Here is a 72,089-nt window from a genome sequence, read left to right on the forward strand (position 1 = left end):
CAGCTACGCTTTACCCACCTGTGACAAAACCAGGCTCAGGGCCCCCAACCAACTGCTCTCTGAACTATCATTAGGGTCCTTTAGAGGTGCACTGTGAGGCTGGGTTAAAAGTTTATGTTAAAACAGGACGCCTTTTGAATAAACTTCTCACTATAGAACTTCCTCCTGACTTCTGTTCAGAGCAGATTAAAGGAGCTTGTCCACCCCCACAGAAAAAAATTGCTTAAGGGAGTTGCAAATATAATTTGTGGGGCTGACCTCCACGATTGAACCCATAAAGGACATCAGAGGGCTGGAGCTCCTGTCCTGTGAAGACAGGCTGAGAGAGTTGGGCTTGTTCAGCCTGGGGAAGAGAAGGCTCAGGGGACACCTTAGAGCAGCTTCCAATGCCTAAAGGGGCTGACAAGAAGTCTGGAGAGGGACATTGTACAAGGGCGTGTAGTGACAAGGGGGAATGGCTTTAAACTGACAGAGGGGAGATTTAGATTAGATATAAGGAAGAAATTCTTCCCTGTGAGGTTGGTGAGGCGCTGGCACAGGTTTCCCAGAGAAGCTGTGGCTGCCCCATCCCTGGCAGTGTTCAAGGCCAGGTTGGACACGGCTTTGAGCAACCTGCTCTAGTGGAAGGTGTTCATGCCCATGGCAATGGGGTTGGAATTGGATGAGCTTTAAGGTCCCTTCCAACCCAAACCATTCTGTGATTCTATGATTAAAATTAACCTGCAAAAATAAGTTTAGGAAAAAATCTTTCTTTCTTTGTATGTCCTCAGAAAGGGTGAGGGTGTCAAGTGCCCCAGGTTTTTGTTTTGTTGCGTTTTGAGCATGAGAAATCCTCATATGCTTTCCATGCCTTCCAAGGGGAAGGCGGCCGCCGGTCTGGGAGAAGGGGGATAATCCTGAAAGCCTGGCCCGGGCTCGGGCACAGCGTTCGCCACTCCGGGGTCATTTCAGGCGCCAAGACGTTAGCGCCGCGGAGGGCGCGAAGCCGAGAGCGGCGCCGTCCCGCCGCTCCCCTCAGCCGCACAAGATGTCCGCCGGCCGCTACCTGCCGTCAGGCGCCGCGGGCAGCTGCCGCCCCGCCCCAGCCCAGCCCAGCCAAGCGCATCGGGGCGGCACGTGCCGCCCGGAGCCGCGGGGGAGCGGGACGCGCTGAGCTGCGGACGGGTGAGGGGCTGCCGGGGCGGCGGCGGGCCGCAGGGGAGGGAGGGTCGCGGGGCGGCACCGGCACCTGCCGCTGTGCAGCGCCGGGCTACCTCAGCCGCCGGGTGGGCTGGAGCGGGAGTGCTGCGGCTGTCCCGGGCCGCGGCAGCCTCTCGGAGCGGGCAGCCCGCCCCGCCGCCTCACCTGCCCGCTGGTCAGGGGCCTCGTCGGCACAGGGGGTGCTGTGGATGGGCCCTGCGCTCGGCCCCCGCTGGGTTTGGATCCATCAACCTAGGCGTGAGCGGGGGACAAGGCGCAGCTCGTTTTCGAACAGGTTTTCAGGTGTTTAGAGTATGCGCTAAAGTATTTTGACTGTGTGGGGTTCCAGCCTTGGTCGAGGCTATCTGTGTCTGCATCCGCGTTCTTTCTGTCCGGTGATCCAACTGCTCAAAACTGCTTTTAGAAACACGAGAAAGACCTGCCGCCGCCGCCGCAGTCGGGTTGGGCAAACGCTGTGGGCAAAGCGGTAGCCTTCCCCTGGGTGCATCGCCGGCTCTCCAGCCCAGCAGAGGTGGTCATTTTGGTGGTGCTGATGGTCACTTTGTTGAACTGATCAGTGTCTCTTCCTCCCTCTCCTTCAATATGCATGGGTAAACAAGTACTCCAGATGTACAGCTACTGGTAGCATCTGAAATTAGATGTATTTTTTCTTTGCTGTTGGTTCTAAAGCAGGTAATGCAGAAGTGAAAAATGTAGTTTGAGTAACTCTTCATCACGCGTGCAGATGTTTTCATATTCTTGGGCCTCCTTCAGTGTTATTTTGTGATCTCGACTGCTCTTGCTAGGTGGTTTTTTCATAAGTCTAACTTTCCACATACTCATGTACTGTGTATATTACAGTAACCCAAATTATTTTGTAAACGACACAAATCAGAATAGCAGGAACTAGAAGCAACTCAGAAACAACTGAAACAATTTGTTTGTACTTGCAAGGTGAATACTCGGGTAGAGAGTAGTAGATGTAACTGCCAGTACTGCAGACTAGTAAGACAGAACGGAGAATGGATATAGGTGATTCTGAGTATTGTAGTAAACCTGTGCGCTCAAAGAATGCTTCTATAAAGTCTCAAATTTCAGTGAGTCTTAGTTCTGGTTTGAAAAACCCGCATAGGTGTAAAAAGACAGTAAATGTGCTCCTCAGCTGCAGGTGAATATCTTAATTTGACAGGAAGGAGGGAAGAGTTGTGAATATCTCAATGCATTGGTAAGGTGTGCAGGTGCCTGTGAAATGAATGGTAATGTCAAGTCCTTTTCTAGTCTCGTGATGGGGCTGTGGCACATGTTGTTATCATCTTGGTATGATGCTGTACATGCCTTTGATCTATTGCCCTTAGTTCTGTCGTATGTGCAATAATCACTGAACCTAAATAGATTTTTCTTGAGGCCATCAATCTGATATGTCAGACATGTTTAATAAACTTAAATAGATGATAAAGCAGTGCAATGGATTTTGTTCCTCTAGAATAGCTTTTTGTTACAAACTGGACAACCATATAACTTCCCTGTTCCCTTTTTTTCTTTATTTTTCTATTTCCAGATGACAGAGATGTCTGCATAACTCTTAACCAGGTTTTAATTTTCTTTGTCTTGTGAAGCTGTCTAGTTTAGGCTTTTATGAGTTTTCATAAGTACCCTCAAATTTAATGCAATTTGTCCTAATTTAAGTGTGCTCTGGCTGTAACTGAAATGCGCATGTACAGATTGGATATTATCTTGTGAACCAACAAAACAATCTAAAGGAAACTTTTAAGTACTACACACTTGGCAAAGCTGACTGCTATGGTTTTTGTCTCTCCTTTTTCTTTTTCTCCCTTTTTCTTTTCAGAGTAGAGAGCAGGGAATTGTCTCTGAAGAAACCTCCTGTTGAAATGCCTTACATCAATGTGGCTGCAGCTCTGCAGATTTGTGCGCTGCTGTCTGCACTGCCTGCACAATACTTCATCTCCCAGTGGTACGGAACAGACTCTGCTCAGCGCATCCAAATAACAGAAAGGTTGGAGGTCTCTCCTTCCCTGCTTTTTATAAAGATAGCTCTCTTTCTCATCCCCAATGACACTTTGTCCTGGAAAGTTGGAGTGTGGGTGGGATACGTTGGCCATTCCTACATGAAAACAACATTCAAATCACACCTCAGGCATTTTTGTGGCTTAATGTGACTGTATTTATTAGTTTAAAGATGTCCTTCAAAATTTGAATAACAACCATTGTTTTCTTCACATAAAAATCTGTGTAGAATCTGTGTAAGTGCACAGCTGTGCCTCAATCTCATTCTGCTTTTGGACATTCCAATATATGTTACTATGGGTTATGTCCCTTTAAAAAGGGGGAAATGAAGTGTTCGATTAGTAAGACTGTAACTTTCCATTACCTTTTGACACTTACTGTCAAATAGATTTTCTTGCATAGTATGACTAAGTACAGAGTCTTACGCAACAAAAATTCATAGTAAATTACTTAAGGCAGTCATAATACCGGAGTTAAATAAGTAGTGCCATTTTACATATGAGTTAAGAAGTTATGTATTGACAGGGTCACGAGTGTCTATCTCCAAATGTAAAGTGGAGCATACTACATCAATCCAAATATTTGTTAGTGGTAACCATTAGCAAATGTTGGTATCTTGAAGATGAACCATGCAAACTATGACTTAGTTTTAACAGTGCAACCTGTGTAGTGCACTGGTGGTGTGGTTCATCTGTAGAACTTAAATATGTGAAGTAATGAGAGCAAAAGATTGGCCTGATGAAAAAAGAACCAAGTCTGGCTTTGTGTGTAAAGACACAGATTTAAAGAACTCTCAAGTTTCATGATATGAATCAACTGTGAACCATTTAGGTTTATGCAAAAATTTTTAGGATCTATTTTAATAGTTTTTGGATTATGTGCACCGCGTTTGAAATGTCTCATGCTCAGTACTCTCAAGTAACAGTTGAAACTGCAGAATCTGGTACAATTTAGCAGTTCCTATGGTCTCAGTACAGAAAAAAAGCAAGCAACCTTGTCATGAAAAATGGCATTTTCCAAAACTTGCTTACAGTTTACAGATAAAAGTGATGATTGAAAGAATATTTGTTTGCAGTTTTGATATTAACCTCGAGGAGAACTTGTTCCTGGCCACTGGCTTTTTTTCCTGTTTGCTACAGAATCGAAGCCTTAAAACTTTAAATAGTAAAAAAATATGTAAAAATACTAGAGATGTTTTTAAACCAATGTGATAATCATTTTTACCACTGAAGGATAATTGCCTCCTGGAGCAGCTTTACAAAACCTTACTTGAGTCTGGATGCATGGGCAGATCGTTTAAAGCTGTGGCTAGCAAAGTCAAGGTAGGATGATGTTACATACTGTCTACACTTAAGAATCAATTTCAAACATGGCCTTTTCTTAACAGGAAGGTATGCTGCAGGGGTGAAATAAGTAGCAAAGAGAAAGTGTCTCTTATTTGCTTATTGAGACTGATTTGGAACTCTCTACCAGTTTTAAGAAAATCTTCTGCCTATATTCTACACAAACATGCAATATGAGCTCCATGTGAAACTAAACGTCAATCATGGCAGTAATTCTATACATAGTATCCTCTACTTTAAATTTATCTGACTGTGGAGTCAGGACAATTTAACCATATTAGTGATTGCAAGCAGCTACATGTTTGTAGGATCAGATCCTACAACGTGGGATGGACATCCTGTGCTGCATGTGGTAGTTCAAGGAAACTCGAAATTGAATTAGAAAACTCAGATGGGAAATCTGTGGGTTTAGGAAGAAGGGGGAAACTTGACTATTGGGCATGTGACAGTTGGTCTAGAAAAACTAAAATGACATCCATTTATGTATATGCAAATTTAATTTAAGAAGAACGTTGCTTGGACTTGTTTAGGGAGGTTAAGGGGCTTGTTTGTGAGATTTAATTCTCCAAAGATTCTTTATTACTGATGATGTACAATAATCGTGAGTGTGAAGTCCTCTGTACTGTGGAAGATTCAGACTTAGTTTTGCCTGCAGGAAAACTTAGGGGAATAGTGTATGAATGGAAACAGAATCTGTACTTTTCTTAGGTTCACCATAAATTGCTTTGAAACTTTGTGGAAAGCTCCAGGCACATCTAAAGAGAAAGCCTTCAAAGACCAAATGATCCCTTGATAATTTATATGTAGTATTTTTATATAGTTGGAGCTGCTTATGTCTTCTGAATATCTTATAACACAAAGAACTGGTTATCCTAAAAATGCGGTGACATTTGAGACCTTCCAAACCTGCTATATTAGCTTCTGTTTTCAACAATGCAGTCTGAAAGTCAGGATATTTGACCATTCCTGTTTCTGTTAAAAGGTATTTTTCAACCTTAAGTCTTCCTACAGATTTGAGCTAAACCAAGACTTCTAAAAAACACCTTGTTTACACAGTTGTTGAACCTGCTCTGGCCTTCTTGCAGGTGGGGTGAAGGGAGTAAGACTGAAAGGTGAACACCATAAAAGAGGAAGGAGACTAGGACAGCCTGTAGTTCTTTGGCACCAGCGGGGTTGCTGGCTGGTGTGGGTGAAGAATGTTAACCCAAATACATCTGTTTCTAGACTTCTCCTGCTACATCGCCAAGAGAAAGAATATTTGAAAAGCTCCCCCAGTAAATGTTTAGTTTGCTCATTGTTTCTTTACACTTTCTTTTTCACAATAGCATGAAAACCAGAAGCCATTTCTCCTTTCTAAAGATGCCCCTCCCTTAGTCCCCGTCCTTTACATTCAGATGAAATTCAGCCTAGTGCAGAAGGAAAAGTTAAATTTACTGTAGCCTTAAGCTGCGACTCAATGCCAGGCACATTGTCCATACCAGTGTTAACCAGTCTGTAAAGATTTTACAAAAGATAATAAAGAATCACTCTGTTAGAGGTTAGAATAATATTTGCTCACCTGTGTAAAATAAATGGGTTTCCTCTGATATAAAAAATTTAATGCAACTGTAGAGTTACGTATCCAAAGAAATTAGATTCCCCTGTTGGAACAAATTCCTATGTCTTGTGTACTCCTTAAAGGTAGTTTTAATGTAAAACTTTTATCTGGGCTTCAAACTGTGAAGAATTTTGTGTGAAAGGCTTTGCAGTATCCCTCTACAAATGCTTAAGATGGTAGTAACCAGAACACAAATTACCCTAAGACTCCGTTTCTAAAGGACTTGTTTGACCGTTGGGTTACTTACTAATTTTACGTTTTAGGAATTGGTACTATGGAGAAAAGAAAACTGTAAGTGGCAACAATGAAGCAGAACCACATTCTTATTTTGCAGGTATTGGAGTCTTTGCAATCCTCTTTGGATTTTGCTTGTGATGTTATAAGGTCTTCTATAGTGGGTTTCAATACTTAGTATATGTTTTCCTGCTCTCTAAACAATATTGATAATGTTCAGTAAGCAAAACTGTAAAATCCAAAGCCTTTTCATCTTGTGTTGTGTAACAGCATCAATAAGCTATACTATATCTGTGTATCTAATTTATTGAACAGATCTGAGTGTGCCTATTTTGTATTGATGTATGAAAGAGTGGTGTAGCTTTCACTTGATTCAAATGAACTGATTTGGATCAATTTCATAAAAGGAAAAAGAAACAGTCGATCAGTCTGCTTCTGGGAAAAAAATTCCCTGCAGTCAGACTGAACAGAAGAATTCTATGACCTAAACTGGGAAAAAATAACAGCAAAACCAGTTAGCATGTGTAAGCACTGTAAAAGTAGTTGTCAATACATACATTGTATGATTGGTGTTTATGCTTTCCAAAATTCTGTTAAGACCTCTATGTAGTATCAAAGGCATACAAATAGGAAAGTGCCTTCTTTGGTGGATGCTGTTTTGTCAAATATCATAGTAATATTCTGAGGGAAAACCAAAGTACCCGTTCCCTTGTTTATTTCACATATTAATCTAATTGTCAGTTCTCATCTGGTAGAAGTCAGAAAAATTTCTGTTTCAATGTTTAATATACTTGATCAAACACTTATCCTTCATAAGTCTTTTTCTTTGTTAAACTAGAATCAACTCATGTTCACAGTCCAAAGCCTGACTATATTCAGTTCAGTGTGGGACAGGTAATAGTTCACAAGAGATTTGGCTATTCTGGAGTCATTATTGGATGGGATGTGAAAGCTAACGCTCCGGGAGAATGGCTACAACATAAATATCCTCCAGTGAAACAGGTTTGAATATGTTAAACTTTTGCTTTATTAATACATACACAGAGTAACTATGGTTAAAAAAAACCCCTCAGAAACACTGTTACAGACAGACTTCTGCTAACCTCATGGGAAATACGTAAGAGCCCCATATCACCCGTGCAGCTGAGTGGTACCTCCCCTGCTTCTGTGTTGCTGTCCCAGTAGAGCTGTGCTTTTGCATCACTGATAGGTTAAGCTTCGCTGGTCAGGGTTGTACCGGGCATGTCTCAAATTAAAATAACTCACTTTTAATACACAGTGTTGTATTTAAAGCAGTGGTTTAAATCATAGAATCACAGAATGGTTAGGGTTGGAAAGGACCCTTACCAGCCCCCCTGCCATGGGCAGGGGCACATCCCACTAGACTGGGTTGCTCCAAGCCCCGTCCAACCTGGCCTTGAACACTGCCAGGGATGGGGCAGCCACAGCTTCTCCGGGCAACCTGTGCCAGCGCCTCGACACCTTCGCAGTAAAGAATTTTTTCCTAATAGTGTTTGAATGGATTTCTTGTGGTGTATTACTAAAATTGAGAGGCTGTTAAATCTTTTAACTGATCATCCATAATTGGTAACATCTTCATTGCACCTTAGAAACACAAGTAATCCTTTGTGTTTAATCAGTTTCAGTTAGAAAGCAGTTGGGGATCTGGGTATTGGAATGGAAATCTATCTAAAAATGGTTTTGTTGGAATTCTTGAAGCTTTTGAAATTCTCTAGCCTAAGTCCTTGTCGTGTTTGAAAATCAGATGCTAAATCTTTGTTGACAGTGCTGGTGTGATAATAGAGTGCTGCATACTCTGTGGGTTGGCTGCTGCCACGCTGCTCAAGTGGCAGGAAGGCACTAATCATTAAGTCAAAGAGGACTGAAAATGAGAAACTGCCTGTAGCAGAGAATTCACATTCAGCTGGGAGCAGACGTTCAGTCCTGTTCTGTGCATACTGTTCCTTCCCCACTGTAATTTTAGCCACCTGCCACTCATCTTGGGCTTCTAAAACACCTGCATCTCTTCTTTTCTCCCCTCAGTATTGTTGCCACCAACTGAACACCCTTGAATTTCCCCAAGGGCGTTCTGATTCTTTTTATGTTCCTTATATGGTTCTGTTCTCTCAGTGACCTGGCGTTCATCTTTCTTGTTTTAATTTCAGTAGTGATGACATGTGGTTTAAGCGTGTGCCTTTTGTTTGTTTTTTAACTTGCCTTTGCCTACCATGTTACGCACATCAGCTGTGCAAAATGCCTTCTGACCTTTGCAAGGCAACTGCTAAGCCTGCTCCTTGCAAGTCCCCTCCAAATATTAGGCAGGCTTTCAGCCCAGGTTCTCCTTGCCTTTCTCTAACTTTCAGTTCTTCACTAAATTGCTGAGCAGAGGCCACTGCCTGTCACGTGGATCAATACTAACTGCTTCATAAACTCATTACCTGTCTGTATGCATCTATTGTTTAGACTTGTGGGTTACTTTGGGCAGGAATGTTTCACTCTGTAGTGAGCATGGTAGGACCCTGGCCCATGACTTGTTTTTGTAGGCACTGTAAAAATAATAGTAAGCTACCCTTTTCCTTTCTTGGCTGCAAGGTTTTGCTATATCCATAGAAGCTTCCTTGAGCACTGTCCAGGATTGGGTCCAAGACTGTCTGAATTTGCCTCTTTCCCTCTGGTGTTCTCTGCTGCTGCTTGTGAAGGGTGACTAACAAATTGTTATGGGACCTATATACAAAAGCAGGGGGATATTCTAAGTCAGGTTTCTTGACAGAATTAGAGGAGAAAAGGTGAATTAAAATCTTGGCTCTTAAAAAATATTTCAGATATGGCATGAACTTCATGTATTACAGGTTTGATGGCTTTATATTTAATCTTCCAAATTGATATTGGCAAGATCCGAAAAATGAACTTGCTGTATGTATATGTTGAGTGGGTTTAGGTTCTGTAAGCCTAGTAAGAGTTAACCAATTATATAAATGTAATCTTTAGTCAGCATCTCCCCTTGAGGCTATTTACTTTCCTTCTATTTTTACAGGATCTAAAAGGTACTCCTCACTATCGAATTCTAATTAACGAAGCAAATGGATTTGGCAAATCTACAGCTTACATTCCTGAGGAAGAGATAACAGTTATTATGGGATTGGAGGTACTATTTATTTTTTATTCAGTTGCAACTTGTATATTATCCTGTGTGTTTAAAAGCTGGCTGACCTTTGGCTTAATAGATACTATCAATTTTGTAATGTTAGTGAAAACTCATAGAGAAAGCAGATAAACAAATTACTGCTGTACTTTCAAGTATGTGTTTTTGGAAGGTGATGAATGACCAAACCCAGCTACTGCCTCCTTCAGAGTATCCCACTGCTTAGTTTTGTAAGTGTTGTAGCAGCTTGACTTCTGTTGCAGACATGGGCTTTTGTTTTAGGGTTTCACAAAGTTGGATGAGTCATTTAATCCTTTCTACTGGATCTAGCAAAGTATATTGTTTTCTCAATTCCACTCTGAAAAATCTGCATTTCAAAGAGCTCCTGCTCAGCTGCTGCCCTGACTGGGTCATGTCTTCTTTCTTGACTGCAAAACTCTGGGAGCCAAAAATTTGGTTTTGTCTATCACAATCCTGCTGGCTTTTGATTTCCAGCTTATGCAAGTGCACCTGATTCCTAACGCTAGTCAGAGACTCTGATTCAGAAAACCACCTTCAGACATTCATGCCACTTATGAACACCTTTTGCAAGGGATCCAGTGCTCCTGTGCATGCCTTCTTTTAAATTGTGAATAGTGGTAGTATCTGTATTGGAAATAACAGCAAGCAGCTGAACCGTTCCTCTAGGAGGAGATGCTTGGTCTAGTCAAAGAGGAGATTCAAACTGGCATCTTTTGCCTTTCAGGAGAACCCCCCAGAGGAAGTGTATGAGTTAGGCTGGCCTGAAGTCTTGAAACTGTGCCAATGCACATAAAGGACATCCCCCCCCCACAAGTCAATGTGGTGAACAGTGTGACACCATCACCCCTTCTATGCGGGAAAAGCCTTAGTTCCAGTCCTTGTTTCTGTTTTAGCCCCTGATTGTAATATAAAATGTGCTAACATACCTGAACTTAGGAGCAGGAACTATGCTTGTCCCAGATACATACCATCAGTATTTAAAATTGGGTTCTGACCATTCTAACTTCTGTGTCTAAAAACTGCACTGTTCATTATGTCAGTCAGCTGGCTACCTTCAGTTACCTCTATAGTCCATGGGTGGAAGCAGATACCTCACCTTAAACATTCAGTAAATTAGCATTTAAATTGTCAGATTGCTTCATTCACCTGCATGACAGACAGGCTAGTTGTCTGCACAGATTATTAGGAGAACTGATGGTAACAAGCTCACAAAGTCAGGTATTTGAATTACGACTGGTGAGTCATGCCTATGCCTCAAGTTGAAAAGGAGATCTGTTGATTGCCCTCACTCAGCCTTTCCTGCAGCCTAATAGGCAATTTCCTGAAGAGCTGAAAATGATGAGACAATGTTAGACTTGTCTTAACCCTTTCCCAGTTGGCAGCTCTAACCTGCTCACTTTAGGCTTCCTGCATCATGACAAGGCAGGAAACTTGGACTGCTCTCTGCGCATTTGTGTCTCCAAGTTGGACACTGTGGTACCCAAGGCCATCGCCTTGGTGTGTCTTCATCATTTCCCCAACTGCTTCTTTACTGTTCCCACTGCCTAATTAGAATGGATGACTGATCCAGCTGGAAAAACAGCTCTACCAGCAGCACGTGAGTGGCAACTACTTCAGTAAGAGTGCTGATTTTAAAACATCAATGCTGGTGTACATCTAGCACATAGCATCTCATGAGATGTGTTCAACATTTGTAAAGTACTTCGAGAAAGTCATTGTTCTGATAACATAAATTAGGTTTATACAGATCCATGATGAGATACATGGAAAATCCCACTGAAGGAATCTCCATGTACATTGTGTATTTAAAAACTAATCAGGAGATTTCAATAAGTTAACTGTAGTAATTGTACTGATTCTTTTCAGTATGTTTGTATTTATTGCTAATTCTGGTGCTTATTCAACTTGACATTATTTTCTCAGGTGCATCACCCTGATATGAAAGCCTATTTCAGTGGATATGATGGATCAAAATACATCATGCAGCCCTGGTTGAAAAAGATCTACCCTCATGACTGAAGTGTTTGTATGTGTAATGTACATCCAGACAATGTATTTCCTTTTTAAACTGGAGCGAATAAGATAAAACATGTATATTTTTTTTCTATGATGAAATAAAAGGTTTCTAGGCATGTTTTATGTTGAACAATCCATTTCATTAGAAGTGAACACACTGCGTGTTCAGTTTACCACAACTCAGGATGGGGATTAGTTTCCTTCATGATTTGGAAGGAAAGGTCTTGATATAGCCCGGGTTCAGCTGGAAGTACTAAAGGTTTTGCACATGGAGTATCTTGCCCTTTTACAAGGGCAGAGGAAGAAACTAAATAGTTAAGAACTGTACTTTCAGAATTGATTGTAACCTTAATTTTAGGGGATAGAGCTAAATAAGTGCCAGCAGGAACAGAAATATTTCTGGGGAGAGCTGTAGTAAGTAAATCCTGCAATACTTTGGCTACTCTCTCTATCAAAGCCTGCATTGTGCTGGTTTCAAATGAGACATGCAAAGGAAGAGTTCATCTATTTTTTTGCACCTGGACAGATATGTTAAGAAACCTTCTACTTGGGCTCACTACACCACCTCATTCTTAATATCCTCTTCTAACTCTACTTGCTACCATAAGAATAAAGCACAAAAAACCCCAAACAACCCAACAAACTTAAAAAAGCATGAAAAATTTATTAATATGTAGGGTTTGAAAATTTCTAGAGTAACTTGTTTCTTCTGTTTTCTCTTCCCTTTATCTCAAACACAGCAAACACTCTACAAGAAGCATAAGCCGTAGCATTCTGGATTCTTTCCTGCAGAGTCAGTGAATCTGGGGAGTTGGGCAGGTGACTCTCGGTGTGGCCTCCCCACTCTCTTGTTTCTTCTTCTCTTATTAATAAAGGTTTTCCCAATGACTGGCCAAAGAGCCGGCAGACTTCCTGGGCTTTCCGCCGGGTGTTTCCAACAGCAGCAATGCAGACTTGACGGCTGAGAGGAAGAAGCAGCAGCACAATGACAAGCAGGGCCAACTGAACTCCAAGTGTTCCTGACAAGCATTTATTTTATTTTCTAAAGCCTCAGCTTTTGTTACTGCCTAGATGTAAGCACATCACCTGCCCCCAGCCCCTGGGGGATAGCTTAGGAGTATCCCCCAGATACTCCTAAACCACACTGGCCTGAGTTCCTGTCTAGATACCTTTGAGATACACTCTGACACCTCTAGAACCATGAACAGCAGCTAGCTGAGCTTGCTTCTTGGACCAGGCACAATTCTTTTGTTTAAAGAGCTAAACCCAAATCAAGATTAAACCTCCCTCTGCCCCTCCAAGGGCAATAGAAGCAGGACTTTGAATAGTTAACACCTAAAATATCGAGACTCCTAGCTTCAAAGTAGCGTGTTTTGATGCTGAGCAAGCACCACGCACAGCTCTTTTCAGATCGTGTCAGCAGCTAAGAGTAATGGGAATTGGCAAGGGTACTTTGAATTACCAGCATCTAGTAACACACTTGTACCTTCACAAATAAATACAAATTAAATCTACACATGCTGATGTAGTGACAAAAGTCAAATTCTGTTGACCCAATATTTGCAGAAGCTTATCCTTCCATTTATTACATTTTCCTTTTGCACAGGGACACTGTCAAAAGAACAAGCTGTATCTTCTAGGCTAAACAGCATTAATTTCTAAGTTATGTTTGAAACGAATACTGAAATCTTTGAACATAAATTTTAATAAGTATGAAGAAAACGATTCACTCCCGCTACAAACAGGATAAATTATGTATTCTATGTATTCATATTAACTGTTACCCAAGGCTGTACAACTTCTGGCATGAGCGAGAACTTACCGAAGGGTGTCCACGGCTTCTGGTGTATGGTAGAAATGGGGTGGGCTGATGGTAACAGAGGTTCCTAACTTTTCAATGAGTAGATTGCAAACATTCTGCATTTTTCCAAAGTCACTGAATACGATACAGACCTGGGAGTGAATACAGCACACAAATAAATGGTTTTTTTCATTTTTCCTCTATGATTCAACACTTGTATCAAATCAGTATAAAGCCAGATATGTACAAACTGACTAAACATACTAGTCCTGTATATAACACCAACATTTATTTACTTAGAACACTTTTATATAGCCCTAGAGACTGTCATTAGGTTTGCAACAGAAAGTAGTTCATAAAATGGTTTAAAATTGAGGATTAAGAAATGCTGTTTTGTGAAGAAGTGCGGCGTTCTTGGTATGTAGACAATCTGAAGAATGAATGTGCTCTTTGGGACACATGACCAGATGCATCCCAGTTCTTCCCTTTTTTAGATTACTATATGTTAATTACGCAGAAGTCCAAGCAAAATGATGTGAAAAACATTGCACAGGAAGGAAAATTACATTTTAATTCCAAGCATTAGGTTCGAGAAACCTAAACTATGAAACTAAACTAAGGGTAGTGCAGTCCAGCTTGCAGCGGGCTCAAAACCCTGCATTGGCTGAAGACTCAGTCCAGCGCCCACAGAGAACTGGGCACTTCAGACTTGCATTAAAACCAATTTAACCATCTAGCTGTCTGTGGCTTTGGCAATAAGAAGCATTAAATACAAATGCATCCAGGAATTCCACTTGCTTTCCCAAGTGCTGCAAAGCAGGCAGCGCTGTCAGCCCCAGACAGATCCAGAGCCCTACCACCTTCCTTGTTGGGAAGTGCCAGCGAGGCGCTGACTTTCCCGGCAGAAGCCACCCTTTTTCTGTAGGAGAGCACAGTCACCAGGAGTGAAGCAATGATGCCGAGCTGCTACAGCATTCCAGAATCAGAAATTCTGGCTCCCAAATTTTGGTTTTAGGAGAACTAAACCCTCATGTTCACTTCCTAGTACAGTGCTCTTACCACCAAGTAAGGCTCACCCTCTCTTTTATTCCTGACTCATTCCTTTCTTTTTGCACACCTTCAACAGGAGGGGAAGAAAAAAGCTGCAGTAAAGAAAATTCCACTGCCAGCCCCTGTGACATACAGCCAGCCCTGTGACTGCTGCAGTGCGTGCAGCCGTTTATCCCAGTGAAGTTACATGGCACAGAAATCCACATTACAGCACTTCAGTTGCACTGCAGTAGCTTCCTGTGTGTATACGATAGATCTACCTTGTGGAAAATGAGATAACTCAAGGAAGTTGAATCTCTCAGTGAGAGAGGAGGGGGCTACTTCATATACATGGGAAGGTAAAAAATTATATCGACAGTTATCACTAAGTAACTAATGCACATGTCTTTTTACCCTCAGCAGCCTCGCAGTGCAGTACGCGTAAGCTCATCCTGGCTTGAATCCTGGCACTGGTTCCATAGCTCTCCACATGACTGGGCTTAGAGCCTTAAAAACTGACCAAGATGAAGCAGCAGGGCAATTCCATCTTCTGCATGGACAAAGGCTCATGCCTGTCCTCCACAGCTGCACCAAGTCTGCATCTTCATCTCAGCTGCGCACCCTCTATCTGTAACTCAGGGGTTCGATTGCTTTCTGCAAGGCGCAGTATCAATTTGAACAAAGACTGAAGATGAGACCAAATCTAGATTTCTCTCTTCAGTGGGAGTTCTTGCCATATATAAAAAGCACGCATCCTCTTGTGCTGTTTTGCCAGAAAACTGTCACAGTTGTATTTTGTGAAGAGTTGGAAGTCTCACTGCGAGGACTTGTCACAGTGTTTTCCAGATTGCTATCACTGTTTATGAGATTAGTTTCCTCAAGGGGATGAAACAAAAGAATGATCAAACAAAAGAACTGCAGGTCTTGAGCAAGAGATAAGCTGCTCAGACCGGGGCAGTCTGGGCACTCAGGAACTCTGTTGTTGAAACGAAGCATTCAACCAGGTGCCCTCAGGGGCAGAAAACAACTGAGCAGTAACTGTGAATTTTGTTGAGTTTTCCCCATAAAAAAAAAAATCAGCTGAAAATAAATTCCACTTACATTTGCAGGGAATACCTAAGCATTACAATGCAAAGCAGCATTTCAATTTCTTCAATCATGATTAAGGTTAATAAGTGTGAAAAAGCAATACGAGGGTATGTGAAACCATTATGGACACTGCAAGGTTTGGATAAGGCTGTGAAGGACAAGAAGTTACAGTTTATAGGAGGCAAGTAGATCCATAAACATACAAACCCAACATAACATTCATCCCATGAGAGCATCATGCAATAAATGAACTACTACGATTTAGACACGATAGAGCTTTGTGATCTCATACACAACTTCATTCTTCTGCATGTTTTCCTTTGTTATACCATGAATTAAAATGTATCTCCTTACAGTTGAAAGTGTGTCTTGTATTCTTAATTATACCTTTAAATAGCTATTTGGGAGTTTCTTCAGTCTTTTAAAGACTTACGGTAGATAACTGGTGAAAAGAGTCTGTAGAAGGAAATAATGCATGACTTCCATTTGTGTAAAACACAAAAAAAATGGCAAACTCTTTAGTAAAGAAGTGAGTAGAAGTTAGTTTTAAATTCATTCATATCGCTGAAGTATGCAAAGACACTGGTCAATGGAGCTTCATTGGTTTATGAAGCTGCACTAATGAAACAAGTACACAGATAAAGGGAGAAGCAAGGAGAAACTAATCTCTGCATAAAGAGCAACCATACTGCTAGTTAAGTGCACAGGGCAGCCCAAACAGCAGTTCTGTGGCTAGATTTTTCAAGTTCTGACACTCAGGACCTAGGCAACCATGCAGCTCTTGAACAGCAATTACTCCTGGTCTGAGCTGCCTACAAATGAACACTAAATCCATGTAATTAACTTTCCACCTACAATTTTTGTTGTATAAAAATGAATAGCGGAAGGGAGATGATTGGTGAAGTTACCACTGAAAGCTGAAGTAAGCCTTAGCTTCTCATAATTCAATAAGGTTTTATTAAGTTGTTAAAAAACATGGTGATTTAAGCTCTCATGATAGTAGGTGTCTACATTATGAAGTTAAAGTAACTCAGAACACAACACTGATGCTTACCATTTAAGTACCTTAAGACTCATTTAAAAACCCAAAGTTTGTTCTCCAAATTCTCAATTATTTCTGTATTTATTGGTGTTATTTAGACGAGAATGTACCTGAAAGCAAGCAAACTAAAGAGGGTGAACCCTGGTTTAGGGAATTGTAAATAACGACTCTATAGAACTAAGCTGTCATTTTATTGCTGGCTTCCAGGTTTTCTTCATAAGAATCTGCAAATCTGCTGAGTAGTCATTAAAATTTCATGGTCTAAAAAGATCTATTGGCTGAAAACACATAATTTGCCTCAGTGAACGTTTCCAGCACAGCATTAATTTCTTACTATAGCACGAACATGCAAAACTATACTCTCTTGAGCCACTTCTGAAGTAAATAGGACTATTCCCATAATATTGAGCTTCACACAGCACTTTTTACCTACAGGATTCCAAGTCAATTGCCTATGAAACAATTAGCTTTGCTTTACTTGCAGCAAGCTGATGGCAGAGTCGTGTCAGATAGACCAAAAGCCCAGGTGCTGTTCAAGTGTGGCTTAAGCAGATCTAGATTAGGGCTGCCATGCCATTGTTGCTCCCCATCCGCTCTTGTCCTCTGCCTTGCATTGCCTCCAGTTCAGGGAGCTAAAATAATGGAAAAAATAAAAACTAATCTGGAAAAAAAAAAAGAGTTATTAACTGAAGATGCTTTCTGAACTGACCTATCACCTCATCACCTAAGTACAACTCCTTTCAAGAAGTAGAGGGCAGGAAGGGCAGCGGGTGAAGGAGAGTGCAAAATCGTGGGTTTGCTTACACCGCCACAGAATGACAACTGTAGAGCCCCAGAACCAAATATTCCTTTCTGTAGCACTGTGTCACACTTAAAAAGCACACATTCATCTGTGAAGAAAAGATTTTTTTTCTGTATTACAGTAGCAGAAAACAAGTTCTACACATGACAGAAGACAGCAGCTGAAATCTGCTTTAAACTGCCATCCTCAATAGTTTCTTTGGAGTGTGCTGCCTTTACTGTAGAGAATACCTTGTCCTTGGTATGAGGAAAGACAGGCTTTGCAGCCTGTCTTCCTTGGTACTTGCTATATTCCTTATTCCCTTATTGTTATTATTTTTGGTTAGGTTGAATACGTACCTCTGCTTCCATTTGGTAAGTATTTTCTACTCTACTAAAATCCTCTGTTACAGTCATATTTTCTTCCTAAAACAAAGTACAAGAACAGAATCTTAAAAGACTGAAATTAAGCACCTGTTGGAAATGTCTGTACATTGTGTCTTGTAAAGTTTGAACTTATGTTCAAAAGTAAACTTTTCGCTTATTACTTATGACTTCGCAACAGAAATACAGAATTTTCCATGCAAACCTCTTCAGTTAAAAACTAGCTGCATGCTAAAGACTTCCTGGCGTTATTTCAAGTAAATTATACAGTAGCTCTATAATGCAATTTTACTGCTGTTCACTTCAAGAGAACAACTAGGTCTTAAAAGTGACTGCTAGCTAGAAGTGTGTGTATCAAAGTGTGACTGTGAATCCACCTGGTTCAAAAATCTAGAAGCTTCAATTGCTTTCAGAAAGTTCGGATGTGAAAAGTGCTTTTCAGGCCCCTATTTGAAGATATTTTAACAGCAGTGGCTTGTAGTGAGGTGATGAGAACAATGACTGAGCACTGGTTACTCTGGCAGAATGATAACCTTTAAAAACTGTTCCACCAGTGACACTTTTGCATTCATAGCAGCTACATTATTCAACATAATGGCTGCACAGAGCACTAGCAAATCCTCTGTGACTTATAAATAAGATACTGAACTAAGATACAGAATAACTTTGGTTGTGGCTGAACATCTGACAAGCTTGCTAGTGGTCTAACAATCACATTTCTTTCACACACTTGCTTTTTCAGTAAACAGTTTGGATGAACAATTTATTGTAAAATTACTATAACACAACAAAAAGCAAAGTTTAAATTTTAATTGTAAATATAACTTTGCATTTAAGAGCCAGGAGTCATAGGGAAGCAGATACTAAGCCTTCCAATTACTGAAAAAGTTTTCCTTACTAAATTTATTTGCACAGGAGAACAATATTTGCTTTCAGTTTTGACTGACATTTCAAAAGACGCTTTGTGTCTGAATATTTCCTACGGAGGCTCAAATCTTCAAGTTTCTCATGTAGCATGCATGCATAAGTTTATATAATGACATTAATCATGTGAAGCATTTTCCTTTTAAAATATCATATGGAAATTTGATCCATAATTACCATTGCACAGCAGCCTACAAGAAACAAATTTTGAAATGTCAATTTTTTGATTGACTGGCAGTACTCAAATCCAAGAACAACAGTCCTATTCTTGGATAATCTCTTCCAGTAAGGGCAAGGACCAGAGCCAGTTAGTCACTAAAAATTGTATTTCCCCTTTTATGTGGCTGGCTGTTGTTTGCTAAAGAGTGACCAAGTGAGTCCAGAACCAACAACTCATTTAACTTACAAAATAGAGCAAATGTTACTATTCATGATAGAATCCAATTACAACTGACAAGAAAGATTTTTTTCCTAGAACTCTTACATATCTCACAGAAATAACCACAGAGAAAAGCTTTCTTCTACAACTCATATTTCACAGAAATAACTATGCTGTAACAAAACTTTAGAAAAGAAAAAACGCATTTGTCTTCTCTTGTCCCCACTCCTTAATTATCTGTTTTAAAAAGTCCTCTTTCCTGCCGAACAGATTCGAGCTTCCAATTTGGTTTTGCTCTCTGCAAGGTTCCTGTGTATTTAAGGACAGTGCCATCCCGTGGCTCCAGCCGCTATTGCAAGATCATCTCAAAGATCATTTTGTGCCATCTATTATAAAATTTCCTTCGCAGCTAATTTTTATCCCACCAGATTTGACAGCAGCTGTGAAATACGTGTTACTGAAGATAAATAGATGAAATAATCGCTGAAGTCATAACAAGGTGGCCTCTTGTGATACATCCTCTGCTAGATACTTTGTTCCTGTGCTGGACTAAGATATGGAAAAGACAGGTAGGTGACAACTGAGTTTTAACTTGGAACCAAAACTTCGACTACATCAAAAGCAAAAGGCTTTTTTTCTTTTCCCCTACTGCTTATGTCTATTGTTCATATTTTGGTGGAGGGCCTATCCGTTTGGTTGCAATAGCCACAGGAAAAATAAGTTTTCACTGTGACTTAGGGAAAGCTACACTTTTGATGTGTCACGTATGCAGGACTTCTGCAATAACTTTCTCAATTTTCTAAATCTGTGGGCCAAAATCACAGTAGGAAAATTAAATGAATATAACATTGTTGTTACATGATAACTCAATTACCCCAGAAGCCACTGAACAATTCTTAACAGAATAGCATTTGTATTCGGCTTATACAGCCTATTCTCCAAGCCAGCAGTGACATAAATCATCACTGCTGCGGATGCTCTAAAATACAAAAATGAAAAATACAGTCAATATCCCATTGAGCCTCTAACATCAAGTCTAGAACTGTGCTTTGCCTTGTATTTTCCTTTTCAACAGAACAAAATCTTATATAGCCCTTCCTCCTACCTATCTGCTATTTCTGAACAGTATCTATTCTGCAGGACCATTGTGTCCATCTTCACACCACCACTGCTGTTTACAGGAATGATTGCTCCTTTACATGGGAAGAGAACAGGGAAAAACCTAAATAAGTTAGCAAAAGCACACTGCAAGGAGACAGTTGTATAACAATACAGTATGAGAAAGCCCATCTGCAGACAAAGTTACGTGTTCTGCTCCTGTTACTGAGTTAAAAAAGGACTATGAGACCTTTTCATGAAACACAAGACCAGCCTTAGTAAGGGAAAGTGTTTATAGTTTGGAAATATACGCTAAGGCACCCTTATGGTAAGCTATGCTGCTGGGTGCAACTATAAACAAAAAAATCTGCAGACACCTGGAAATACCTCTTAAAATTTACTTGTACATTTGCACTGATCTATCCAATACAACTTTACATTATGAAAAATAAAGATATTTAAACAACCAAAAGTATTTTTGTTCTTAGTACTAAAGAAATGGTTAATGAGAGTCTTGATGTATGCTCGTATCTCCTAACATCATAGTGGGCCTGGGTAGGTAAGGATGATAAGCACCTCCAGTCAACACGTACCCACTTAGGCACTGGGTACCTGTGCTCCAGCCTCTCATCCCCTCACTCCATCTGTTCTGTTCAGCATTAGTCAGACAGAACAACAGCCTAAAAAACTCTGGTGAAGAAGTTTCTGCTGCTTAATGTCCATTCAAGAAATAAATGAAGTATATGGAACAGTTATTTTAAGAGAGTTAAAAAGCAGATTTATACTCAGCAAACTTAAAGATACTTTGGGGGCATTTCTTAAAATATGTGGTAGTCTAAAAAAGGTGATGCCTTATGGAGGTTTCTACCTTTCTTATTCAAGGGTATAGTGAAATGGGAAGATTTTGTAACTGAGCGAGCAAAACTATGAGATCTTTCTTTTTAACTGACTGACTGGATGTGCATCCATAGCTGTGACTGCTAAATAACAGTTTCGAAATATGGAGGATATTGCACATATATCCGAGGATATATCCCAGTACAGACAAACTCTAAGCCAGAGCCCACTGGATATAGTTTGTGAGCTGGTTTGCTTGTTTTGTTAAATAACACTCTGACTGCTACAACAAATATTATCACTGTTCTTTTTAAACAAGATGGCCAATGCCAATTATTAGATACAGCAACTAAAGAACACAAGTGTTATCTTCACTCCCCAAATAAATGATAGGTGGTAAATATAAAATCAGTTTGCTTCCAGGAGAAAAGAACAAAATGCTGCTTTTGAGCAGCTGGGCTGAGTAAGAGAGATTGGATTCCCCATTGATTTTACTTTCCCTGCAGCCTTCAAAGCAGATTCTGTGCTCTGAAGTGCTGCATATACTTACAGCACTCTATAAATAAATGCCACTATGTGCATCTCTTTCTGATTAAAATCCTGTGTAAATATATATGGAAATTAGGTGCTGCCCCCAGGCATCCTGACAAGCTGCAAATGCAAGCTCCTGCTGCTGCAAAGGTTGTGCACTTCTGATCTGGTTCTGCACAGGCTTCCTATGATAGCAACAACAAGGGTTAAGGAAATTGTTTTATGGATAATTAAAATAAATATACAGAATAGCCATCTGATTTATAAAGAGGCCTTAGATAAGCTCGCAACAACTAGAACTGTATGGAGATTGTGAAGAGAGATTAATTTTACAGTAGTCTAGAATGGTATTAGCTACAAGTGACGTTAGCAAACGTGGTTAAGAACAAATTGCCAGTAGTGAGAGTTGTTAGCAGAAAAGCTGCAAGGCAAATAAAAGCTCCAGCAGTGGAGTGATTTAAAATTGGATGGAACAAAGCACTAAAAATTACACTGCAGGGAACTACTCTGAAAAAAACCCCAACTTCATGTTGTTTTTCTTGGAGTTCCCTAGAGCTAACACTTTGCTAACACTGAGAAACCCACAACTTAAGCAGCATTTCACAGTCTCACAAGTAAGTGGAAAGAACATTTTCATTCTCCAAAGCCCGGCATCTCCGAAACAACAAAAGATTACTGTGAAAATATTATAACTATAATAAGACAGTGAATGCTCTTGCAGTGTAAAAACAGTCCCCTCTCCACCTAGGTTACACCACCACTGCTCACCTGCTCCCATTACATTTCTGAATCTGACAGCATGTACCCAAATATAACCATCTTTCTTATAGGCCCCTTTTAAGAACTGAAAGGCTGCTCTAAGGTCTCACTGGAGCCTTCTCTTCTCCAGGCTGAACAACCCCAGCTCTCTCAGCCTTCCCTCATAGGAGAGGTGCTCCATCCCACCAGACTCTAAACTCCCATTAACCCACTTAATAGAAACTGAAGGCATTTGACCTGTAATCCCATACAAAAATGCACCATTTCTGACTGAACAAGTCATTCTGACGGTAACAGAACCATGCTTCTTGTGACAGACACGCACCAGCCATGCGTTCTGGAAAAACGTAGGGAGCAGAATCATGTCTCTAGCCCACAACAGCCTCCATGTCTCCTTACCTTCTAGTCCCATAGCTCCAATATGACCTTTTTGTAAATCATGGGTCTTTTGTATTGCCTTCTTTACTCCTGAACAAATGCTTTATTCAGAAACACAGAGACTATCACTGATAGCATCACTATCAGTTGCGTAAGAAAACAGTAGATCCTATTTTGTTGGGGAAAAAAAAGTTGGGCGCTGCACTTCAAATGCATACGGCATTTGAGATGCGGGCATGCAATTTCACTGTAAGCACATCGCTGTTTAGGCCAAGGAACTTACTCTCTTACATTGCATTTACTAATCCTGAACTGCACTGTAACATCACACAGTACCATGATGCCCTTTTGCAATCCTTTGGTTTTTACTACATTGAATAGTTTGGTGTTGATGGCAAGCTGTTATCTCCTTTTTCCCCAGCTCATTTGTGAATACACTAAAAAGGCACAAACTTCTTGAAGAGCTTCAATAGTAACTTACGTATTCCATCAAAAGCAACCACTTATTCCATCAAAGATCAGCTTTGTTCTGTTTTTAAAAAGAGTCCCAGGTGTGGGACACTGTTCAAAAGCATTTTATAAAATCCAAAAACATCAGCAACATAACTGCTAGGACAAATATCACCCTTAAGGAGCATTTACAAAGCTTTAAAGCTTTATGGACAAAAAGCTTTAAAGGCAAGACTACGCTTTTCTCATTGTCATAAATTACTTCCTGAGGCCAAAAAACTTATTATGGTAAAGGAAAGTTTTGAGTCTACAAAGGGCTTGTGTCACTCTGGCTGCCTTGACCATGTCGCATGTTTTTTCATACTTCTCTACTTAAGTGAAACGAGGAAAAGAGAGAGGAAAAAGCTCTGCAGGCATTTGTTGCAAAGCTATGGCCATCACATAGTTATACTGACACACACATGTACGGGTTATGTTGCTGTGTACCACTTTATCAGTTTCATCTGTGTGCACATGAGGACTGTATTCATAGAATGGTTTGGGTTGGAAAGGACCTTACGCATCACCTATTTCAAACCTCCTGCCACGGGCAGGGACACCTTCCACTAGACCAGGCTGCTCAAAGCCCCATCGAAGGAGGCTAGTTTTCACACGCCAAGCAAGCGGCCTGTTGGAAGAGCCCGATGGCGACATTCCGTCTTTTCTGCTGAGGCTGGCAAAGCTACAACCTCCCGAGCACAGGCAGGCTTCCACAGCAGTCCGCCAGGGCACTCCTGAGGTAGAGGGCCGAGAGCTCCAACCCCGTTACTCCCGCTACTTGTGCGCCTCCCGCCGGTCAGGCCAATGCGGGCAGGGCCCCACGCACCGCTCCCGGGGCCCCTCAGCCGGCGCCTTTCCCCTCGGGGCTACCCCTGCTTCCCCCGCCGTCACGAAGACACCTTACCCCGCAGGCTGCCGAGTGGGGCAGGGAGGCCCCGGGAGGCCGCGGTTGGACCCCGCAGCCGAGGAGAGCTGTCCCGCCCGCTGCTCCCCTCGCGTTCCCCCGGGGAAACTGCCCGCCCCGCAGAGCCAGGCGGCCGCCTCTGCAGGAGGCGGAGGCCGGGCGGCGGCTCTCACCGGCACGCCGCGCTGGCGGGCGGCCTGGGCGATGTACTCCAGCCGGCGGGTCACGCTGCTCCGCGCCGCCTCGGCCGCCTCCTTCCGGCTGCCCAGCCGCACCGACACCCGCGCCCGGTCCGGGCCGGCGCTCAGCTCCGCGCTGCCGCTCACGTGCACCTCCCGCCCGGGCGGCGCCGGGGGTCCGCCGCGTCCCGCCGGGGCCGGGGTTAGCGGAGTCGGAGCTGGGGCCGGGACGAGCTCGGCGAAGACGCGGGCAGGCGGCGGCGCGGGCACCGCCATGGCGGCGGAACCACCCCTTCCCCCCCCCCTCCCCCCCCCGCGGCACCATGGCAACGACGCCAGCGCGCCCGCTGCACCCTGGGAGCAGGCCACGTGACACCGCCCGGCGTGCTCCCTGCCGCCACCGCGCGGCCGCGGCGCGATGTCAGGCGGCCATCGCCGTAGCGAGGGTCCCGCCCGCCATGGCGGTGCCGTGGCGGTGCCGTGGCGGTGCCGTGGCGGTGGGCGAGGCGGGGCGGGGCGGGGCGGTGCCGGCCGGGCTGCGGCCGATAGGAAGGCTGTGGCAGAGGAGGTGTGCGTGCACATCCTCCGAGGGAAAGCTGTAGTGTTTCTGCCATTTTGGACCTTTTACCGTGCAGCGCATTAATGTCTGGAGCAACCTGAGGCTGTAAGGAGGAGTTGTGGAGAAAGGGCCATAGTCACCATCTGTGGAGGGAAGACCGAGATGTGCTGCAGCACATCCTCAGCTGTTGGCAGGACCTAGGAAGAGGTGGTTAAAAACCATTCTAGAGAGCTGCTGGCTCTCAGTGGAGGGGTCTTGCTGCACGCATGTTGGCTTTGCTAATGTCTGCTGGCCAAGTCCTCCTGATGATGCCCTCCTCTCCTTCGGAAAGGCCGAGAGGTGCAGTTTGGCTTCTGAGAGAACTACAGAATGCTTGAGGTGGGAGGAGATCTCTTGAGAGGCGGTCCAGCCCGTGGCCCAAGCAGAGCAGGTTGCCCAGGACCATATCCAGTTGGGTTTTGAATATGTCAAAGCATGGAGGCTCCAGAATCTTCCTGGCTAATCTGTGCCAGTGTTTGACCATATGGCAATAATAAAGTGTTTTCTTGTGTTCACAAGGTTTTTCTTGTGCTTTAATCTGTGTCCTGTCATTGAGCACCACTGAGAAGAGCCTGGTTCCCTTGTCTTCCTGCCTTCCCATCAGGCATTTGCATACATTGATAAGATCCCCCTGAGCTGTCTCTTCTCCAGGCTATACAGTCACAGCTCTTTCAGCCCTTCCTCGTGGGAGAGATGCTCCAATCTCTTAATCGTCTTTGTGGCCTCTCATTGGACTCTCTCCAGTATGTCCTTATCTCTCTTGCACTGAGGAGCCCACAACTGGACACAGCGCTCCAGGTGTGTCTCACCAGTGCTGACACCTCCCTTGACCTGCTGGCAGTGCTTCTCCTAATCAGTCTAGGATGTTGTTGGCCTGCTTTGCCATGCTGGTGCATGATCTGCTTGTTGTACACCAGGACACCCAAGTCCTTCCCAGCTTTCCAGCCAGTCAGGCCCCAGCTTGCACTGGTGCATGGGCTTGTTGCTCCCCAGATGCAGGATTTGGCATTTCCCCTTGCTGAACTTCATGAGATGCCTCTCAGCTCAGTTCCCCAGCCTGTGCAAATGACTATGAAATGACTAGCTCAGTGACTAGCTCTGTATGCCTGGTCTCATTTGTATGAGGGTTTTTGGGAAAGACTCTGGTTATGTCATTCCTGTTTACATTTGTGGTACATGGTGTTTTGATTACCTGAAATCTGGAATCTGGTACAGGGGCTGGAAGCAGACAATACTGTATGTTTATGCAAGATCCTGCAGCCTTCAGAATTCACATAGCAAACGGAAAGTCTGCATGACATGATACAGGTAAATATTGCTAAACTCTCCTAGGTAAAAACATGACATGCAAAGACATCAGGACCTGATCTTGTAAGTTAGATGCAGATTCCTCAGAGGTGGCAGGAAAGAGAAATATTAAGGGAATAGAAGCCCTGTCTTTTTTACCCCTCATTAATCTGCTTGGTGTGGCGTGTATTTCATGTCCTGTCGGTAGGGAACTTCTCTACAAACTTCCTTTCCCATCATTAATATCAGAACTGCCTTAAGAGCTATCAATGACTTTTGTATGCCTTCTGACTTTTTGAGCCTTCTGCCTTTGAATCTGGTTTTCTCTCAGATTTGCTGAACGCTTAAAGCTTCAAATGAAACGGATTGAACCTATTAAGTATTCATTACCTCTGGAGATGACACTCCATGTTTCTCAGCGTGAATAACCAAAAGTAGAGACACCTAAAATTTTGAGTATAACTGACTTAGATCAAAGTCATATGACAAGACAGGAAGAAGCTTGTAACAAAATCCAGAAATACTGGTGCCTAGTTGTTTAACATAAATCAGTTCAAGAGCTTACATGAATAAATTCTAGGCACTGATGGCTTTAAGGAATAAAATATAAAAGGAAAATGAATACAGAGGAAATTATAAATGCATATTCCTCAGAAATACATTCTTTCATTAAATAGGGAGTTAAAACTTTTGAAAGTAGTGTGTCACAGCAGTAGTTCTTTTTTGTTTAGCCAAGATGTTTGTAGAGGATTTACTTAAATATGTAATGGTATCACTATACATGCTCTAAGTATTGAATGCTGCTTTTTGTCAAGCAATCATCAATAAAGCTTTTAAAGAAGTGTTGGATAATGTAATGAAGCCAGATTATGTACTCTCCAGGTTGTTTATCTTGTGATCAAGACTGTTCTGATTTAACTGTTGATTAAAAGGGATTTTCCTTATTATGAAAGACAGACTGTAACAGACGAGACCTGTTGGAGGAGTTGCATGCATATATGTAGATGTACAGTGAAATCTCATGTGTTACGCACTTCGTAATTCAATGCTGTATGATCTTTAACTTTCTGGGAACACAGTGTGTCTTGTAGAAGTGTTAAAAAGGTATCATAATTAAGAGCTTAATTGGATGAATCCTAGAAGACCTTTTCTAAGGCCAGTTATAAAATGATCTTAGATGCAAATTAATCTATAGAAAAATACTTTTCTGTAAAATAAGGTCAAGCATCGAGTAGCTAGTGTGCATTATAAGAATATCATGCACTAAGGATAAGTTAATAAGTATAGCCACATTTTTAGTTTGCACTCCTTAAGTGTACTTTGTAAAGATCCAGTTTAAGTATATTGAGCCTGTCACTCAGAATTTGAATATAAAGCCAAATCTGTGGATAATAAGCTTTTTGTGACTTAGAGTTTGAGTAGGAGGCATTTTTGAAAATGGTGGATTAAACTGTTGTTTCAGAATTGGAAAAGCTAGTTTAATTGTGAATATCATTTTGCTAACTTGTGGTTGAATTAAAAAATTGAAAACTTAACTACAGACTAGGAAGAGATAGAGAAGGTGCTAAATTGTGTGTGGGATTTGTTTTTTTTCTTAGGAAACAGATGGTTTCATGTTTGGATCTATTTCTGTATGGTAGCAGTGAAGTGCTACATTGCTTATGACTTTTAGCAACGAAGCTGGATTTATTTAATGAGGTAAGATTTTTGAGATTTGGAATGTGTGTGACAAGGAAATCTCTGTTAAAGCTGCTGCCAAATGCTATTTATTGTGAAAGTACAATTTGCACTAGCCATGTTGGCTGCTGTCTTTCTGTCATGTGTCTCAGATGCTGGCTTACTGTACTGTAAAGCATTTAATGAATGGAGGCCCTATGTCAGTCATATCTATGTATTACTTGGTTATTCCTTACAATGTTTTTATGCAAAGTTTGTCAGTCACCCACTTCTTACATGGCATTGACAATCACTCTGTAAGCCAGATTTGTTACCTTCTCAAAACCATACGAGAGACAAAATTGAGAAGGTTACATCTGAGCAAATAGAAAATTCTTCTTCAAAATTTAAAATTAATTTGTCAGAAGTCTAAATTACTGAATTCTTAACTTAATAATGATCACTAAAGAGTTCCAAACTTTTGCTTGAGAATTGTTTATCTTTTAAGAAGAAACATGTGTTGAAGAAAAAGAGAACAAAATTTCTAGCCCCGACCCTGCTGGTGTTTTATTTCCAAGACAAAAATTTACTGGATAAGCTGGAGCCAATGCAGAACTTAAGTGCTTTCTGTGAAACCTCCTGTTTTAAAGAAATATGTGTCCTCAGTTGCTTCATGGACTAATGAAAGTAACTGAGGCTTACTGAGGCCGGAGTGGAACATACTAGGGCTCACAGGAGGTGGTACTGGTGTGAATTTTTAAGTCAAACAAAGATTTTGCCTTTAACAACATACAGAGGTCTATAGAGAAAGAGAAGTGTCTCCAGTCTTCTCACTCTGACCTTGCCTACACAATTTCCAGGGGTTGTTAACAATTACTGTAGCTCAGGAGGTTGCTCAATGAGTCTATGCTGTAGATGTCACTTACTGGAAGACACACTTCTGTGAGTAGAATCTGTAGCCCAAGTACAGGACGTGGTAGCATTGCTAGAAAATATAAATGGATTTGTCACATTTTTACTTTCTTTTAAACAGCTCAGCATCTCACAGATTCAGAAAAGACATCTGTCATTTCTTTTCCTTCCAGTCTTCCTCCTAAATAGTAATTTGACAAGACAAAATGATTTTAGAAGTAACTCCATACAAAACAACTGACTCAGACTGCGCTCAGATGTGATCTGATTTTTTTCTGGTTTTGAATTGGTTCTGTTGATAAAAGCAGAGATTTCTTTACTCTGGTTTTCTAAGTCAACTTTAACATGCAATGTGAGCAATGAAATTGTTCTCTGACTGTAGCTAGCTGTTGATGTCAATTTAGTCTACTGGTCCAAAGCCTGCAGTACACAAAAACATCAGAACATCATTATTGACCATTTCTGTAAAACTGTAAGGAACTTAATACAGTTGCTACTGAAATCAGTTAAGAGACTGTGGTCGTCTTTGGTCGCAACTGAATGAAGCCCTAAATCATGGAACATACTGATGTTAATAATGCTGTCAGAGAGAAAGTTGGGTTAAGACTAGCATAAATATGATTTAAATTTGTTCTCTGTGGTAGATGTCACTGAAAAGTCTCCTGTTCTTTGCTCAGTAGCATCTAAAAGTGAAAAAAGACACAGTTGCTGTTCAAGGGTATGAACATTATGGAAATTCATCAGGGACGTTAGTGATAGGACAAGGGGTAATGGGTTCAAATTTAAACAAGGGAGATTTAGATTAGATATGAGGAAGAAATTCTTTACTGTGAGAGTGTGAGGCACTGGAACAGGTTACCCAAGGATGTTGTTAATGCTCCATCTCTGTCAATGTTCAAGGCCAGGTTGGATGGGGCCTTGAGCAACCTGGTCTAGTGGGAGGTGTCCTTGCCCAAGACGGGGGGGTTGGAACTGGATGATCTTAAAGTCCTTTCCAACCCAAACCATTCTATGATTCTATGATAGGCTAAATGACTCCTTGAAGCAGTCTTCAGTATTGTGTTTCTGAGGAAGTGGCCTGGAATTATTCTTTTTAAACAGTAAATCTTTGCCAAGAATTTGTGTGTCAAAAGAAGCAATATTTAAAAAATAAATTATAAATAAATTCATAACTTAAAAATAGTAATCCTGCAGAATCTAATAATTAAAGGATAATTTAAGATACTATAAGCAGCTCAATTAAAATTTACATGCTTAACAATTTTAAGACTAAGTCTTGGTTTGTTGTTATTTAAAATGTCATCTGAGCTTTCATGAGTTACGGAAGGAAATAATACACATTTTCTCTGGTTTGAAGTTTTATATTTTCATAGAAGTTCACAGTAACTGTGTATGAACATACACATATACCACATATACTTCTCATACATAAGCACTGCTAAACATCTTAACGTTAACTGCCCACAAATACTCCTTTTTGACAAAGCAGTGTAATTTCACCACCGGGAACCTGGCAGTTACAGAAATTACACATTCATTAGGAACACTTTAAACGAGCTTCATGGAGGCAACCCTACAATTGGGGAGAATTACAGAATGCTGGATTTTGAGACCAAAAGAAATCCCTCTGTTGTGACCTCTGTAAGAGGCCATACAACTCTCAGAAGTTTAGAAATGAGTTGACTGAACTTTTAGAAGACTCTGTAATCTTGATGGAAAGCTTTAATATTATTGAGAGCCTCTTACTGTTCGCAGGCAGATACTTATTGATTATTCTGCTTGCTAAAAAAAGAAAAACCCAGGTGAAATTATATGCCACCTGTTATTAGATTAACAGAAAATGCAGATTAGAAGAGGCTAGAAGTTAACAAGTCTATTCTTTTCCAAGCAGTCCTTGGCAGATTTTAGGCTATCCACTTCGAAAAAGTCCCTCTAATATTAGAGGTTTTTTTCACTTGCTGGTGCCGTAGCTGTTCTCACTGTCTCTTATTTGCTTATATCCTTTTTGTCAAAGATTCAAGGAACGCACTGATTCAGCACTTAATTATAATCCGCAACAACGAAGAAACACTGCTGTAAGAGGCTGTGGTCTCCCTCTTTCCACAAGCACAGTTCCTTAATTTCAGACAGGGTTCCTTGTGTACCATCTCTTTGACTTCTCTCTTTCACAACTGACTGCAGAGACCTTTGTCACAGCTTCAAAATGCAAAGGAAAGGAGTTTTTATTCCCAAGTGGATTTGTTCTGGGGCTCAGTTCTTAGACTCTATTTTTTGCTCCTGGGTATGGTCTCTGATGTGTCAACAAGCCTTAAACGCATAAGTGCGTGGACTCAGGGCAGCTTTTATCTGTCCTATTCCTGCTTGCTCACATTTCTGTTAATGAAATAGAAATTACATAATGGAAAATAGATGACTTTTAAAAATCAGTACTTAAAAATTGTATATCTAAGCTTGAATTAGATTTTTTAAAATTACAAGTATGCTTTCCCTTGCATGTTATTTATTTAACTATACTGAACCTATCCCAGTGTCACAACACTATGACGTGGAGAAAAAACAGCTTATCTTTCAGCAGGGAAAGTCACAGTTTAGTGTCTTGAAGCACAGGAGTAATTGGGTATGCAGTGCAACAAGTTAGCTTTCATAAAATGACCCAGGCAGTCATTATTAGACTTGACCCTATAATTTGAATCTCCTGCATCAAAGAAATCCATAGTTTGACTATACACAGACCTTAGTCTTTCATTATCAAATTATCAATACAGGTGACATCTTGCTATTACACAATTGATGAGGAAAAGGCTAAAAACTTTAAATCTAGGCTGGTCATTGGATGATCTTCATCTTTTTTAAAAGAAAAAAGAAATCAATACATGGCATCACATATTTTAAATATTTGCAGCAAGATGTAACTTTGGTTTTGTGAAGAAGATTTTTCTAGGGTTTGAGATAGTAGGAATAGTGTAATATGACTTGAGAATGAGTAAGTAAACCCACAAAATAAATCATTTAGTAACTGAGATTTAAAGAAATGATACCAATAATTTTGCAGGACTGTCTGAGATACAGATAGTTTTGGAATAGCCACTGCAATTGCAACAGCAATGGGTTAGTATAAATATAAGTGATACTGCAGGAGAAAAGCCAAATCACAGTTCAAAGATCAGCCAATAGAAAATGTTCACAGGAAAAAATGCCTATAAAAATGCTTTTAAAGGCTCTGGAGGCTCCCTAATAAAAACTGGCTAAGTGCCAGAGAGAGAAAATGGGGCAGCTAAGACCTGCAGAGACAATAGGACAGTGCACAGCGAATGCCAGAACAAGGGAGGACAGAAGAAGAGCTGTCAAAGCAGATGGTATCAGGGCAATAGTTCTAGCAAGGTAGAAGGGTCTATTATGTGAAAGCTGTATCTCAAGAGAATGTTTGTGAGCATGCTTGGACTATGAATCTGGAGATTTGCAATATTGCTATTAAGTGTAAAATTAATTCAGAAGTAGAGGTGACTTGTAAAGAAACTTTTAAGCAGTTGTGAAGTAGCTGTGAAGCGGAGCAGGCTGGCATTGTAGTAACCCTGAGGGACTAACATTTTTAAACACGTAAAATAACAAAGAATAGAGATCAGTTCAAAAGCCTTGCAAGATACATAGAAAAAAACTTGGGGATTCTTTTCTTTCAAAAAATAAATTATATTTTATAAAGTGCAATAGAGAGACTTCTATATTTTTCTCTGTACAATGAATTTTTTTTTTTTTTTACCTGAAATTACCACGGGTGCTTTACAAATACCTAGGGATGTGTAGAGTACTCTTCAGCCTTACAAAAGCATCAGCTGTGGTTTAAAGTATATGTTTGCTTGGTATTGAAGTTAAGCTGGCAAATTATTTTTATTGCAGGTCTCTGTACTAAAATGGCTATGGACCCAGCTTGAAGCTGAATTCCCCTCTGAATAATCTCTGTCCCCTGAGTGCATAAAAATGTATTATATATAATAACATATCAGGTAGAGAGAGTTGGGGTTGTTCAGCCTGGAAACAGAAGCTCTGGGGAGACCTTATTGTGGCCTTTCAGTACTTAAAGAGGGCTTATGAGAAAGATGGGGGCAGACTTCTTAGTAGGGCCTGTAGCGATAGGGCAAGGAATAACAGTTTTAAACAAAAAGAACAGAGATTTAGACTAGATACAAGGAAGAAATTTTTTGGTGAGGGTGGTGAGGCACTGGACCATGTTTCCCGGAGAAGTGCTAGATACCCCATCCCTGGAAATGTCCAAGTCAGGTGGGACAGGACTCTGAGCAACCTGATCTAGTTGAAGATGTCCCTGCTCATTGCAGGGGGCTTGGACTAGATGACCTTTAAAGTTCCCTTCTGACTCAAACTAGTCTATGATTCTATGATACTACATTTTGTTTAAAAAATTCAAGATTTTTTTCTATTTTAATATTAGTTGAACTTCATATCTGCTAGCTGTGTTTCCCTGCTGTTTTCAGGAGACCAGTGTTATCAGCAAAAAATAGGTTTGCCTTATTAATCTACACCACTTTTCTCTATGTTTATTCTTCCTCTTTTTGTAGTAATAACATCTTTAATTAACTAGATTCAGATTTGTGTATGTGTGTGGGAAAAGCACCAATATTTTTCATGACTTTCAGTATGACTCTAATATCCCTTTTATGTGGTAGGGACCCTGTTTTGCACCTGAAATGGTGAATTAGGTCTCATTTAAAAATACAGACCACAGGGAATCATACGAATAAAATAATGTAATTGCAAGATTAACCATATGGTTCTGTTTATACCAATCCGGCAGGTTCTAGGAGATTTCAAGATTAGATTCTGCACTCTTTCTCCTTGCAAGTAAGCAGAAAGTGGTGACTTTTAACTTTGAATTCCCCCATATTGGAATATGCCACAGAGCAGAGGGTTGTGACAAGGGCCAAATGATGTTCAAGAGTGGAGAACACTCTTGGATATCATTTGTCTAAGACATATCAATTTGTCCTTTTTTGGGTAATATTAGTGTCAGGAAACTGAGCACAGAAGATAATTTTGCTTATTAAGTGAGATACAGAAATTGCTCCAGCATTAGGGAAAGCCAAACAATGAAATACTGCACAGCTCTTCTTTGATTGAATTGTCATTGAGAGTGATTACTGAAGTGTGTTTAACAGGAGTTACTGTAGCACATATCAAAAGATCAATAAAAATGTTATTTGTCTTGCAATGTGCTTTGAGATTACAATAGCTGGGAACAGTTGAAGTCAATGCATTTTATGGAAACGGAGTTTATGTGGTATAAAATGTGATTGCAGAATTTGCTGAAGGTTTCTTTACATTGACTGTACTGAGAAGCTGAGCTCTATTTCAATTTTAATCAGTGCAGCAAGAAGAAGAACAAAACCACAACTGAGTGGGAGAAGGGAAAAGGAGAGAAACAAATCTATTTGCTCTAATATATCAGCCACAAGATAATTTCTGTACTAAACTCTAATCATGAAGGTCTAGACCAGAACTAAAATGGAGCGGCTTTTACGCATAGTGCTGGGGAAGTATCTTGGCTAGTAGAAAATTTGTTAGAGCTGATGGGACCAGAAAAGGAGAAAACCCACTTATATTTTCATGCTTTGCAGGTAAGGCACCCAGTGGTGTTCCTTTACCTATAAACTGGAAATTTGAAGTGGAATTCAAGAAAGAAGACAACCACAGAAGTACCTAATGTCATTTAGAGTAATTTTTGAAAGAAAAAATGAAGTTTTAAAGGTAAAGCTCAGTATAGACCACTATGGTTTCTTGTGCCTCACTCATTTTGGTGTTCTGTCATTTAATGCTGTTTAAACCGGCAATTTTTGCAAATTATTTTTGAGTGAATAATATGTACTGTGAATCTGTTTTCACCATTTATAGGCATCTTTTTTACAGTAGGAAAAGTACAGCGCTATCTTCATTTACTTTATAGTCCCTAAGCAGTACTGGAAGGGGAAACGTGGAGTCAATCAGTGCAAATGAGAATTAAGCCACATGTTTGAAAAGCAATGAGAAACTGAGTAAGTAAAGGAGAGAGTTTTTTATTAGCTTTTCTAACACGATCCTCAAAGGTGCTGGGGGTTCTTGGTTCTCATCAACTTCAAAGGGAATTCGGAATTCAATATTTTCTTGCAGAATTGGAGGTGCAGAAATGAGGGTCAGATGATAATGAGGATGACAAACATTTAGGAAAGGAAATGCTATATGTGAGAAAGCATTTCTTCAGCAATTTTTTTGTATGTCAAGGGTTGTGCAGTGACAAAAAATGACATAGGATGGCAGTAAGAGATTGCAAAATATAGTGGTTTGGAGTGACACATTCCAGGGAATCAACCTACTGGCTTGCAATAAACATGATTGTATAACAAGTGACAAAATGGGGGTTGCTAAGTTCCGTCTAGGCACTGGTTTCTAACTTTTTTGCATTTTTTTTCCTCAGAGGAGAATCTCCAGTTTATTTGACATTTATACTTTCTCATCTGCGTGTGGAAAAATGGAATAGTGTTTTGCACCGCTTTGCCATCTGTGTGAAAGCATTTGAAATTCACTGCTCATACCTTTTTATCTGTGCTATATGAAAATGACTCCAAATTTAGAGTCATATTAAATATGGCATCATGTGCTGATAGGAACAAAGTAGGTCGGAACAACCACGTCAGCAATGGCAGCTTTACAGCCTTCCTGGTGAACAAGAGGCTGTTAAGATCATCCACTGCCAAGCTCCAGTGTGGAGGAGAGGTTTTGTTGACATGTTGACAGATCTAGCCAAAGCCCAGAGGCTGTGCTTGGCCTGAGGAGGGTAGAGCTGGTGAGCCCTGGGGACACTAGAACACTAGGTGTTGTAGTGGCACCTAGACTCTAGGGTCTTCTTGTAATCTTTCAGTCCAGGGTTATGACCTGGAGAGACAGATGGCAGCCTTTTCTTAGCCAGAGAAATGAGTTTGAATATGAATATAATTACTGTTTGTGATAACTATATGAAAAGAAGCTGGAGAAAAAGAGAGGTCTAAATTTCTGAAGACTGATTCCAGCAGGATTTCTCCAATTTGAGCATTGCTAAAAATAAGAATATATGAGTTCCTTGCAAAATATAGCTGTGTAATTTCTCTGTGTCAATGATGTCATTAGATCTGTGTTGAAATTTTCGATAATGGCTTTACATTACTGTTTAAAGCTACGTTCTATAGCCTCTGTGTATACTTTATGTTCCTCTCAAACAAAAAGATTCATGTTTTCTGAATCCTTGGCAGTGGAAATGATGGTAGCATTTTTAGTTAGCGCTTTTCATTCTTGGATCTGAAAGTGCCTTATAAATGCACATATCACTTACCAAAAAGGTCTTTATGTGAACAAAGAAAGTAAAATTAACAGAAAGCAACAATGAACAACAAACCTTTTCTAAAGTGACTGGCATGTTGCCGAAGCTCTCTTTTAGCAGGGAAAGAAAGATGTGAAAGAAATTTTTATGTTTGCCTAAGTTCATGAGGACTTTCACTCAGCAAAATGTTTATTTTCAGCATTTGTGTTACTGTAATCACTAGGGAGTTAAGATCATGTTTCATTGCAGTTCATATGTACCTGATTCTTTCCAATCAAGATTTTAACATTTCAGGAAATAAAAAGCAAAATTCAATTGATATAACTTCAGCACATTTTAATAATTATATTTCTGGGAAGTTCAAGTGGGCATTTTATTGTGTGTCTTTTCAGTACAGTGTTTGATCACATGGGGCATAAACAGCTTCTCTGCATTGCAGACCATGATGCACTAGTTGTGGGCTCTGTATCAGTAAGGCAATCATGCATGGCTGTAAGTAAGCATCATCCCAGTGTCCTGTGGGAGGAGTAGCAACAATCCACAAAGTGTAAACATGGATTATACTCTCATTTCACTGATGAAAGGAAGGGCTTCAGCTCTTAGATCCTTAGGATTGCAGTCATAAATACTATCAGTATTTGACCATATGATCCATTATTTAAAAGCCCCTTTAGAATTTTGTGTAATGGGAACTGTAACTGGCCAGAGCTGTGAGCTCTGGAATGGATCTGCTGAGGATTTTTCTGTGTAGTGAGCTTCCCTGAAGGGCAAAAGGGCTTTTAAACTAAAAAAAAAAAAAAACCCAAAAAACCAGTTTCTTAAGAATAAAAGTAGAAGAACTGATTTTTTTCTCTCTCTTTTTTTTTTTTTTTTTAATAGAATAAAGTGACTCAGCGAACCAGAGTGAAAAAAATACCTTAAGAAAACAATCTTACCCTTCTCAATGCAGTTTGAAGGCAGGTCCTGGCTTCCAAGCATAGTTTCAATCAACTGAGAGGCATAGCGAGTAGTAGCACAGTCTGTACAGTCCTTTCTGGTCACCCTTTTGGGGATTGGTTATGCCACCTCTGCTCCACTGGGGAGTTTTTCAGGCTACACCTTCATAGGCAAGTAATGGGAACCACTAGCTGTGTTTGTGGAGCAGAGCAGTTGCTTCTGAGAACCCGCTGCCCACAACTATGCATAGGTACTTCAGACTAAGTTTGATGTGGTCCTGTAGATTGAACACTTACTTGAGGATGGGATTTGAAGTCCTGGAGGACATCTTCCAATTAATTTTTATCCAAAAGGAATCCAGTTAGTATGACGAGAGACCACTCCATGACACAAACTCAACTAGATGGCATAGAGTGACACAATATTGCACTAACATAACTAGCCTTCATGTTAAAAATGCAACTGAATAGTATAGCAGTTATATATGTAGAAGAGCAAAACGTGCCATAAGAAGTACTTCACAGGTATTTGACTAGGTTTAAAACTTAAATGTTCATTACAAGAGTATTAGTAGGAAAAATAGAGTCCAGATTGAGATCTAAATCATTTGCAGGTATGAGAAAGACAAAGGAGCTTTAGAATTAAGTTACTACCTTCTGTTCCTTTTGGTAGTATTTTTTGTGTGGTGTTAAATTCCATGTTAGACTGAGAGGTTGGAATATTTATGGTACTTCACATTGTAATCGTAAACACATGGCACTGCATAATAATGAAATTATAATAATGGTAAATTTTACTGTGTCTGTATCCTGTTAATTCTGATGAGAAATTGATGAAGATCCCTGGGGTTTGATTCAATTATGTAAAGAGCATCGAAGTTTGATTTAATGAATTTCACCTTGGTGTGTTTAACTCACATAGATTCATATAGGTAGATGGATAGAAGCATATATACTGGTAGATAACTGAGCTAAAAGTATGAATTGTTTTCCTTCAGTCTGTTTAGAAATTATTTTAAACTGTGGGTGGGTTCTGTATTACTATTACTATAACTATTACTATAACTTACTATTACTATTAATTACTATTATTAATTATTACCGTTACCATTACCGTTACTATTTTGATATGGTAAGTTCTTGCAAATTCAGATGCAATGGTGCTTTTTATTCCTATTCTTAGCCTTTTGAATCTGCAGAGTTGGAAGCTCTCAGGTGGGCTTCTATGGTTTTTGAGGACTTCATTGTTTACCCATCTTTACGCGTTCACTTCAGGTGTGGACCACTTTTGACCACAATTTACAAACAAGTTTCCAGATTTCAGATTCGTGTTCTGATAAAAGCTGTCTTCCAACAAGAATTCTATTAATAGAAGGAAATAGTAATTACCTGTAGTAACAAGTAGTTACCTGTAATAACAAGTTTGTTATACATATACATGTTCTGATATATGCAGAGAGAATGGATGTTCTCAAGTCAGGTTCATTTTTTTGCCATTTTTGTAATGTTCAGTGCAGTACCATGATTGACAGCTCCTGTTTGGTGACAGTATGTTTTCCAGATTGTTTTATCTTCTGGTTCTTCTTCCCCATAATTCTGGATGATGCAAGCTATTTTGATGCACAGCACAAACTATTTTTGATTTCAGTAAGAAATCTTTGCCATTAATCCTAAGGTGGAAAATCTGAGAAAATTTTCATACACTGTCACTGAAAGCAACTTCTGGTATAATTGCTTTCTTATGATACTGCTGTATCATACTAGAAATACTTGGCTGTCCATGATCCTCTTGTCAGGAGAGGGGAAAATAAAATGACTTAGTTAATCACACAATTTTGCTTCAATGACAAGCATGGATATAGATTTAAACAACAACATTTTATGTGTTGGCCAAATTTAATAAAATTCTGATTAATTCCAGAATAAGGGGAATTCTAGAATTCAGGCTGAAAGTCCATTTTTCATAAGACTGTTGCAGACACATGCTTGCAATAGGGGTTTCTGAGAGTCTTGCACCCTCACTGGCCTTTCTACTGGCCAGAAGTGAATGACAACCATGCACCATGGTGCAATTTTGATGCAGTTTATCAAGTTATGTATGACAGCACAAGATATGAGATTAACAAAGTTGCTGAACTTCTGGACTGAAGTGGGCTAATCAATATATCAGCTCTATCTTAAAGATTCAAGGAAGAACTTTTCCTGCACAGACTGAAGTAAATTGACTTGATGTTCTGTAATAATCTTGATGAGTGCCTTTCCCCTTGTCCTATTTTCCCTTAAGGTCTGATCCAAAGATTGTCCACAGCAAAGAAGATCTTCCAGTGGGTTTGGATCAGTGAGTGAGGTCAGCTCAAGCATCCTGAAGCTTGGCAGCAGTGGCAAGAAAGGCAACCAAGACCAAAGACTACAAAGGTGAAGAAATTCCCAAAGTGAAGTTTCAGAGTGGAGTGAAAAATGACAATAGGGCAGGATTCATCTTACCAAACTCAGGCATCTGAAAGTTACTTGTCACATTCCCTTCATAGCCATAGGATATGAAAGAAATGAAATAGTGATTCACTGAATATGTCTTAGATATCTACTTTAGGATAAGAAGAATTGCCTCTTAGAGGTGCCTCTTTCTCTCCTTCAACTATAAAGGACCCCAGGGGACCCCAGCTGATGTTTATGCATCTGACTTTTAGATGATAAAGGTAGAAAATCCCTCTCAAGGGAATCTGTAGAAGTAGCTGTTTCTACTTATCTTTCTTGCTCTCTCCTATTTCTTTCTCCTATCCATTAAGACAGTATTGCAGGTAGGTCTGTTGGCTTGAAAAGGCACCCTTCTGGTACTCTGGTACATCTTGACTGTGCTTTCCTCCAGAAAATCTAAGCTAAGAAACAGATACCTAATAATTTTACTGGAAATAAGTTCCCCTTTCTCTGAAAAATCAGGATTTTCTGATTCAAGAGTAATAATTCCGGTTGAATAAGCTTCTTAGTCAGATTACCTGCAGTGAGAATACAGCTCAAAGTTCAACTGCAACTCTGTTTTCCTCCTGAATAGTTTAAATATCTCCCATTAGTCCTTCCACTCCTTCTAATAAGTTAGCATGAATATGAATTCAAATATGATTTTCCTGTATCCCAGCTGCTGCTCTTAAGACTGGATTAAAGGTGGTGTCCAGGTAACACATTCTTGTTGAAATCAAAGACAGACATAGTTGACTTGTATTTACTGCATATCTTTAGAAGTCTGGCCCAACATTTATTCAGGAGAATATGTTCAGAAATAATTTAATTTCTTTTCTCATATTGTCATAAAGAACAGAGTATAGTTGTGTCCTTCGCACAGAAGGAAAGTACTTCAAAACAAAAGGTTCTATCTATTTACTGCCATAAAGGAGAAAAACTTGCACCTAATTTGTTTGGACAGCTTGGTTACGGAGTTGGTCTGAGTTCATTTTTCTCGCATTTTCAAAGGAGATTTTTTTTACTAGTAGATGGATTCTTAAATTTATTTCCTTCCTAAAAGTATGTGTGGTTACAGAGTGGGTTTTTTGGTAATACTGCATTTTTAAGAACCAAACCTTTGTGCTGGATCCTCAATCTCATTGATAGTCAATGACATTTAATCTTCCAAATTTAATTAAAAATGTATTTGGCCTACAAAGGTAGTTAATCTTTAGATGCTTTTGAAAATCTAGACTTGGATATTGAATTAATTTATGATTTTGTACTCAGTTTTGAAATAAATTTTATTAGTATATAAACACTATTATTTTTAGTGGACTGTATCTCTTCATTCAAGTGCTACATTTTGGTTCATTGCAAAAAAAAAAAAGTCTTAGGAAATTAGTAGTCTGAATGGAGTCATCTCTGATAAGATACACATGATCTTTTTTGGAAATGACCATAACTTCAGATACAGACTTTGGTTTCTCTACTTTTTTACTTTTTTTTTTCACTAAGAGAGAGTGAAATGTTTGTTACTGCAAGGCAAGAAAAGAGAAGAAATAACTGCAAATAAAATAGATCTGCTCATGGAATACTGTGAACATTATGGTGGGATATAATGTAGGTTGAAGTTGACAGCTCTTTAAATATATGTGGAGCCAGATTCTTTACTAGAATCAGATACGTACATAAAAGTCACTTTTGTTGTAGCAAATTGAGTTGAATCCTACCTATACTATCTATTAAGAAAAGGTCAGCTCTGTAACAAATAGAAATATTACTTTTATTTTAGATACGTGTTTAATGTTTGATTCTGCACTTATGGGTATTTAAAAAAATACAGTAAGCCCTTTGGTATGATTGTACAGACATGCTTCTTACTGAAGTTAATATAAGCTGTCAGCAAAATCAGAAAGGAAAATATATAAAATAATAAAATAGTCCACTGTATATTATAAAATATTTTAAAATATTATTATTAATTAATTAAAACACTTATCAGGAAAATATTTGCCAAATATGAAAAAAACTTAGTTCCTTTTCAGTGCAATTCTCTGTTGGGTTAGCCAGAATTTTAAGCACTTGTGGGAATGCTTTAGTGTTAAAATTTATGAAGGTAAATTTTTCTTCATCTGTTTTGTTGTTTTAAGAAAATGCCTAGATTTCTAGTCTTCAGAAATATTTTGATGGTACTCATCAAAACAGTCTTTCATTATTCTTTCTGGATCCCTGCACTAATTCCTCCAAAGCTTCAGGATTTAGTTTTGAATAAGCTTAACACTGTTCTTCATTGCTTATAAACATATCTGTACAGCAGTGAATCAGCCAAAAGCAAGAATGCCAGAGGAAAAGTAAAATCCTGTTTCATGTGTTATCAATAAGAAATAATCTTTTCTCTCTTAAGTTGGTTTTGAGGCTAACAGTAGAGAATGCACTAACTAGTCTTGGTGAGCAGGCTCTTCCTTGTAATCCCTGTGGTTTCTGAGACTGAAAAATACAGGGGAAAAAAGAACACATTTCAGAAATTTAACTCTGCAAATTACATACACATTTTCGTCCTTAGGTTTAAACAGGAAGCCAGAAATACTTTTATGTAAACCGGTTATATCCATTTCCACAAATATAAACGTTGATTCAAACAGAGATCTGGCACATATCCCCTGCACAAAGGAAAGTGCAATTGAATAGTTTATTAATAATGTGAATACACAAAGTAGAACTGACCCCAGATGTTTTTTGTAAACTCCAGTAACTCAGCAAACATGTTAAATAGAGTGTGCTGTTAATTATTCTCAGTAGATGAACTAAGTTATAAAACATAAATATGTAAGTTAAAAAATAGATTGTACATATAATTTTGATCTGTTCAGAATTTTAGGCCCTCTCTTATGAAAGGTCATTATTTTAGTGCAGGTGCAATGTTCCTGTGAGGCGGATATAAGACCGAATCTGCTGGCTCAGTTTTGGGTTCAGACTAATACAAACAACCCTGGTTTATAAGGGTTAATAACTGGAATTAGAAGTTGCAAAACAAGTATTTGAATCTTAAAGTTATAAACTCTCCCATAACACACCAATCATCTGAATGTTTACAAAAGCTAAAAGCGAGTTTGCTGGATAAAATTTACACGAGTCACCCAAATATTAAATGGGGGGGTTTATGTGTTTTTGTGTCCTTATTCAAATGCTTGATATAACTCCAGCAGTGGCTTCACAGATGAGAGGTTTCAGCATAAATGAATGCTTCACTTTCTGAAGGTTACGGGAGTTGTGTTTCCTTGTGCTAGGAGGCCCTTGAAATGCAATTCTCTGCATAATATCAAAAGCATACCTTTTTCTTTGGTGATGTATATTTTACCTTTTACAGGCTGTAGGTTGAGGAATGCTGCTCTGTGGGGAATTCTTGATGCCAACGTGGGTGCCTGATTTCAGCTACTTTATGCTATTCGTTTGTAGATTGTCAAATTCAGAAGTCTGAATAAAGATTTATGTGCTTGGACTATTTTATTGATCACTCTTGATCTGTGCCCTGGTGATGTTATGTCAGGTTTCCAGGAGTGAGAAAAAGCTCACGTAAGGAGGTCTTGGTAAGGGACTGTGTCATTTACAGCAAGCAATCCTGTCTGATTTTGTCCTGTGCTGAATTGTGCTGTAGACATACCCACCAGGCAGGACAGAGGAAAATCTTGTGTCTGGTGCAGCAGGATCCTCAAAAGCATTACCCATGTTAAAGGTTATTTTATGCCTTAATCTCCCTTAGATTGTACTGCAATGAGCTGTGTAGCACCTGGTTGTTGAGATGGTTTATTACAACTGTTTTGTAGGTTGCTGTCATGAATCTTTGCCTTTAGGCTCTGTGGAAAAGTGATCAAAATTATTTTCCCTCCCTCTGCCAATAGACCTTCAGACATCAGACTGTCTGAATTCCTTTTCTAATAGTGATGCTATGTTAGAAAGCAGAGAAATTCGCTTACATGGTATTTCTATAGTAGAGCAGTGAGCAAATCAATCTCAGTTTGGATGCTTATACTTTTTCTTTAGCATGGCTGAAGAAAATTCCTATTTATAAATCTAAAGATTAGTAGGTTTCCTATACAATAACACATCTAAAGAAATGTTCTAACTACAAAAGGCAGTCCATTGAAAATATGGTTGCTATGGCTTCTTTAATGGATTTTGCACTTACTGTCTGTAAAAGGGATCATCAGTACCTATCTGTGGTCTCCACACAAGGTGTCTCCAGACTCCTAGGGAAATGATATTCAGCAACTCGGGAACAGGCCAGGCACCCAGATTCTGTACCATGTTTTACACTGGACCTGGTGTTAAGCACAAGCACCTGTTCTGGAAGTATAATTTGTAAGCTTATGGTAAATACTTAATTTCCTTCTGAATTTAATAGGGACCCTTGGGCATCTAGGATTGATTTTAGCAGTAAACAGCCCATGGTGATATATTGAAACAGCCTGTGGAAATAGAACTGTCTCAGTTGCTTAGTTGTTTAGATGCTTTGATGCTTAGGTGGCAGTGGGATTTGCAGCCTAAAACTATTTCTCGGACTCAGGTGATGATCCTTTGGATAGGAAACTAATGTTCTTATTGGGGAGTAATAGAGATGCTTTTTCTTTTTGTGACAATTCAGCTCTCTCAGCCAGGCAAAATGGAAAGTGCTTTTCTGCCAGGCCAGTAACCACTCTAAGCAAATGCTGTCTGCAGTTGTCCCGTTGCAGCTGGACCACTGCTTATCCAGGGGTGGAAGCCTCCAAGGACACAGGGAAAAAGGGACCTGACACTATTGAGCAGTAGTAAGAGCCACAGTTTGGGAGAAATGTGTCACTCATATCACTGTTCATGCACTTTATCTAATTAATATTATAAGTGCATAAATATTGTTGGACTACAGATTATTGTTGGACTCTTGACTCTCAGAGGAGTGTTACTTTACTCAAGTTCTCTGGGATTTCTGTCATACTGTCATTGCTGACAGAAAACCAGTACGTGAATTGAAGAAAAACGATTTAACCAGGGGTAAGATTCATCTGTCCTAATGTTAATTGCTTTGAAGTTAGCTGTTCAGTAAGAAAGTGATCTAGGCTCTTAATCAAGGAACAGAGAGAGAGAGACAGCCAGAAAATGACTCAGCCCATCCTGAAACAGGAGATGCTGATAAATCACTGAGCAGAAAGATCCTGTATCAAAAAATACTCCTCTGAGTACGGAGGAAATAGGAGAAGACTTGCTTACCCAAAATTTTGAGCTTGTGGACAGCTGAAGTGGCAGGAGACAAATTGCACTCTAGGTCTGCTATGAATTAGAGTTTGGGTTCACTGTGGATCACACTGGGAGTTCCTTAACGTGATTGATTTTGAAGTGCAGATGGGATCTCAAAGGAGGATCCCAGTTCTGTGAACATAAATGTCTGTCCAGTCTTCCTCTTGCATATGTGAAAATTAAATGATTACGTATGTGTGGAGCAGTTACATAGCCTGAACAATGTGGTAAGCAGTAACTCTTCTCGTGTGTACAAGGAAGCTGCAACTGAAAGTACAGGTGGCTTTCACAGATCTGGAGAGCCTTCTGAAATGTTAGCCCTTCATGTAAATTCAGTATATATATTTGAGGTGAAGAAAGCCATTATCATAGAATCATAGAATGATTAGGGTTGGAAAGGACCTTAAGATCATCTAGTTCCAACCCCCCCCTGCCATGGGCAGGGACACCACACGCTAGACTATGTTGCCGAAGGCCCTGTCCCACTTGGCCTTGAACACTGCCAGGGATGGAGCATTCACAACTTCCTTGAGCAACCTGTTCCAGTGCCTCACAACCCTCACAGTAAAGAACTTCTTCCTTATATCTAACCTAAACTTCCCCTGTTTAAATTTGAATATTTCTCTTCTGCAGAAAGGTAGCAGAATATTAGGAAATGGGACATGCCGTGCCCACAGGGAAAAATCTTCCTGTAGATATGTTCTATACAGACAAGGATAGAGCAAGTTATCTGGCAGGCATATTGCGTATGTGCCTTGCTCCGTGGAAAATTGCAAGTTTAATTGGGTTTTGCTCCTGCTGTTTTTTAACAATACTGAACCTGTCACTATGCAGGGAACTTTGTATATGAAAAATGTCAAAAAAAGATTAAGATAAGTGGCATTCCCGTGAGTTCTTTAATGCTCTGGGCACAGATGGTAAATCTCAAAAGACTATGGCAACAATAGAAATAATATATAAGAAAACAAAGCAAAAATTACCATACAATATAGTTTATTTATATGCAAATCAGGGAGAATTAAATGTCAGTATCCTAATATTTTTCAAGAAAGAAAATACAGAGCTCAAAGAATGTTAAACTGCCTGGCTCCGGTGATGATGGAAATCCTTTCAATCCCTCCGTGGAACCAGCAGCAGTCATAGGTTTCTGTATGCTATACTCATTGTGTGTCAATGTCAAGGAGACGCAATGCAGTGACATGAACCTAGGTCCACCAAAAGATGTGGTGCTGGAGAGCTGAGTGCCTCTGTGTATATAGTCTAGCTTTAAGGCTCCTACTGCCATACAGGAATCCACAGTGGAGGGCCTTACAGCGCCTGTCCTCTGCCCCACAAGGGGTGGATGCCTCACAAGGGATTCATGGCCAGCACTTGGAGGGGAAAATTGTCATGAATCACTATGAGGAGCAACTGGGAATAAACTTCCATCTCACATCCTCATACTTGCCTGAACTCATGGACATCCAACCTGTGCCTCCAACCTTCCCTTCAGACAGGCTGGACTAAGCTGTTTGCCCCAGAAATTTTCTTCAAAAGTGGAGCAACGCTCACGTCCTCAAAGACATAACCAGAGAAAGTAGTAATATCTTCTTTATGTATAAACTTTATTGGGTAATTCTGAGTGGGCAGAGTAGTCCACGTGAGATGCAATTTCATTCCCTTCAACTGAAGGGATTCAGACCACCTCCCACCAAATAGGTGAGTACCAACAATGCATAGATGCTCTGCCACATGTGAAAGGGAAGAGAAGGGAGAGAGCCAGAAGGAAAAAAGGCTGCTATTTACATCTCTTTTAAAGGTTGCCTAAAATTGAATGGGACTGACTTTATCGTTAAGGTGTTTCTGTAGGACAGGGATCCTGAGAGAGAGCAAAACAGCTTGTCCACCACTGGAATGCCCAGGCTGGAGCCAGCCAGGGGTATCACTTTTGCACAGAATGCAGAGTTCTTTCCCACTGTAGTTTCATCTGCCCAAATTAACTGAAAATTTGTGAAACACATCCTCTACTTCACAGCTAGAGATTGCCAGAACTAAACCTCTTCTTTGAAAATCCTTCTCTTTTTCTGGCACACATTACTTGGAGATACATGCTGTTTAGGTTCCTTCTTTATTCCTTCTCCCCCTTTTTTTCACAGCATCTCTGCTGAAGCTTTTGCCTGTTTTTCCCATTCGTGGTGCTGTCTGATTTCTGTTTATTCCTGGTACCACACGGTGTCACATAATCAGACTGCAACAGCATCACCGAACAAACCCTTCTTTTCAAGCAGCAAATATATCATGCCACTGGACCTGAATGAGGTAAGTTCTAACCACCACAGAAGTCATGGACATAGCCCCAGATAATTTCTTTTCTCTGAAGCACCATCACCCTTTAAAAAAAAAAGTAAAATTTTGCAAGTCTAATGCTGAACTAAAGGCAGAGGTGTTAGAGACAAAAGGGTCACAATAATTGTTTTCAAATTCTTTTATCTGTCAAAAAAGCGACTCTTCCTTTACACTTTAATCTTTGTATTTTTAACTGATGAGTATGAAATTTTTCTCATTTAACATTTAAATAGCTGCTATGGATCTCTTGATGACTTTGACTTATCCACAGAGCAGGACATAGTGGTATGATAGATATCATGAGTAAGCTACCACAAGTGTGTGTTTTGCACCAGAGAGCTGTTAGCTAGTGCTGAAGAAATAACACCATGATTTCACCACACATTCTGCACAGGAATGTCTTTTATGAGTTAGCTGCAGAGCACCTATGTGCTTGGGAAGCTCTATCATTCACAAAGTGCTCTGCATTGTCTGCAAGCATGCAAGAGAAAAGGATATATAGATATGATATAAATTTTGTATGAAATTCACTTCTGTGTAGCAGCTTAATGAAAAGTCTAAACACCACTTCTTGTCTGATTTTAAGGAGAACTTGAGCTTTAAGTTTGCTATGTGTTTGCAATTTTAAGTTTAGCTAAGTAATACAGCTGCTGCATGCAATATTACAGTAACGTTAAAAAGCCAAGAATTTTCTTCTGCTGATATCCCTCACTGTCTGACTGTATGTTTATACTCATATGGTTCAGTCCTCTCACTGATTTACTTACCAGTGCTTTTTGTTTCGTAGACAACATTGATTAAATTTGTAATTTTACTTCCTTCTCCATCTTGTGCTGTTCTCAGATGATGAGGCTGCATTTGGCAGGTGCTGACAGCGCGTGCATCCAATTTCAAATGTCCCTGCCCAAATGTAACCACACTTCAGTTTAAGAGGGAACTTTTACAAATACTTGGTTGATTTGCTCTTTTTTTATACATGACTCCATGAAACAGGATGCTAATTAATGGATTATTATTTTTTTTTACGTATTATTGCACTGCTTTCCTGTGTATTTTTGTTCACTTGCTTTCTTGTATATCAGTTATAAGGCAGGGACTATTAGTTTCTTTAGGCTGTGCAAAACTTGAGGTATTTATCTGTGACTGTATTTTTGTAACCCTCAAAATAGTAAACATAATTAATCGTTTTCCTGTTTTTTAATGTTGAGTTATTCCATCAGATCTCCATGTGAAAAGTTGCTTCTGAGGGAAGCTACTGAATATAAGCACAGAAAGTTGTCAACTTGTGAAGTAGTTTGACTCCTGAAGAGAAAGTTCCTGTTTAAAAATACTTACGTCCTTTTGTAGTAGTTTTTGATCTTATGTTGAAGATTTTAAGTTGTCTTTCAGGCCAGGGTTCTGCATGTTATAGAGTTGAGTTAATCGTGAGCTTTATGGGATTTTTTTCTTGAAAGATCATTCAGTTCCATTTTCTCCTTAGAAAAATGTCATATGAGGCTTCTGTGAACCCATGACAGAAAATGAAAGCTTACAGTTAATAAAATGCATTTACCTGCATGTAAGCTGTGACTGGCTGAATTGAACTTCCCCCAGCACTGCTGTTATTATATACCATATATCTTCCACAGACGTACAAGACTTCAGGCCAGTGGGGAACAAAATGTTTTGTATAAATGCTAGTATTGAAGACTCCTTCGTCTTCTGAACCTGTTGTGCCTGAAAAAGTGTAAAATAGGATAAGAAAATCTGCTAAAAGAACTATTGCTTAGCTTCACACTCAGCTGCTTCTCCCAGATCAATATGTGCAGCTGCAAAGGTTTTCTCTGAGTAGATGCACAATGGTTGTGGTCCAGCCCACACAGATTTTACAGCAGAGGGAAGTAGAGGAAGAAAGGGAGGAAGAAAGGGAGGGAGGGAGGAGGGAAATAAAAATGGAAAACCTCAAGTGTCCTTATGTACTGAGAAGGCTGAAAGGAGAAACATTCTCTCCATTGCACTTCAGGACTGTGTGCTGTGATGCATTTCCCTTTCTGGCAGCTCCTACACAAGATAGTTTGAAACAAGCACTTGGTTTATGGCTTTACCTCTCTTTTGTAGCTCAGGCCACATGAAGAACTTACAGAATCATAGAATCGATTAGGTTGGAAAAGACCTTTAAGATCATCAAGTCCAACCATTACCCCAGTGGCAATGCTGAAAGTCCTCAGCTGGAGAACACTGGCAAGACTTAATAGTATCAGATAAGAGTTGTGGGCATCCTGGTGGTGAGCTTGCATTAGCTCTAACAATGTATTTGAGATGTGGCAGTCAATTTTATTATATTTGCGGTTTTGGAGCCAAGCGAAACTTTTTCTGTAGTATTCTGTGTCTCATAAGAGAGAGGGATATCAGTTTCTGGAAGAAGGGAAAAGACAAAGCAAAGTGATGGCAATTGAAAATAGTTACAGCATAAATATAATAAGCTACTTGAATGGCAGTTTTGTATTAAAAAATAAACCAAGCCCAGATGACAGTGCTCATAGCACCATGGAACGATTTGGGGTGGAACCTTAAAGATCATCTAGTTCCAATCGCCCTGCGCCATGGGCGGGGGCATTTCCACTAGACCAGGTTGCTCGAAGCCCCATCCAACCTGGCCTTGAACACTGCCAGGGATGGGGCAGCCACAGCTTCTGTGGGCAGCCTGTGCCAGTGCCTCACCACCCTCACAGTAAAGAATTTCTTCCTAATATCTAATCTAAATCTGCCCTCCCTCAGTTTAAAGCTATTTCTCTTCTTCCTGTCACTACCTGCCCTTGTAAAAAGTCCCTCTCCAGCTTTCTTCTAGCCCCCTTTAAGTACTGGAAGCCTGCTCTAAGGTGTCTCCTGAGCCTTTTCTTCTCCAGGCTGAACAAGCCCAACTCTCTCAGCCTGTCTTCAAGAAGTACTCCAGTGTGGACTTGTGCTTTAGCAATGACCACTAAAACTGATGTTTTCTGTGAAAGGAGACGAGCTTCTCCTGCTTTTCAGCTGAGGCTCAATTTAAATTGCTCAAGCTGCTCTTCAGGTATATTAAGGACAGCTGGTGACAGTGCTTGCTTTTACTAAAAACAGGGTTTTCCAGTGTTCCTTTGTCTTAGAAATTATAACTATCTGCTTATGTATGTACATCCTTTTTAATTCCTCAAACCATCTTCAGACTTGATGCACCTCAACATTTTTGTGTCCAAATAGATTCCCAGAAAATCACCTCTTGATTGTTTACTGAAATATACTAAATGTCCTTGTACAATGACTTTTAAATCCTCACCATTTGCATGCCTAAGTTCTCTACCTTTTTATCTTTTAATCAGTTTCAAATCCCAGGATAAAAGTTTGAGGTTTGACCCATAGTTAGTTAGTTTCCTTAATAGCCATAAAAATAACTTAATGAAAAGAAAAATAAATTATAACTTACCAGCCTACTTTACCTATTAGTCTGCTGACAAGAGTTCTAATATGTAGAGGCACAACTTTCTCATACAAAATCTCTTTATCTCTATTACCTTCCTTCTAAAACACACAAATAACAGGAGCCAGACCTTCAGCATCACTTAACTAATTAATTTGAAGCTGTGTTAATTTACATCAGTTGATGACTTGACCAGAAGCATGCAAGTCTAAGAACCTCATCAAGCGATCCCTTCTCTTGCAGTTAGACCTAATTGTGTACATAGTCCCAGTAAGGTTAGTACTGAGTCAGGCAAAGTGAGCACTTGAACATGTGTCCCTGTGATGCTAAGCGCACTGCGGGCACTCTTTCTGGATAAGCTTGCTGACATTCACGTTGGTGTCGTATTGCTGTTTTGTGGTTTTCCTGAGAAGCATGCAGGCATGCACTAACTATTAGTGGTGACCAGACTCTGCTTGCTTTCAAGATAGCTTTTCTCTAAGAATTAATTGAGAAAATAATTGAGAAATAATTGAGAAAATCCTCTGCAGGGCTTTAGCTCAAGCCAAACCTGTAAGCAGCATGTTGGTTGTTGGGTTGTAAGAGTGATATGTGTGAATATATGTGTGTCTATACATGAGGGTTTTTTTCACTGCTATTGTCAGATACTTGGCTGTGAGTAGAACAGTAGTTTTGAGTTGTTAATACCTGGGTGGTGGCCCAGGTGGTTATGCAGCTTGATGGTTGTGTGCCTGGGGCAGGGAGCCTAGGAGCAGTCAGACAGCTCTTAAATCAACTCATCCCCACATGGACTTCTTGTGGGGTGATCCCAATAAAAAATGCTTTATATTATACAACAGTATATAAAATAAAATATCAATGTAGGCCTGTTTAGAGCCAGAAACTTCTCAATAGATACTCATAAATATGTCTGAGAAGCTTGCCATCATATTTTTTTAAAAGGCCTGGATAAGACTGACATTATATCTAGACATAATGCAACTAGAAAATATTTACTTAGAAGTAACAAGAAGCAAATGCTGCTGACAAATATTTGGGGATGCTGAATTGCAAATAGAAATATGTGTCGGCGTCATCATTAAAGCAATATCCAATGTTGATGCTTTGTGAAAGAAAAAGTATCATTGAAGAGAGATAATGCTGTGTTTCCTTTCTGCAGGTGAGCACTGAAATGGAGGTGTTGATTTCAGCCAGGGTATTTTGTGTGGTTTTAGAAGGATGGTTTAGTGCTTTCATTCCTTTCTACTGGTTCGTTGTACAAATGGCAGCCTAAATACTTTCATAACTACAGATAAGCGGAGGGCATATTCCCTGTGGTCTCTCAGACAGGAAAAATCACAGTGTGTGGCAGTGTAAATATTGAATGTTTTCTGTGTCTTGAGAGACCTCTGATAAGATCAGAAACAAAAACCTTCCTTATTTAAGACTGTGCTTAAATAATAGAGCCTGGCCTTCTAATTTAAATACAGTTTATTTTGGAGGTGAGCAACTAATTTACAGAACAGTAAAAGTGCTAGCTGTCTTGAATTTATTCTTTGTGATGTTATCTTTCATCATTGAGGTGGTTAGATCTTCTGAGATGGAGTACTTCCTACAGTTACGTATAGGATGCTATAAAACATGAGACAGTATAACTGATTGTGTGTGGGCAAATAAGCTCCCTGTTTTCATTGCTCATTATTAAAAAAATTAAAATCTATTTAAGCATGAGACACAAATGGGCAGCTTGATCACATTCGTATGTACTGGAAAAGTTCATATGAATATGAGTATTTTTCTAACAGTAGTAGAAGTCCTAAAATGAAGAGATGTGAACTAAAGTAGTAGAAGTCCTAAAATGAAGAGATGTGAACTAAAGTAACTGATTTTAAATGAAGATACCGACATCTCAACCTCAGCAGAAGGGATTTACAGGAAGCACAGTGAAAGTGGGGAACTAATCTTAAAATGAATTATTTCCATTGACATTAACTGGGGTAGATGCCCTACTATAAAACCTTCCCTTATAGGGTGTCAGTCTGAAGCACTCTCTCAATATGAAATGACACGAGAGGAGGGTTTAGAGAAGTCAGTGGAAAGAGAAGAATCAAACTGATGACATCAGGCAACATGATCCAAGTATGTAACCACTGAATTCAGGGCTGAATTTGCTCAACAATTAATTGTAGCTTCCGACCTATTGTTTAAAATGTGTGTGGGGTTTTTTTCCCCTTTTTTTTTTCCCTTCCTTTTTTTTTTTTTTTTTTTTTTTTCCTTTTTGAATGGTTGGGAAATGGCAAATGAAACACCAGGTTTTTTTCAAAGGGCTGCAGAGAAACTACAGAACAGTACCTCTGACTTTTGTGCTGGACAATTCAGTAGAAGCTGTAACAAAAGACAGAAAAGAGTAGAGAGGTGAAATACAACACAAGGGAGAAGAGTCAAGGCAGATTTCATAGACTGAAGTCACAAATCTCTTCTAGGTCTTTGAAGAATAAGTGAAGAATAGCGATGCAATTAATAAATTTCCAAAAAGCTTTCAACAATAGTTTTTACAAAAGGCTCTTGATGAGATTAAGATGTCACAGATTCATAATTGGTTAAATGAAAGAAGCCACAGGGTAGGAGTAAATTATGTCTGTTTCACAATAGAGAGGAGTGTCCACAGCCTCAGATTCTGTGCTGTTTAGTGTATTCATAAATGATCTGAGAAGGGGGGTGAGTGATGTGGTGACAACTGCTGCTTGATCAGACAAAATATTTCAGAACAACCAAAACTCAGACTGACTACAAGGAGCATTAGAAGGATTACTTGATATTAATTGACTGACTAAAATATAGCATATGAAATCTGGGGCCCATATACTTTAACTAATGCATCTGGGAAAGGCAACACCAAATGTATATACAAACTGCTAATTTTCTTATTAGCTATAACAGTTTGAAGTTATTATACACAATTTTCTGAAAAGAAAAAAAAATTGTTATAGTGATCAATGATAATTGAAAAGCAAATGTAATGTTAGAAGTTCTAAGGAAAGGAATGAGGATAAAAATATCACTTTGTCATGGTTACTTATATGGGGTTTTGAATAGGGAGCTCATTTCTGATCCCTTAATCTCAAAAAGATATACTGGAGTTAGAAACGATACAGAGAAGGACAATAACATTAACCAGAAATCTGGAACAGCTTCTGCACTGGGAGAGATTAAATGAGTTATGGCTTTTAGCCTGGGAAAGAGACTACTGAGATGTTTGTGGTGCAGTTCATTCGGGGATGACTATTCTCTGTCTCACAGCCTGTGCGGTGTGGGCAGCGTAATGGTGCTATTAGACATCTGGCTTAAAAAAATCAAGAGGAAGTACTTTTTCACACAGCCTGTGATGCAGCTCAGGAACTCATTGTCATATGATGCATCAGATGTAAAAGTAGAAATACATTGAGCAAACTGGATGGATTTGGAGCAGAAAGGCCATAACTGTCCTCTGGCACAGAGCAGCCTCAAACACCTGCTTGATGGGAAGATCAGCTGTGGTCAACAGGGCTCTCTGTGTGCCATGTTTCCTGGCAGTAGCATCTGCTGATAGCCACTGCCAGAGACTGGCTACAGGAACAAATGGACCTTTAGTCTGACCAAAGTGTCTTAAAATATTTATGCTTGTATCCATTCTGTTGGTTATATGGAGTTAACCCTGTTCTTCGCTGTTGACTGGGTAACCAAGGCTGGCCTGTGCCAAAGGACTCAGGTGTTTGCTATGATTCAGATCTTTTGCCAGCGGGAGGTTGTGACTCTGTTGAGCTGTATACTAGCCCTTCTTTCACGCTTCACCAGTTCTTCTGTCACTGTCTTAGACTTTCTTTTTGCCTCCCAAACCTTGATTTTCTTAAGAGTTCGGTTTTAACTTCTGTTCTTTGTAAGTACAAGGTGGTGCTTGGAGGAAGCACATAGGCACAATTCCAGCACATCTGTTTGTTGGTCTCATAGCAGAAAGTCTTGTTGTGTTATTACCCAGCATGCAGGAAGCAGTACAAACTCTGCAGTAGGATCTTTCTCTGCCTATTGGCATGGAAGAAGGAAAGGTGTCCACTAATGAGGTAGGTGATTCATTATGGTATGAACCAGACTGGATATGACTCCTTTGTAAATAACTTCTGGCTGTGTTTGCTAGCAGACAGGTGGAAGCTGCTTATATAAATGCATTAATGACACATGCTTATCAAAGAGTGATAATGCAATGGACAAACAAATGGCATTTCCAGTATTAATAAGTAAATTACATGCTAAGAAGAAATTATCAAGGACTCCTGAAATACAGCAGTGAGCACTAATTGCATTCCTTGCCTGTCAATATGCCCTATGTAGATAGCTCTCCTGAAAGAACATTTGCTTGAACAGCTTTTGGGTGCACTCATTCCCTAGAAATGTTTGTACATTTTTGCTAGCTTGGGAAGAGCAGGTAGAGTACTAAGGTAGATTTCCTTGTGAGAAGGTGTGCAAATAATTACCTTTTGCCAATACATCCAGCCCTATCTTGGAAACTGAATGGGGGTTTTTGTTTTGTTCCTGCTATCTTTTTCCTGGAAATCTGTTCCAGAACTTTGGTCACCAGATAGCTGGAAATCTCATTTCTTAGTAGCAATTTTCTTCATATCCAACATTGTTTGTAAGCTTGGAAAGTTCTTTTGGGTTTTCTCCCTGAAGTATTTGTAGCACTATTTTGCTCTGTCTCAGGATGTGGCATCTTTGCTTTTTTAAAGCTGAATAAGTAATTTTGTAATAGTGTCCCCTTAGAAGATGCATCTCCATTTTTTCAGTCCTCTAACCAGTATCCACTGAACATGTGCCAGTCTGAGTTTCTCTTTCTTTAACGTATCTCTTAGGAAATGTAAGTGCTGTGTGAGCTGAGGCCTTCCTTATCAGAGCTTAACCCAACAATGCTGCTTCTCTGCTGTCTGTAGGTAAGAGTAAGATGGCTATGTGTGGAGATTATAGATACTTGTACAATATATCCTTCCAGATCAAGCATCTCCAAGTGAAAAGATCCTGGTGGAATAGAAAAAAAATATTCAAAATACGCTACATGAAGAATATCTGGAGTGGTGCCGGATGAATGCCAGGGACTTGTGTAGAATACTTGCACCTGCCAAAAGGACTTCTTCAAGCCCAGCCTCTGGCCACCCAGCATAGTGCTTTTCTGGGTGACTCATCGCTGGGAGTGTGCAATATTTAGGATTCCTTTTCCTTACTGGAGCTATGCAGAAGGATTACAATGAGAGAGGATCCCATTCACATAGTCTTTTAGTAGCTGCTTCTGTTGGCTGAAAGGGTGAATTGCAAATTATTTCCTAGCTTCAGTTCTCCTTTGCTTATTATTTGAGTTTACTAAGAAGAACTGATAGATACTGGAGAAGGAAGCGTCTGGTGGATAAGACTCAGTAGGATTCTCCCCTATCCAGAGAGGGAAATGTGTATTGAAATCTCTTTGGAATTGGTTTGATTTAAGTTTTTAGATAATACTCTGCAGTATCTGGCATTGGAAGAAGTATAAGTTTTAGAGAGAGGATTCCTAAATGCAGGTAGGAATGGCAGTTAGCCACTGGCAATGGCAAGTAGCAATTCCGATATGCAAGACACCTGAAATGCTATGACAGTCTTCACTTTTTGAAAATGTGAGGTACTGTTTGTTCTCACTTGCAGCAGGCAGGCTGGTGCTATGTAGTAGTTGCTGTTCAGAGGAGTAGATTGGATATACTTGGTTTAAGATAGTTTCACTTTTAAAGCTGTCTAAAACTTAGTCAACAAACTCATCTCTACTTAATGCACTAATGTTTACTCTCTTAAGTTTTAAAAGAAGGCCTTTAGACTGAGACACAAATAATTTCCTTTGAAGTCCCACTTCTGAGTGAGACTCAGATCCAGTAAGGTGCTGGACAGGGCTGGGGAGCGTGTTTTATTCATCAAGAAGCTAAAGGGAGACTTGAGGTGATCTCTCTGCTTCTGATGAAATTCATTGCTTTATCTGTAAGCTCTTAAATCATTCCTGGCAGAGGTGACATTATAAAAATAATTCTGAAGAAAAGAAGTTCTCGCCCTTGGAGTACACTGCATTGCACCAAATGGTAGGCATTTATTACATTTTTTTTTTTCTTAGGGAGGCTACATGAAAACTTTAGTTTCATTTAGCTACTTTTGTAGCTTTGAGAACTACATGGAAACTTTAGCATCCTTTAGATTTCTTTAATCAGCTTTTGCAAGTGGATGGGTCTTTTTTTTCCTCAAATGAATACCTCATGAAATAAGCTGCACGAAGGATAGCTGGATTGGTGCTGGTGAACCAGAGACTTGCTTGTGGAGCTTTGGGTTCTTCTCTGTTCCAGTTTAAGGAATTTTGGTGAACCCAACCCCAGCTTGCCATTCACCACCCCTGTGGCAATATGTGCTCAGGGAGCACTGGGCTGCTCTTCCCATGTACTTCGTTGCAGCAGAGCATGGCACATAGTTGTACATGAGTATTTAAATGAGGATAAAATAAATCCTTTTCCTATGGCTTACTCCTTTGCCAGGCAGATGAACTCTGGGGACATAGACTTTACTGCAAGATAGTACAGAGAGAATTTTGTGGGAGTCTGTGTGACTCCCTAACACCCTCAAATTCCCGAATGAAAGCCTAACACCCTCAAATTCCGCTTTAGCGAAGGAGAATCTGTGGGGCGGGCTTTCTTTCTAAGTGACCAGGAGATGGTTCTTCCTCCTTCTGATGGTGTAAAGAGGTAGAAGCTGGCACACCCTCTAAGAATAGATGAATCTGTTCTTAGGATAGTTTACTGGGGAATTTTTTGACAGTAAAAACAATACTTCAGCTGTGCTGAAGCTGAGTTATGGACATAGAATATATGGAAAGCCTGCTACTTACAGGGACATCTGTCCCTTTCTGTAGATTGTTAAAAAAACCCCCCCAAACTCTAGGAGATAACAAATAAAGGATGAAGGTCCTTTATGAAGCAAATAAAGGTGAGTCTTTTCAGCTATATTCAGTGGGACCTAATTCAATCTGAATCAAGTTAAAATCTAAATGCACATATAATGTAATTTTGAAGTAATTTCTGTTGGTCATAGTGTTTTTTCAGGACATATTTTGGAATATCACTTGGTTTATGTCATTCTGGAGGAACGTCAAGTCTGGTTTAATAAGCTGGTATAAATTCTGGTCAGGAGCTTATCTACTATATTGTAACAGAGTGTTTGAACTCTTCTATTATGCAAAATATTTAGCATGTGCGTTAAAACTTGAATTTGGTCTGCAGTTCAGCAACAATGGTAAGTATCTCTGGGTAGCATCTCTTTTTTGTGTCAGTAGAGACAGAAGTGGGTGTTTCGGTGTCTTACAGCTCAGGAAGTCCAAGGTGCCAGCTCAGATTTTAGTCAGGGAGATGAGACACTCTTTAGAGAAAACCCACAGCTTAGCCAGGAGATTTGGTGGTGAACGCACTGCATGGTCCAAGAAGCAAGTAGACAACTAGAATAAAAGCAGATGGAAAGAGGTGAGATTTGACCTTTCTCTATGCAGCTTTTGCAAGCTTCTTGCCAGACTTTACCTCCCTCAGACCTGATTTCTATAGCTTTTTATATATTTTAAATCATCAACTTTGTGCAGCTGTTCCAGTTTTTATTTATCTTTGAGTATATTGCAATGATTCCTGCCATGTGCTTTTGATACTATTTTTCAGAATTCCACAAATGGCTTGAAACAAGCTGAGAATGAGTGTCTTGGCCACAGCAGCTACCACTGTCCTCTGAGCAGCAGCTTAATCTATGTGACAGTTGAGGGCTTCTAATAAAAAAGCCTTTTTACTGTGTACGCCTGATTTGTTAGCCTGATTTGCAGAAGGTAATGAGTAATCCTCACCTTCAGATCAGTTCTGAGACACACTAGGATGTCTGGAGGCTTTCTAGTAGCAGAGGTTTTAGTATATTCTAATTTATAGTATAGCATTCTGTTTAGCATAACTCAGCTTGACAAATTGTCTGTCTCTGACCTGTATATTCTCTCATATGGACTGTAACAACAGTGAATTTTGAGGATGCTTCTTGTTACCTGATAAGGGAAATGCTATTTGGGAATCTGAAGGGCAGCACAGAACAGAGGTATCTCCTCTAGGAGACAACTTCAAGGACAGTGAAGTTGTCCAGACAGTGTGAAGCTCACTTGTGGGTTTTTTTCCAGGCATTAGGGAATTCAGCTCTGTTGAGGAAACTTCCATATAGTAGTATCAAACCACTGCATCAGCTTTTACTTCCCTCTGGTTGCTGATATGTGGCTGAGAGTCCTGTGGGTGGGCAAAGTCTCTGGGTGCCAGGGTGTCTTTGGAAGTGTTGAACAGTAAGGCTGCTCTAATGTGTGGGGTTGTGAGCAGGCAGTTCCAAAGTCTTTCAAAATCTCTGTTGTAACCCCCAGACCGTACTTTTCAGTTCTATGCTGCTGCTTTTATTAAATAATCTGCCACCAATGTGACATTCATCTGCATGTGAAACCTTTAAGGGGCTTTCAGGTGGGAAGGGAAAGCTGTATTGTGTTTAAAGCTGGAGTCTGTCAAGGAGCCACCTGCAGCCTTAATGGCCATGCTGCTCTGCCCTTTAAGTTCATGGCCAAAGCATGAATCTCAGCTGATGTTACTCAGCACCGGAGAAAGGTCACCAACAACCTCTTAAAGAAGCACTGAATTTGGGCATCCAAATGGAGAAGTTTGTAGGCTTGTCTGCAATAGGCTCTGTTAGGGAGCAGCCTGTGGAACAGCATGTTGCACTCATGAGTGAACTGTGAGCTTGCTGTGTGATCAGTAAAGCTGATCTCATACATCAGTGACTTTACTGGAGTCACCTGTATAGACGGGGCCAGAATCCATCCATAATCCGTATCTGCTCATGCAAACTTACCAGGATACAGAAAGCTTATTGTGGCAAACATGATAATGAGGTGACATTTCATTATTGCTTAGGTTTAGTTTTCCCACTAGTGTTACTGGTTGAAGTACTCGAGCCAGATAATCAACTGAGATCCTGGTCTGTGTTCCAGCACAGTGGATGAAGTCATGGTGGCAAAGCTCTAACTGATTTCAAAGAGGGCTGTCTGTCATCCAGAGCAATAAACCCCCCCGTCCTTAGCACTAAAACCATTTTCAGCTTAGCTTGTTATGCTTTAGCTACCACTTTACTGGTAAACATCTTTCGTGTTGTAAGCAATTCTATAATGTATATAGAGGTAGTAAACCAAGCAGTGATTCTGTAACTCTTAAAATTCACTTAGAATGATGACACATTTCGTTTTACCTTGTCTGACTTCCAAGGAAGAAAAATATTAGAAGTTTTGTGTTTGAACATTTTCCTTAAAGAGAGTTCTTCTGACAGATATAATATCTTATTTGGTCTGGCGAAGTATATTTCATTTCTCAAGTAATGTAATTACATGTATTTATTGGAAGTAATTCTTATCCCTTAAAACCAAAATATTCTTCCAATCAGGTAAAAAAAATTGGCTTAAAAAGGTTTTGGTGTTTGCTTTTTTTAAGCAAATTTTTAAGATTTTAAAATGTAAATAAAGTGTCAATCATTTTGTGTTCGGAAACCCAGTTGTAGGAAGCTCCAGGTAATTTTTCTGAGAATGGAGAAGGTATGTGTGGAGGTGTGTGTATATACATACATTAATATATATATGCACACTTGCCTGTGAGCATTTATACATGCATATAAGTATGTATATGTAGACACTCCCACAGATAGCAGTGCAGAACTTCACTTGCAGGATTAGTGCCATCTGACTAGCACATTGTGCTGCCCCAGCACTAGAGGAGACAGGGTTTTGTAAAAAATATAACAAATAAGTTTAAAGAGGAAGGAGGCAGTAAGAAAGGAAGGAAGGTGAAGATGATATCACAAGATGATATAAATTATCTGTGAGCCCAGCATGGTGTTTCTGAATCATTAGAAAACACCTTTAATAAGGAATGTGGGTTGTCCCTGACTGCTGTTAACATGTAAGCATCATTATTTGGCTGATGGATATCGCAGCAGAAGCAGGTCTTGAGAGATTTGAAAGAGAAGGTTTCCATCAGATCTTTTTCAAAGGGTACATTTTCTCCTTTAAATCAGTTGGAGTTCCCTGAGTTGAATCATTAATAAGAACCTTTTCTGATGAAGTTCAGAGCCCCACAGCACTGGGAGCAGGATGAAAGCAAAGCTTGAGGGACTTGCTATACAGTCAACCACACAAGGGCTCGCTCTTCCAGAAGTTGCTTCATGTTTTCTGGAGGACTGTTGTATGTAAATGAGACACGGCTGCGCAATATAAATTCCCTGCTCAGCGTGTCCTGGGAATGTTTTTCAGGATTACATGGGGCAGGCTGTGGTCAGGGGAGTGACCTGAGGAGGTTGGTGCTGCCAGTCCTGTCAAGCAGAGAACTGAGGGAGGTGCAAGTCTTGCAGATTGAACAAGCTTCGATCAAGTGCTTTAAAGGGGGTAAAACTGTATTGCTAAGCCTGATTTCTCAGCTCTGTTAAAAACTCTTTCAGAGTACACATATGCTGCACAGAACCAAATGACACTTCTTACTGGATTATATCTCAAGAAGAAGAGTTAATTTAGTTCAATCTTGAAATTGCTGTTTAAGCCTTGATTTTAAGGTCACGGTGGTAATTTTTAGTTAGAGATGGATGGAACAGGTAGGAGTGGATTTGTTTGTTGGTTTGTTTAAATAGAGTTTGTGTTTTTATCTCATTTACAAGATCTCATCTGTACAGATTTAGGGATTAGAGTCTCAGAAGTAGATATCTGTGTAGCTTCTGCTGAGTCTGGTTCAAGACAGGTGCCTACCTATCATTGAGGACACAGATATAAATACCACATTCATTCCTCTCTGGACAAAGCCAGGAGATCTGCTTGGGCTCGTGTCTAGCCTTTTATACCTTCACCTATGTCTGCTCAGGCTTCTGAAGGAATCATTTAGGGACACCTTTTTTGTCACTGCAGCAATCACACAGTGAAAGTGGGACTTTTTCTTACACTCTCCCTCCATGAAGGCTGAATTCAACATTTCTGTCTGAGTGGAAATGGGGCTTCTATGTTTGGACGTGGTTTACTATGACTCACTGTGGAAGAGAATTACTCATCTTCTGCAAAGTATCAATGAGGCCATTCTAGATTCAACCTGCTGAAAACTGAATGTGATACAGAATTGGTTACTAGTTTGGCCCATGTCTAACTAGGGTGGTACTCAGATTTACATGTTATTCAAACACCCAGCTTGATGAGATTGATCTTAAAGAGATAATGATGATGAGATTATTAAAGAGATAATGAAATGTTATATTTATATCCTGTATAGAATGTGCATTACCCCAAATGAATGTTCAGTTCATAAAAACTGTTACTTTCTTCACTTTTAATAGTTTATTCTTAAGTGAAAGCAGGCAGATCTCTGCCTTCCCTTGCATGGAGTAGCTCACAGAAAGAGAGATATTACTTAAATGGCAAATGCCATTGCCTCTTTTTTTTAGCTTAGTGACCTTCAGAAGTTTTCTGGGAATCGTTCAGATGAAAGCCGTACCAAAAGATGAGTCACAGAAGAGCTTGGGGATAAGCAGCACCCATTGTGCCTGCAACTCCTTTCTTTGCTCTCAGTTGATGTGATTCAGATCATTTCTGGGGTGGATGCAGCAGAGTTTTGCTTTCAGGCTATTGGAAAGCAGACTCCTGCTGTTGTTTCCAAAGGAACTGGTTTTCTTATGGTAGTGGGTTTTATTTTCATTAGGTGTAGGCTTTTTCTTCTTCTTTTCTAGCTCTCAGGTGTGGAGTAAGAGGTTCCTTGCTGTTTTCTGGCCTCCCCTCTCAGTATCCTCCTATGGCGCACCGTGACATGGCACCTAAGCTACTCCCCTGCTCTGCCTCCACAGGCATGCTATTTCTGCTCTGTAATTTTTAGGAAAGTGGATGATTTTCCTCCTTCACTTCTTTCTCTGGCATGTAAGTAATTTCCCATCCCACAAATAAATCAAAAGCAGCATGAGTTGGAAGATGTCAGGTGCAAACAACAAGAAAAAAAAGCCCAAAACCCCTAAACCCCCTCCCAAATCTCATTGATTTTGATCTTAGTTCCGTCGCTGAGTAATTTTCTGACTCACAATGGGTTCCATATAGTGACATCTGTGAGCTGTGTTTTCTGAATGTTAAACAGGTTTGCAGACTTTTTGTAGCACTGAAGTCAAATCAGAAGAAAAACGAGGTGACCAGAGGCTGTGACAATGATGGCTTGACAGGGTCCCGAGCTCCTTATTCTCATCAGCCAACTTACCTTCCCCATTGCCCTCGCTCTCTCCTACTGCAACCTTTTTCTTCTCAAAATTTACTTCCCTTTTTCCGTATCTATATTTAACCTCTCTCTCTTTCTGTGTCTCTGAGTCCTTTATTAATTATTCCATATGCAGTCCCACTTAATTGTCTCCCCTCACCCCACCCCCCTCCATTTATTCCTGAAAATAACAGGTTTGCTCAACTTTTGGTCCAAGAGCAGGTTTTTATTTTAGCCTGTTTTGTTCTGAGCAAACAAGAATTATGAAAATGCACTGCATTTGTCTATCTGTTGGTCAGTTGTCCACAGTCCTGACAACACTGGCCCCAAACTTTTGGATGTATAAGATGATTTCATCTAAGCTTGTCGGAAAGGTAAAGATACAAGAAAAATAATAAACCCCTACAAGCTTTGTGAAAATAGTTGGTCAGGTAGAGGAGGCAGAAGATTCATGCCCCATCAGAGGAGAAGCTGATGTGGAGTCATGTTGCTTAGAAATCAAAGTCCAGAGGAGAGCACAGTCTTGAGATACAGATTAGCAGGAAACCAAGTTTCATCATCTTTGCTACTCATACAGCTAGGCATTTAATTTCTCTCTCTCTCTCTCTCAACATTAAACTGTTCTTCTTTACTCGCATTGTGTCACTGTTGTGTTTGAACCCTTTGTTTATTTATTTATTGTATCGCACTGTCTGTTATGATTTATTTAGGTTTTGTTGATGCTGCTTATTGCATTGAAGACTTCTGACTATGACCCTTATGATGTGGAGTCTGTCACCTGAGTTTTCTTCACTGCCTATTTTAACGTCTGTTCATATGTCAGAAGGGAAATAACAGCTGTGGACCTAAATGGGAAAATAACTACTAATGGATTAGGTTGTATCAAATGGATTGTGAGACTTAGGTAATGAGCTGTAGTGAGGCTGAGGTTCCCAACACTAACCACAGTAAACCTTCTCAAATTTATTGGTGGTAGAACTGGAAGTCGCAACTCAGAGAGGAAGGTAATGGTTAGATAGACTCAGATTTGCTATGGAATAATAGTCCCATTCTTTTTTATTTTTCTCTTCTATCAGCTAAAAAATAAACCTCTGATGTCACATCTTTTTCAAGACATCATTCAAAGATAAAAAAAGGTGATTTTGTTGACATAACATCTATTTCCAATGAGAGCTGTATCAGAAGAGATCAAGTAGATATCTTCTTTCTGGAAAACCCACATTAAAATCCACTGGCTGCCAGTGTCCTTCCAGCTGACAGAATGTGTTAAAGAGTACGACTTGGTTGATTCTTTTATAAGTAAGTGAAGGAGGCTGTGAATTTATGTGCTTTGTTTAATAAGGTCCCTAGCTTGTGGTTTTGGGAAATGGTGGCAGTAAAGCTGTACTGTATCAGAGTTACGGGGACATATCTCTCTGGTTCTCACTGGACAAACTTTCAGTCTGCATGATCTCAGATTTATTAGGACCAATAACATTTAATATCTAAAATTTTCATAAAGTTTTGTGGCTTTAAAATGCTACAGAAATTACTTTCTTCTGTCTCAGTATATTCATGGTAAGTTTGCAATACATTGCCCGTGGAAATGATTCAGCAAGAGGAGCATGGTGACTCCTGCTGTAAAGCAACTTACTAATGAGTTGAGTTTATCTTTTACTAAGAATTCGATCTCTCTCATGTAGTGTTTTTGTTGCCAAGCTTTTAAGCAAACCCAAAGAGATCAAAATATAGATAGGAAACAGGCAGTATGTTAGTGGAAAAAAAGGTAAATAATGTGGTCAAAGCTGATAAGAAAAATTAGATGGAATCGTTTCACTGTCTTTTGAAATTTTATTTATTTTGCTGAAAACTCATTTTGGAGGAAAAGATGTTGAGAGACCATGTTGAGACGTCCCATTGAACATTGTCTCTGCCTGTTCTATTGAACCAAACTATTCATAAATCAATTGTCAGAGGGGAAAAGAAAAAGAGAGGCAAAAAGAGAGGGAGAATTTTCAAGTTTCAAAAATTTTCCTTTTGGTTACAGTGCAAAATTAAAATCTCAAAAGTCTTTGTGATTAAAAATCTTGAGAGCACAAGCTCAAGTGAAAGTATATGGTGGTTTTGTTTAAATTTCAAAACAAAATACTTTGAGTACACAAATTGTAATGTTTTTCCTCGAATGAAACCGTACAAGAATTTGAAAACTTGCATTTCCCTTTTTGAAGAAATCTGTCAGGGCTGTCTTTTCTACAGAAATTTTTAGCAAGTCAAGAATTGCCACTAGGTAGATGGGAACCATTAATTGAAAAATTTCTCACCTGCTCTACAAAGATGTCTCAGATGGCTTTGATTGCAATGAGGAAGAGCATTCTCTGAAATTGATGAGTTGTGCTCTCTGCTTCTTCTTTCATCTTGATCAGAATGGTTACTGCACGCTCAGAGCTTCAAGCGGCCACTGCTGTTGGTTTTAAGAAAATACGACCAAATCACCTGCATAATTTATCCAGATGTTATAAAAATTTCAATACAAAATTTTTGAAGAATGCTTTGACTTATGGCCTCTTTATTATGAGCAAAGTTTAATGTGATATTGAATACATGTTAAACTTTTGGTGACAAGATAATAAAAATTGAATCATGTTAAACATTTGGTGACAAGATAATCAAAAAGTATGAATTACTTGGAACTCTGCATGGTTGGAGATGTTTGCCTGTTAGATAACCCTTAACAGTTTCATCATCAACTGATAATTTCCAGCTCTGCTGTGATATATCCATCTATTTATTGGTTATTTCACATCATCATGAGCTGTCCCCCCATTACCCTCATGCTGCCCAAAGTTGGAACAAAAAGACTGACATAGCCTTTTTTTGTTTTGCTTAGAAACAAAAAAACCTCCAAAAGACAGACAGGACCAAGCAATAGTATAATGGTCACGTTCAAAGTGGGACAACTGATAGTGTCATTTTGTCACTGTGTGCAATCTGAAATCTGTCTAGCTCTGCAGTTAAAATAAATCCACCAATAAAATACCATTTTTTGCCTTAAAAAATTTCTGGCTTTTAGTATCCTGGAGGAAATTTTTCCTCTCAACTTTAGCAATCAATCAAGATGATATAAAAGTTTACCAACTATTGTGCATGCTTCCTACAGCTATTGTTTATTCAGAAGGCTTGCCTCTACTCAGTGATTGTGGGAGTAGTATAAAAATGTATTTAAATCTGTATAACTACTATGTTGATATGAGTATTAATTGATACCACCTATAAATATATTAATGCCTTTGTATTGTCATAACTGTGTCTGCCTGAGCAGGCTGCAGTAATTTAGTTAAATCAGTTTGCTACCCCCCTTCATTTAGCTGCTACCAAGGAGGCTAAATGAAGGGGGGAAAGTAAATGTTAGATACAGAAAAGGGCAGGTAATTTCCATCACTACTTGGAAAACTCCTGACTTTTGTAATCAACGTCAGATTTCTGTGAACAGAATAGGCATTCTTACAAAAACTGCAGTAAATGAAATGTCATTTTTATTGATAATGATGCTATTTGCTCTAGAGAATTCTTTACTGTTACAGGAGCTGGTTCAGGACTTGCTGGTCCTGTCTCCATTATTCTTACATTTCTCTGCAGCAAAGACATTAACCGAGTCCTATAAAGTTAATATTTAAGGATCTTGGGGATCATTCCTTCAAAATTTTGCATGAGCTTTTATTGGTAGCAGCATTCTTTGTCAAGATGTACTTTCAGTACAAGATAGGGATGATTTTCTCACTGGGAACAAGGAGTTCTTAAATTCTTTTTAATTCTGCCCTTGATAAAACACAGTATTGTCCAGGGTTTGTGTAAACTACATTTTCACCCCCAGGGAGTGAAAAAAAGAAAAAGTATGACACTAATTGAGTTTTCTTGTTTCCTTTCAAGTTTCATCATCGTGATTCTGCTTGGGTGTCTGGGTGTGATTGTTTGTTCTCACTCCTGCCAGGGGACCGTATCCCACATGCCATTCCTCCCTTCGCCCCCTGCTTGCTTCCTCTTCACCTCCCTCCCAGAAGTCACTTTTCTTGAGACACAGGAAAGCCATCAGCATGTCCTGCTGCTCCGAGGGCCGTTTGCCAGCTGTCTTTGCTCTCAGAGGTGGGTGACATCTGCTTACTTTCATGGGCTGGTCAGAAAGCAGGAGGCAGAACTGGCATCTTCCAGCTGAGTCCTTTGCACCACTCAGAAGGGCAGGAGGAGAGATGTTCCCATGCTGTGTAGGTAACACGCACGCATGGCTGTGGTGGAGGAAGGACTGATGGGAGGTGGTGGACAATGGAGCAGCTTGGGCAGAGCCGAGGGCCACCCACAACCAGCCTGCTCAGCTCAGATGGGGCGTCGAAAGGCTGTAAAATCTTGCACTGGCAAAGAAGGGGAAAGGCATCCAGCTGGCATGGCTGTTCTCTCCCTAGAAGAAAAGACTGTAAATTGCAGTTGTGCTTTGAGAATGACTTATTGTTGCCCGGTTTATCTGGCTGTTTAGAGTAATTTTGGTTTTCTGCCCTTAATAAAAATATTCCTTGTTAAGCCAATTGTTTCCTATTTGCCCGTGGGGACAGTTTGCTTACTGAGTCATTTACACTGCTCATTGCTTCAGGATAATTTTCCCTGTTTTCTGGGAGATGACTTGAGTGGTTCTTTAGCGTGATTTACCCTTAAATGTGAACCCACCTATTACTGTTTCCACCCAGGTCCTGGCAGAAGGGTTACAAAATGTCTCATACCAACCACAGCTTGACCTTCAGTGGTTATCCAGTACCTGCTTAAGAGGTGACGGCTGCTATCGACTGCCAAACTCACCCAGATTCAAAGTGACAACTGGAAGGAGAAAGACTTTTTATCCTACTACCAAACTGAGGATACCAGTCAGTGCTGGGGGAAGGTGTTTGAGAGACAACAGACCCAACACCTTGGAAGGTGAGCTTCCTCTTGTGCTTAGTCCTGCTTTACCTGCAGAAAGGCTTTCAATGAAACAGTTGCAAAGAGTATGTTAATGCCCTTGCATAGTATGACAGAGATGTAAATATTGTTTCTAATTAAGTAAATAGAAGGTTGTTGAATTTCTACCAGAGCTTCTAAACCTGCTTAGAACTTCAAAATCAGTTTTAGACTGAAGAAAATAAATCCATCAATGAAAGAAAATGTTCAAATCCTCCTCCACTTCCCTACATAAAAGGAAAGAGGAAAAAAGTGATATGTCATTTTAATATTAAAATTAAAATGCTTTGATGGTGAGGAGAACTTCACAGAAAAGAAAATGATGGGGGTGACAAATCTTTAAAGAAGGGAAAAATGAAGTGCTATTTTAAAGATTCTTTTCTTCTTTTCAGATTGCTATATTTTACAGAGCCTTACAAGTGACAAAGTAGCTGCTTCCCTTGTGCTTGGCTGAATGCTTTCTCCACACACCACTGGGTTGTTTTTCTTTCTGTGTCACGCTGGTCTTCCCTTGTTGCGCTGCCTCTAACTAACATGCCATTAGTTAGAGGTGCCTCTGGCTGCCAATAGTGAGGGAGAAGATCAGGTTCTTGTGAGTAAACTGCCATTAGGCTCTTCCTGACATGACTGGTACTATTACGGTCCATGTCTACGCTTTGAAAGGTAGAATCACTTTATTATTGTTTTTACTACTTGTGCTGAAGGACTTTCTAGGGGCCCTTGTTCAGATCTGTCATACAGGTGTTACACAAATGATATTAAAAGGCAGCACCTGCCTCTCTTGCCTGGTGCAAGGCAGCACCTTGCCTTCAAACAAGTGAGACAGAAAAAAGGCAATTATTATCCCCAGTTTTCAGCAGGTGCCTAAAGCTCTCCAGTGCTGCACAGAAAAATTTGAGAAAACTCTGCGTAGAAGTAATATGGGCGAAGGAGAATGATACTATATCTATCCTAAAATAACCACCTTCTCACAACCTCTAAGGTAGAGTAGCATGTTAAAGCAGTAATACAAGCTACTCACAGTGGCTAACACCTGAAGAAGATACTGTTAATCAGTTGTGTTAGCCAGCCTGGCATCTCTCATTCATACTAAAGATGCTGGGCTATGATCCCCAGTCCTCCCTTGGATCTTCCCTTAAAATAGCTTTTGGTGTCTGTAATTTCTGCCAGGACGTGGCAATGATGAGGCCACTGGCATCTAGGTGCTGTTGTCTATCATGCCAGTCAAACTGTCTGATGGGTTCTTTTCTGCCTGTACTGGTCTGTTGCCTCTTCACTGAGGCTATAGGTGGCTAGGGCAGCATTTTCAATCTGCAGAACACTTCACACAGCAGGAATTTAGTAAATGTTGGGTTTCTAGGTCCTGGGGTGATATATATATTAATAACAAATAATAAAAAACAACAAGAAATCTTTCTCCAACTGCATCCCTATGCTTGTACACTCAAATACTCTCCCCTTGCCCCTTCCTTTCTGTCACCCCAAAACACACTCAACACAGCTTGCCATATGTGTGAGCAATTTGCAGACGTTGATATTAAGGATGCCTGTCTTTAATAATTGAAAAGAATTAGCATAATGCTTGACTCATTGAATTTCTGTGGGGAAACAGTAACCTCCAGTCATCATCTAGAATCCAGTCATGTTCCAACGGACTTCAGTGAGAGGACTATTAAGTCTTTATTTTATATCTGGCTTTAAAATTTTCCCTGAAGCCCTAAATTATACATTCATAACCAATTTCTTATACAACACATAGCTGCTAGAATTGAGCTCCTTCAAAGGTTTATTTTGCAGTCATTTACCTTTGGCAAGGGCTTTGAGATCCAGAAATAAAAAAATCCCTATGAAAATGAAAAGTAATGTAAAATTTTAGTGAAAAGCACCAGTTGCTATAGCTTATTTAAGGAAACCGTGCCATTTGTGTAGTCTCTGAACTTGGCTTAGGAATGTCATCTAAGTGCTAAGTGAATACATCTTTTATTCTTTTTCAAGTAGGGGACATCCTCCAGTTAGAGGAAAGGGTAAGACTATTTTCTTACATATTTAAATTATTTGTTTTTTAAGAGGTTAAAGTGTGCAGTTAGGAATGCATTTAGGAGTTGCTCTGCTTTGACCAGTCAGCAGTCGCAGGAAACAGGGATGGAAGGGACCTTGGGAAGAGACTTTAAAGGCCAGGCTAACTTTAGCTAAACCATTTCACCCCTCAGCTTTCTTCAGGCTGCAGTCCCACAAAACAGAGACAGAGAAGGCTGCCAAATTTTTATGTCGCTTTGTGGTTCCTATTTACATTAAAGACCCTGACTGAATCTGGTGTGATACTGGAGCTGCTGTATATTGTTGATAGTGGAAGGATTGCAGAAACCAGCGTGACTTTTACTTTTCCTTCAGGGGAGTGACAATATTCTGCCTGAAAGCTCAGAGGCTAAATCTTCAGAGTGCTACCTGGGGTTGCAACACATTAATCTGGACAAGCACAGTGCAATTAACCTTTCTGTGGCTGGGTTTGTGAGGCGGCTGAGGGTATGCCCACTGAATATGGCTTGAGCGATCACAAGTCCTCCCCCGAGGTTTTTAATTTTTTTGTCTGCTGAGTGAAGTAAATCATTATTTCCATTTGATTACTTAGTGCTGTAGAGTGTTTGTTTAGATTTATGCTCCTGGGTGGTTACTGTCAACACAACTACTGCAAACTGTTCAGAGCTTTGAATGAGCTCAATCTGGCAAACTGGGAATCAAGTATGTTAAGCCCTCCTCTTCCCTGGGTGTTTTTTAGAGAATGTGCCACTGGCAATATTTGGAGCTGGGAGAAGTTGTGGCTGGGTGTGGAGGAGTTTGATTTAGGGCTAAAGCAGCTGTGAGACATCAAAAAGAGAAGGGCGAAAGTCTTGATGTGCCTTAGGGTCATAGTAGCATTGAGCACTGCACAGGAGTATCCCACCCTCCTGTGAAATAGCCAGCTGAGCTGGCTGTGCTGGCTCCTCATATGCCTCATGCATTGTTAGTCCTAAGATAGTTCTATATACTTCCTTCTATATGCTACCTACCCCAGCGTGGGCTGTTTTGGGGCCCAAGGTGGTGCCCCACCTTGAGCCATGAGTGGTCATGAGTGTGGTAAATGGATACTAAAGCTCAGTGTGGCACTGGACTGTGATGAGAGAACAAGTAATATTCTTGGTGACCCTAATGGAGAGGTTTGGCTGGAGCTGCATACTCAGGAGGCTGGAAAGGCAAAGGGAAAGCAAGCAGAAAGAGAAGATCTTGTCTGATGGTGGATAGGCAACATGCCTGCTCTGTCTATGCCTATCTCTGTTAGCTTATCTCCACCTCCTGCTTGGACAGGCACCTGTTCCTGCTTTTTGCAGGGTGTCAAGCTTTTGCCCACAAGCACTATACACCTTGGCTGCAAATGGGAGGCAATCTCTGAGAATCAGCCTTTCTGTATTGTAAGGTGGGTAATACCAGTCTTCTTCAAGACTGATCTGTAAATGTACTGAAACAAACTGCTTACGTTTGTGTCCTGGGAAGAGTCCCTGAGAATGTTCATGGAACCTGATAAAAATTGTACTGATTACAAAGCTGCATGTGAAAATCTCTTTGGACTGTCGCAGAGTCCTATAAGTTTATGAAAATGCTCTCTCCCTCTCTCTCTCTCTCTTTGTTTAAATTATGGACCATTATTCAGACTTTAGTTTCTGTATATTAATGGCCTATGTGGAATTGACAGAAATCAATACAGTATTATTGTGTGCAAGGAGTGATGAATATCATGAGTTTTAGGTACATTCCTTAAATGAGATGAATTATGCCCTAAAACACTAATCTTTCTCCAGCTAGCTCCAATGCAGATGTCTTAATTTGGAGAGATGAATCTTACCCTTTGTTCGGTTTGTGTAATTTCTGTGTGTACTATCATTACTTAGGATCATGTTTCACCTGAGGCAGCTGAGGGCACTATTCGCCTGTGGCTTGAGATGTTGCAGAGAGTGATCTCCCTTCATGAGCACCTGCTGACTGCTAAAATAGTCAGTGTTTTTTATGAGTGTCCTTGGTTGCTTTTTGTGAAGGCATCTAATTCTGCTTATGCTATCTTAAATGCCTATTAGATTCAATCTTCCCAAAAACGTGACAGAAGGATGCTTGATGTCGTGACTCTAGTTTCCCTCATATGGGAATAGGGTTTGAGAAGCTGGGACAGCTCCTGCTGAGTAGGAGCCAGAGCAGCATCTCTGGTAGTGAATGGGCTAGAGTTAGATAGGAGGGTGCCTTGTGATTGTAGATGTGCCCAGGGTTAAGCAATAGCTTGGAGGGGATTTTTTTTTCTTTCTAAGTTACGGTTTCACTGGAGGTCTGTTAGTTCTGCCTCAGCCTCATGCCAGTGGCCCAAGTCCTTTACTGGATGTAGCTGTTGATAATATTTGCAACACCGGATTTATGAACACATTTATTCTGGAG

The 72,089-nt window shown here is 40.0% G+C and overlaps 2 protein-coding genes across 3 annotated transcripts; one reads left to right on the forward strand and one right to left on the reverse strand.

The window, feature by feature from the left end:
• Window positions 1–1,584: 1,584 nt before the first annotated feature.
• On the forward strand, window positions 1,585–11,677 carry LOC115609686. The gene is made up of 7 exons (XM_030490228.1): window positions 1,585–1,790; window positions 3,026–3,193; window positions 4,437–4,526; window positions 6,408–6,478; window positions 7,217–7,380; window positions 9,413–9,523; window positions 11,465–11,677. The coding sequence occupies exons 1-7, from the start codon at window positions 1,783–1,785 to the stop codon at window positions 11,558–11,560; spliced, it is 708 nt and encodes a 235-aa protein (XP_030346088.1). The 5' UTR covers window positions 1,585–1,782; the 3' UTR covers window positions 11,561–11,677.
• Window positions 11,678–12,201: 524 nt separating this feature from the next.
• Window positions 12,202–24,482, reverse strand: IRAK1BP1 (interleukin 1 receptor associated kinase 1 binding protein 1). Of its 2 annotated transcripts, XM_030490226.1 has the most exons (4): window positions 24,155–24,482; window positions 17,659–17,724; window positions 13,380–13,510; window positions 12,202–12,518 (listed from the first exon to the last, which is right to left on the reverse strand). In XM_030490226.1, the coding sequence occupies exons 1-4, from the start codon at window positions 24,434–24,436 to the stop codon at window positions 12,248–12,250; spliced, it is 750 nt and encodes a 249-aa protein (XP_030346086.1). In that variant the 5' UTR covers window positions 24,437–24,482; the 3' UTR covers window positions 12,202–12,247. The 2 variants fall into 2 exon arrangements, with proteins under 2 accessions (XP_030346086.1, XP_030346087.1); XM_030490227.1 differs by lacking the exon at window positions 17,659–17,724 and having other exon boundaries at window positions 24,155–24,459.
• Window positions 24,483–72,089: the final 47,607 nt, after the last annotated feature.

The sequence above is a fragment of the Strigops habroptila genome, chromosome 6 (assembly GCF_004027225.2).
Source record: "Strigops habroptila isolate Jane chromosome 6, bStrHab1.2.pri, whole genome shotgun sequence".
NCBI classification, from domain to species: domain Eukaryota; kingdom Metazoa; phylum Chordata; class Aves; order Psittaciformes; family Psittacidae; genus Strigops; species Strigops habroptila.

Coding starts and splice junctions, on each gene's coding strand:
- IRAK1BP1 (XM_030490226.1), bottom strand. CDS start 24,436: ATGGCGGTGCCCGCGCCGCCGCCTGCCCGCGTCTTCGCCGAGCTCGTC. Junction 17,725..24,154: donor CCCGCCAGCGCGGCGTGCCG/GTGAGAGCCGCC, acceptor ACTTTGTTTTAG/GAAGAAAATATGACTGTAAC. Junction 13,511..17,658: donor CTTACCAAATGGAAGCAGAG/GTACGTATTCAA, acceptor ATTCACTCCCAG/GTCTGTATCGTATTCAGTGA.
- LOC115609686 (XM_030490228.1), top strand. Junction 3,194..4,436: donor CGCATCCAAATAACAGAAAG/GTTGGAGGTCTC, acceptor TTACCACTGAAG/GATAATTGCCTCCTGGAGCA. Junction 4,527..6,407: donor CTGTGGCTAGCAAAGTCAAG/GTAGGATGATGT, acceptor TTTACGTTTTAG/GAATTGGTACTATGGAGAAA.